This window comes from Mercenaria mercenaria, chromosome 2, assembly GCF_021730395.1.
Source record: "Mercenaria mercenaria strain notata chromosome 2, MADL_Memer_1, whole genome shotgun sequence".
NCBI classification, from domain to species: Eukaryota; Metazoa; Mollusca; class Bivalvia; order Venerida; family Veneridae; genus Mercenaria; species Mercenaria mercenaria.
Window position 1 is genome coordinate 73,823,691 of NC_069362.1, and position 72,089 is coordinate 73,895,779.

Below are 72,089 nucleotides of genomic sequence, written 5' to 3' on the forward strand. Positions count from 1 at the left end.
TTCTTGTATTTATTAGAATGGAGAAAATGATTTGCGCATTAAGACAAAGAGCAAAGTGAAAATGGGAACTCACAGTGTTTCATTGAGGATTTTTTCTTCAAACTACCCAGTTTATGAATTATGACTGAAGTCTGACGTAACTGTTTTTAATCTCTTTGAACACTCAAAAAGTGTTCGTTGGTGCTGAGAGAAAAGCACCTGCATTGATGAAATGCAGTGTGCCTCAGCTCCTAGTACTGGATCCCAAGAACTAAACAATGCACATTACTTCATCACGTTTAAGCCAACGCCAATTGATAGATAGGTACCTTATATTTCGCCTTAAGATGGGAAATGCGTAAGTTTCGTAATAATTACATGAACTATGGTTTTGATAATCCACGATAATAGTGAAATCAGTTAAAAATTTCTTTTTAAATCGAAATTTTACACAATTCAATTATTTTATAGCAAAAAAACATTTCCTTCTATCTTTGATTCCCGCTATATTATCCTTATTGTTCAACAACAATATTGTCTGGATATATATGTAGCACGTTAAAGCCAGTGAACAAATGTAAATGCGACCGTGAATAAAAATACAAAATAAAATTATATTCATAACGAAGGGACAATAGAAACTTTTGTAATTTGAGCCCAATTAGTAACCAGTGACATGCAGTACAGTAAAAATGTCTGACCAACATAATAATTCCCCGGTATATATTAGGGCTATAACTGAAGAACCCAGGTTTCTTAGAAGAGACTGTCATTAGTGTAATATTGTCTATGGTAATCGGTGCTTTTCATTCACAAGCCCCAAGTTTTGCATATCTGTTGCCTGCAGTATTAGGGGGTTGCTTCAAAAACAACAATATTTTATAATTATGTTTGTCTATTTTTGGATATATATATTTGTATTGTTGTTAAATAGCAGGTTGCTTTCATCCAAAGGCGTTTGTATTCATAGAGTGTATTCTGTCGGGCCCTTCTTAACGTGTATTATACATGACAGTAATGCTATGATGAATATAATAAAAATGATATACGGAAGCAAACATTACAATTGTTATTTCCTTACCATGGTGTGATCAAAAAGGCAATATTCTTAATTTTTTTTATCTGCCAAGTCTCAACTTATTTCCTAGAATAGAATGTTCCTGTTGCAAATTTATACGCAATTTAAGTTATCTCGTCCTTTTGTAGAACTACGCTGCGACCCTGGTTACTCGCACACTTTCTATCTGGCAAACTTTAATAATCTGGTGAACTTTAAACAAACTGTATGTTTCTGGCTTTGTGGATAATTGTTTTCAAAAAATACAAACGCTACTAGACACAAAATATACACTCTTTGTGACATAACTTACGAAACGTATAAATAACTGCAATGAATATCAAATTGACAAAGAATGTCTAAATATTTGTAGCTCATTCAACTATGAAGCTAAATTAGGATCAAACTCCATGCTTTGTAGTATTGCATTGACACACTCGACAGAAACATTGTACAGTTATTGACAACCCAAAATGAGGTTTTAAATGATATGAAACATCATCAGTTATATTTTCAATTATTTAAATAACCATTTCATAAAATGGTGGACAAATAAAAAGTTACTGAACTCATCTATTTCCTAATATTTGTATCCTTTTACTTGTCTTAAGGACAATTCCCTTTTTGGAGATGAGTAATATTAATTGTCTTTCAATATATTTGAATTACAATCCATTGCAGATTCAATAATTGTGGCGGAAGTTGTTCGAAGAACAAACACATTAAAAGCAGATGTTTTGAATTATTGAGAAAGAGAAGTGGTAATGGTTTTCATTCATTTTAACTATGATACCTTATCAGTTTCGTTTCAGACAGTAAACTCTATATTTTAATCAAATAGCTGGACTGATGTATTTGAATTGTAGAAGTGTATGAATGCTTACATAATTGATACACGTCCATTGAGCCGCATTATGCTAGACATATTATCTTCCAAAATGTCTGTCAGATGAGCGTTTATAAAACAGTTTTTAACTTCACTTTTACAAGGATGAAATATCTATTGTCAGAAAACCATATCTTCGATCCATTCTATCCTGACATCCTAATACTTCGAGGTTGAGGCAAGTCATACCAAGAAGTTACTATCTTTACCAGGCGAAAAAAAATCGCCACAAGCTTAATATCCGTTCTTTGAAAACTGTAATAAAATTATTAAATAGTTAGTGATTAACTGTACTATTTTAGTTATGACCACTTTACAAGACAGGTAAAGAGCGCCCCATGTTTAGGGATGCCATAAACGTGTTCAATATCGTTGATTATGTCGGTTATACTTGTCCAAACGCAACACCAAACCTTTAATTCATTTAGAATATGAAGTTATGATATCGCTAAAACTTTATGATTTAGATCATATATCTCTTAACTCTTTCTCACACAATGAGCGGAAACAGATTTTGTGGAGTATGATAGATGAATTAAAATATTGTGATAGATTTTATGATTATTATTTGACGAACAAATATTTTGTCGTATCTAAAGTACATGTCGGATGTCATAAATATTCTTTCATTAAAGGGTAGATAAACATTTGATTATGCATATTGAAATCAAATAGGCACTAGGCCAGTTGTACAAAAATGTCAAAAATGGATAAAAATCAACATTAGATATAAAAAGTTAAATCTTATATATAAAAATACAGAAACATATCCAAATAAACAGAAACATAAATATAAATCATTATATGAATGAATTTTCAAAGCTAAGTTTCTAATGTTTGACATAAATTTCTTTGGCGGGACTAAGCAAATTACGAACAGAACTCATCTTATCACTTTATAATTAAGAAATGAAATGATTTTTTTTAAATTCATGCGAAATGAACGACTGAATAGGATCGGCAAATCCATGCGGTCGGTTATCACTAAGCAGCGATGACGTAACTTTCGCGCCTTTTCTTTTGCTGTTCATACGAAATGAACGTCATAATTTTCAGTGGAAAAGAATAGGGTGAATATGAAGGGATAACGCATGTTTTTCGTGTTATAACATCTGCAGAATCCCGAGGGAGTGGTTGGTGCCCGAGCCCGTTAGAGCGAGGGTACCAACGTATCCCGAGCAGTTGTTTTTTTTTTACGTTGACGCATTTCGTTTTGAATTATCCGTTTTGGGGTCGAATGGCGTTTACGCTTTGCCACGGAACGCGCATATATAAAAAGGTGTTATAGCAGCACGCGAGCGCGAGAATCTCCTTGTTAACACACGTTTTCTCTCCTGTTAAAACACCCCCGAAAAGTGACAATAACAGCAGTTTTATGCTAGAATAAATATTAAAGTTGTTTGTTACTTCTTATTTTCATTATTGAATAACAGAAAGCATGATTCTTTGAAAGTAACGTTAATACTTCTACTCAACGAATTAAAGAAGGATTAAATTTGCTAATTATTTAATTTTACAGAAATACGGTATTTGATTGATATTTCTCATTATTAGGCAATTAGATATATGACAGCATGAGTATTGCTAGTAGTGATATTAACAATTAATTTCTCTTTTTAGGAGAGATAGAAATATTCTTTAATTATCTCATCCTTTCAAAAAGTCTCTATTTATTACTGAGACACACACGGTTACAGTAAAAAACTCTTCCGTATAAAATATATCTGAATAGCGATACGTCTGCATGTCAGTAAAATATATACCGAAGATCAGGAATCTATATGATGACAAACAAGTTTTGAACAAAAAATGTGAAGTTAAAAGTTCAGATTCCCTATCAATATTTTTACTCTGACAATTCTTTTGGAATTTAAACGCATGGGTGTTTTTTGTAACTGTTTTCGTGAATGATGTTTGACATTTTCAATTACTGCAATGGAAAATCATTTCAAACTCTTGTTGTTACTGGTTGGAGGAAAACATTTTAGCATTCTGAATTAATGGGCAAAAGTATTTTAATGGATAAAGATCTTTTTAACAAATAAAAGAAAATACCCAAAAAGTATAATTAAATTGAATATCATTAAAAATGGGTACGTTGATGTCTTGCATGCAACTTATCTAGTTGTGAAACTTGAAATCCATTTCGTGCGACCATGTGCATAATTTCGAAGAGTGAATATTTCCAGTGTGTAGAGACAGTACCAAAGTAAGTTTGTTTGCGGTCGCTAAACATTTTCTTTTTCTTTCCCCATACCACTAAGTATATAAATGTCATCAATAAAAGTTTTTCAAACATTGTTTAAACGTCAATGAAACAACCCTAATATTTTATTGCAATGTTTTATTTACATTTGTTTGATAAACAAGATGCTACTCGATTTATTACTATTAATATTTCTATTTTTTTGGTAAATATCATAAAGCTTTTAACGTGTTGCCCCATATGAATTCACTGTAGAAGAAACGAAGAATGTTTCTGCTTATTTTAATAAGCTGTGATGCCAACATAGCTGTCAACATGTCGACGTTCTCCTCCCACCTTATTTTCTGTAGTCTGATAAAGTGATATAAATCTGCTGTAATTCAACATTGACAAACAATGTAATTCCGGTCTGTTAGATTTATTGGATCATTTTCCTATCAGCTAAAAAACAAACACTACTTGACGCCATTATCACACTCTCTCCGCTTTTACAAGTAATTGCCCAGTCTAGCCGAGAAGTAAAAGCGTATCGAAAAAGGATACAAGTGGCCATTCAACACAAGTGTTTGATTACTTTGACGGCTATACTTATCCACCAAAGTTTCCATTTAAAAATGTCTCGGTATGTGGTGTGTGGTAGAGAAGTTGTCAAGAGGACAATATTACTTATTTTTGGTCTTCAATTCTAACACGACCTGATTTGAGGTTTCCTTTTAAACAAACAAAATGGACACGTGTGTGTTATTATGCAAAAATTCAGTTTGTACGTCACAATTATTAAGTCAAGGCGTCAAACGTCATAGCGTCGCACTGGAAAAGTAACCCACATCAATACAGGCAAATATTTGGTAGTTGTCGTCAAGCATGTACATAAAAATCCTTGTTAGAATCGAAATATATCTGAAACAATGACTTATCTCGAATAAATGCGTTGTTATTTAGATGCATAACTATGCTATATAATTTCTTTGCATCTGAACTCCAGACTTTGATTTTATTCAACGACAGATTCGCTATTTACGGGTATATTATGTCTTAAATTAGTCAGTACGACATCTAAAATCATTTCCGAACTTCTTTTCAAACAGCTTGTGGTTTTGTATAAACAAATGGAAACTATTTGTTCATTTCGATGCCTGAAATCACAAATTGTATTTGTCTTATGCTGCTTTGCCTCTGTATCCTGACAAACGTTTATAACCTAAAGAACTCGGGAAAAATGTACTTTTACGGCCTATTAGATTATTTTCCTGTCTGCTAAACTACATACACTACTTCACGACATTTTCACTCTGTCTCTGACATAACATAAGACCCGTGTAAAAACTGCTAAGTCTATGCGGAATAAATATCTTTTTTTACAAAGGATTTTCCAGTCTCAATGATCAGTAGACTATTCAAGTGAAATTTACACCATTTTCGTAATGCGAGCGTAGAAAATTGGAATACTGAAACTAAATTCCTTGATTAAAACATTTAGTACTGCATTTATATATTCGACGGAAACATTGTTTTGTTTCAACGCTGCATCAAGCGGACAAAATGTCAGTTGTATTTCATTATTCGACGATTACTACCTTAAATACAGAGTGAACACAGGGCAAACATTTTGTGGATATATATAACTGAATGATTCTTATATTCTATGAAAGCGTTTAAAATTATTTTTTTCTTTACATTTTCGTAAGAAGCGAGCATGAATATCTCTTATATAATTATCGTGTTTTGTTACAATTACTTATATTTGGGATTCAGCTGGCAGTGATTACTTAAATACTCTGTAACTCAAGAAGTAGGTAGGTACTAAGAATGCACAAATAGAAGGCTTCAACTATACAGTAGTTGTACTGTCACTGCCCGTTCCTAGAATCCCACTATGTGATTTTTTTTTTCTTGTGTCCTTGTATAGTTGATTAATCTTGTATGTGTATTGGTTTGTTCAACGTTGTGCTGCATGTACAGATCAAAATGTAGAATCTCATGAAGCAACAACTTTTAATAACAATCAGCAGATGATAAGAAAATCCGGCATATGAAAAAATAAGGTCGTGTACTTGATTGTTTTTTGCTGGACTGATATGAAAAAATATTAAACTCAATCAAATCTTTAAAATCAGAGTGTATGGGAAACTCACAAGTTTAATGACATTTCGCGTTAAAAAAATAGTTATAAAATGTTGATTTCAACGAACCATTCCGCGACTGGTTTAAATAATACTTTACACAACAAATAACATTTGATTACAATATATGTTACCAAAGCAATGGATCGAATAGTACGCTTTTTTAGAAACTATTTCGCGATTGTTTGATATCTACATAGATTGGTCCTCTCATGGCTTTTAAGATATATCCCCATGGCCAAAGGGATGTGCTAATCTTAACCTGATTTAATGAACTTATTTGGAATTTATATATATATATATTGTGTGTGTGTGTGTTTAGCTTTTAGAAAGAATGATTCACTAGTGATGCTAATATAATATAGATTAAAACTTAAGCCATTGGTGATCGGGAAGTCGCGAAAGCCACGATGTTTCAGTAGGGTAAATGTTGATTCTCTGCCGGTAACTTACCGCTTCAACAAGAAAAGCTGGACAAACAGTTGATTGTTCGAGGAATGGTTAAGTAGTGTTGATAAGCAGATAAAACGTCAAAAAAGGAATAGTCTGTTGATCGTAGACAATGCGCCTTCTCATCCGAACATTCAGTTGAGCAATGTGAAAGTTGTGTTCCTCCCTTCGAACACGACATCAGTAGCACAGCCTATGTATGGATCAGGGGATCATTCAAACCATAAAACTTAAATTCTATCAGCAACAGAGTCAGCATATAATTAATGAGATGGAGAAATCTACTCAGAGTGGTAGTGAACTGCTGAAACAGATATCTGTGTTGGACACTATCTTCTGGATTAATCGAGCTTGGAAAGCTATTGATGCAACCACAATAATGAAGTGTTTTGACAAGTGTGGGTTCGAAAAAGTAAGACAGACACCGATTGAAACTGAGAGTCATAGTGACTGTGATTCGGATGATGATATTCCGCTCATAAAGCTTGCACGTAGTCAGAGTATATATGGTACAGGTATCCGTGAAATTATCAATGATGATATTCCGACCTGTGACAATAGTGAAATTGATTGGAATCTACCTGCAACAGAACTGTTAAATGTCAACGTAGACAGTGATAGTGATTCAGAACATGAGGGAAATGAACCTGAAAATGACTCAAAACAGAAAGTTTGTTCAATCCTTGAAGCTAGGGAATGCATTGAAAAATTAAGGAACTTTGCATGTGACAAGGGAAATGCAAAACTCCTCGGTTGTGTGATGGAAGTGTCATCAATTGTGTCAGACATGAACTTTAAGACAATGACTGTGCAAGCTAAAATTAGTGACTTTTTAACGTCATGAACACTGTTTTACAATAGCATACCAGTGATGTGTGTAAAATGTAATGTTCAGTAAAATTAAGGAACATTAATATTCTTAGATTACATGTATTCAACTAGTCAAAGACATGAACTTTATTTATGATAAAGATTTATTGAAGAGTATGACATTTTACATGTAAAAAAATAAAAAATAAGTCATGGACACTGTTATACAGAAGTATACCATTGATTAGTTATGATGTGTTATGATGTGTGTAAATGTAATGTTCCGTAAAATGTATACATTAATATTCTTAGATTACATGTCTTCAACTAGTAAAAAAACAAAGACAAATATCAAACAGGGAATGCCACGCACCAAAAACTCAGCCTCCCCAAAACGAAACCTACAACACGCAGACGTGCACACCACCCGCACACACACACATACACGCGCGCACACAAAGCCAACACATTAGGACAAAACGAACAAACAAAGGAACACAGTGGGGCACCACCTTGGAACGGTCAGTGGCAAAAACACCACTGGGGAGCTTAAACAGGTTTATGGTGCGAACCCAACCTCATTCTTACCCCCACCATGTTCCAAAGACACGGGACAGTGTAAATAAAAGTAATCTCCTCCGGGTGAATCTCTAACACACGTAATGGAAACAAAAGGCATGGCATGTAAAACACAAAAATGCTCGTGTATAAATATATAAAAAGCAAACCTTTAGAACCAAAAACGTATGTACTCAATGCCTTTTCAGAAGACAGAGCAACAAGAGAAACACCCTTAAGGGCCCGACGAAACAGGCCAGAAGACAGATATCAAAACAGTTCAGTCCAAACATGAACTATATATACGATAAAGATTTATTGAAGAGTGTGACATTTTACATGTAAAAAAATAAAAAATAAGTCATGAACACTGTTATACAGAAGCATACCATTGATTAGTTATGATGTGTTATGATGTGTGTAAATGTAATGTTCCGTAAAATGTATACATTAATATTCTTGGATTACATGTATTCAACTAGTCAAAATCATGAATTTTATTTACGATAAAGATTTATTGAAGAGTATGACATTTTACATGTAAAAAAATGAAAAAAAAACAAACAGAATAGAATGAGTAAAGTATTTTCAGTCCAGTAATTATAGCTTACTTAATAAAAGCTTGTAAATGTTTACCTATTGTTTATTTCCATTTGTAAAACATATATTAAAATAGATACCAAAACGGCTTGAACTGACTTATCACCTCTGACCAACAACCTCCGAACAACAACACCTCTCTAGAGCAACCAAATTTTATGTCTCCGTCAGGTGTTGCTCTGCAGAGGTTATACTGTACCACCAAAGCATATTCGAAGTGAAATGGCATAGAAAAATTTCGAAAAGAAAAAATATCAAGAAGTAAATGATATTGTTTAGATAGATATGTATCTTGTATTGTATATCATATGAAAAACAGCTAACATGAAATTTCTTTGAGAGAGCGTTATTCTGTTTTTTTCCAACAAGTGAATTTCGTAAGCGAAAATCAGGTTTAGCTAACTGTATCACTCTTTCAAAAAGGTTTCGTATACGTACAAGGTAACTTCAGTTAAACGAACACAAAGCATTAACAAAGGATTGATTTCTGTTAATCTAATTTGCTTTGTTTCACTTTCTAGATGATATAAAACAATTGTTTTGTAATTACTTGTTTCTCCCCACACACCGTCCATCTTGGAATATTTATGTATAAAGACTCTATAGTTTTCACTCTGTTTAACTCCATTAACGTTTCGGCCTTATTGCTTTTTTTCAAAATGACAAATTTCGAGTAATTCTCTATGTCATGGCATTCTTTCAACAAAACAACTATTGAAACATAAACAGGTCCGGCTTTGCATTTCATCTAGAGAATTACTCGAAATTTGTCATTTTGATAAAGGCAATAAGGCTGAAACGTTAATGGAATAAAACAGAGTGAATACTATAGTCTTTAAACGTTCGATACCCCTTAGGGTAAAACAGTATTAATGTATAGTTTTGCAAGATTAAATTACAAGCAGAAATGTCTTATTATGTATAAATATCAGGATACAAATATTAAAGGTGAAGTGTTAGCAAGAATTATCATAATACACTGTAGATATCCTTTAATGCGGATCCTTTTCAAACTCTGAAATGACAAAACTCTCATAGACATAATTAGCATTGTATGTTGTTTTCTCGTTCCGTTCTATATTAAACAAAACAGGATAACAATTTTTTATTTGGATAAAAAATACGTAGAGACACATACCTTGAAAACGAGTTCATCAATGCTAGTTCAACCTTTGAAAAACCAAAACACTTATTTTTAATTATTTATATGTTATATGTCCGACAAAAGACATGTAAACGTTAAGCAGGGTAGCAGTAGTTTATAAAGTCATTTGGTAAATTTTTCATAGGATTTAACGTGTTTTCCGTTTCAGTTTGAAAACTCTGGTGCCGCCATTGCTGTCAACTTGTAGTCATTGTTGTTCTAGCATATTTTCTGTATGTGACAACATGTTATAAATCTGGTGTCGAACTACACTGACAAACTATTAACTTCCGGTCTATTAGATTTATTGGATCATTTTCCTATTAGCTAAAATACAAGCACTACTTGGCGCCATTTTCACACTCTCGTTTTCAAATAATTCCTAGGTCTAGTCGAGAATAAAAAGCGTACTGAATAAAACCGTTATAGCATTGCCTTTCAAGTAATCATTTACATTTTTTCTGCTTTAACTTTCCTGCTTTAAGTTTCATCAAAGTGCGATTTCAGTTGCGTTTGCTAGGTTCAATGATCACTTCAGCTATAACTGATTTCACTTCTGAGAGATATGTACTACAATTTGATCAATAAAATAACAAATACTATCACATAATAAAACAAAAATACACTGAATGTAAACGAAAATGTATGTTGAAGTACGTTTTTTGTGCTAACATTTAGAATATTTACACAAATATTGCAATTATAAACTCCCTTCAGTTGCATTTTATCTTACTGTGTACCACTGCAGTGCACGTGTTTGATATTTGAGTAATTCTTTGTAGTTTCTAAAACAAATTACAACCGTTCGTATCTGATATATACTGGAGGCAAACCAGTTTTCTGTTGTCTTTTTTCAGAACCTTATATAACCAATGAAATGAAATGGGGAAAGATCACAAAATGGTTCAACATAAACATTAGACTACGTTCTTTGTCTGCATTCAAAGTATCAACAGAACATTTCTCAGACAGAAATATTCAACTGCAGTTAATCAAAGGTTACTTTTGCAAGCGCTTAAATAAGACAAACTCCCTAAGATATTCTATCTTTCTAGATGTCATACAAACATGTGTTATCTGCATACAAATTGAGGCAATTCATTGCATCGTAAAACTGATTTTTATTTTTGTGAAACTAGAATTATATCTAGTCTCATTACTTGCATTTTTAGGGAAAAGTATGAGAATAATTAACGCTTTAACACACATACCATACTGGCACAAGCAGCTAACAAAGAGTGTTTTATTGCTAAAGTACGATCAACTGAGAATTTAAATCCACGAGGAAATGTAGTATTTTACTAGCAATGGCCGCTACCCGACTCAGGTATTGAGTGGTTATATTTGATCAAAACGGCTTAAATACCCTAGTTTAAAGACTGCCATCGTTAGGGAATTTTTTAATATCGCTGTTAATCACAGTTTGTTTCAAAAGGAAAATCATACTGAAGAAAATATTTTTTTTCCAAAACGAAGAAAACTATAGTGCTATATGTGTCAACTCTTTACCTTTGTTTATTGAAGATTTGTTATTTGAAACAAATTAACAACTAATAACATCCACATTCACTTCTTAACTTATTCCAAAATATGTATAAACAAATTGAAAGTATTTGTTCGTTAAGATACGCTCACTTGCAAATTATAAATATCTTACGTTGCTTTACTTCTGCAGCCTGACATACATTTACAATCTGGGAACTGTGACAAACTATATATTTCCGGCCTATTGGATTATTTTCCTATCCGCGAAACTACAAACACTACTTTCAATCCATTTTCACACCCTCTTTGACAATACATACGAAGCGTATAAAAAATTACAAAGTCTAGCGAGAATAGATATCGTTTTGACAAAGAATGTGCCCGTATCGATGATCAGTAGACCATTTGACTGAATATTGTGATTCGGGCGTTGTAAATTGTCTATATAGTACTGCATTTATATAATTGACAGAAACATTGTTCATTTCCTTAAATATAACCGCACACTCAATCAAGTGGATAATACACATATTTCAATTTATCATTCGAAGATTTCTTGATTAAAGAGCGACCTTCTGAGTGATTCATATATACCGCGAGAGCGTTTCTATAAATATTTTGTAAGAAGCAAGGGTAAATACTTTTGTATGTCATCCTCAATAACACACATAGATATTAGTACGAGCATAATTCCCCCCCTCCCCCACCCCCCAAAAAAAACGAAATCATTTGCCCCTCACTGATTTGGGTTCGAGACCTCGTTTCGAGTATGAAGAAGTCATCCGTCTTGTTTGTGGAAGGTCAGTTGCTCTGGTGCCCGCCTTGTCTGCAACAATGCTTGGAGGGTACCTAATGTCTTCCTTCTAAACACGAGGTCTTTAAAATGGTTTGTAGCATTTTAAATATTATTACTAAACTTATAACGTTCGAGTTTACTTCACAATTAATTTATTTAGGAAAACGAAACATTTGACTTTCTTTATAAAGGCCGATTATCATCTATTGATTGTGGGGAAAGTTATGTTGGAGACAAATGACAAAAAGTTACAAAAGAGAACTGTTGAATTATCGGAGTGTGGAGAGATGCTAATGATTTTCTTTCTGGTAAAATATGTTTCAATATCAGCGTCGTATCAATCAAAAAACTTCACAAATTTAATTAATCGCTGGACACTAATGACACTAAAGTTGTTTGAGCAGTAATTCCTTGGAGTGTTGTCGCCGTGATTTTTCGTCATTTGCGCCTTATCGTGTATAAATGCTTGCATGACAGATAAACATCCATTTAACATCATTCAGCTTAAAATATATTCCATGAAGTGTTACCAAGAATTGGCCAGAAATGCTTGTTTTAGGTAAACCGTTTCATTTCAGTCTTACCAATATAGAATATCTAAATACAGACACTAATCTTCAAAATATTATTTTCGTCGATAGAAGATCTAGAACACGTTTATTTTCGGTATTTAGACCAGTTAATAACGCAATACCCATTGAACGGAGAATGGTGATATTTCTAAAATCTTTTTTTTCTTTTATCTAATTGTCTGATACTAGAGAAGTTTGAAATTGGTCTGAATTTTTAAACGGTTAAAATTTTCTACCTAATTGTGCCATTCATTGTCTCTTTTAGATTTTGCAAGAATAAGACTGAAACATATGTGATTTCTAGATACTGATGGATAGTTATTGTACTTTTTTTCTCCCTCATGAACTTCGTGCAAATTATTCTGATAATACTGGTATACAGCAATTCTACAAGATGACAGGTGGAAAATTTAGGCCCTGCCTGAATTAATGTGATTTCACAACTTCACCTGCAAACTTATTCAGTCATTCTTTTTAAGCATAGTTTTAAAATGTAGAATAATAACTAACTTACACTATAGAAACAAAGTTGTCTAAACTCACCTTAATATTAACACCAAGTATTGTGCATATTGCTACATTAATTAATAACATATTCAGACATTAAACTCATTGTCTTGGCCTTATATATGTCACTGTCAGTTTGTAACTAGATACTTGTATTCTCAATTTATTTTCATGCAAACTATGTATAATTACCATCATGGAAATATACGGTGCCCCTAAAGTGACATGTTACACACTTTTTTCCAATTAGGTAATGTGAGACTTTTTTTTATTTCGTTTAAACGAAATAAGTTATTTCGTTTAAACGAAATAAGTTATTTCGTTTAAACGAAATGATTTCGTTTAAACGAATGATTTCGTTTAAACGAAATAAAAAAAGTCTCACATTACCTAATTGGAAAAAATGTGTGTAACATGTCACTTTAGGGGCACCGTAGAAATACAAAAGAATACAGTTATTTTGTGGTGCGTATTTAAGATGAGCCCTGATTTCTAGTTTTCTTCACATTTCATTATAACATTGAAATATAGCCGCTGAGTGTTTATAAGTCAAACACAGATAACTTAGTGAATTGTACATGAATTGAATCGATATTTTAGAGGCATGTTGTGTAAACATCTGTTATTAAAAACATGAAACTCACATGCTGTTGTGAACAACGGTTTCTTTAGAAGGCCCATTAACATCACCACCGGAGTCAAATTTGAAAAATATAAAGACCTTATTTCATCACTTTATCATGATGTTCATTCAATTTGTTACTTAAGTTTTCCGTAAGCATATCCTTTAAATGGTATATCAATACGTCTACGCACATGCAAGGCAACTTAAGTGGAATGAAAGTAAAACGTAAAATAATAAACGAATGTCTGAAAATTTTATAATACAAAACGTCTTGTTGGGCTGATATAAAACAGTCGAAACTATACCGATAGGAACTTTATGCTCTAAGTAATAATATTAAGTGTAAAGAACAATTAACGATCATAGCACATTTAGCCTGCTATCGGCAAGTGATTCAGCCTTTGCGACCAGTGCAGACCGAAATCAGCCTGCATATCCATGCATGTAGTTTGAGCATGGTCTGCACTGTTCGCCATTCAGTCAGTTTCTTTTTGGTAGGCATCCCTTTTAGCAGTTAATGGTACTGTCCAAATTGAAAGATGGACAAGTCCATTATAGAAATTTAGCAGGGTAAGGGTTAAGAAGATTTGATGTTTTGTTATATGCCGCACCCTCCCCTATATTGTCCATTTTAGGAAATATACATTAATAAAAGCCATAAGAAGCCCAGAACGCAACCAAAAACATTTAATTAGACCTGATTTGAGTATGTTCATATGGGAAAATAACTATAGGATTACAAAAATTAAATTTAAAGGACATTGGTGTTATATAAAGTTCAATTACTAGGAAATAAAGGCAGTAGACATCCGAATTGTTTTTGTTTTTTCTAAAAGTTGAAATTTGGACTGCAAGCGGCGCTCTCAGTGTAACAAATATCTTCAGGCAGTTCATTTTGAAACAATATAATGGCGTAATGTCATACCAATAACATACGGGAAACGTCGTAAATAGCTGTTGAGGCAAACTCCACATGGACGTTTTTAACAATTCTCAATAAAATCTCTATGCACATGCAGAAAACTTCTGAAGTAGGCCAAAAAATACCGTACAATTAGGGAGATAATAACAGTTAATAAAACTCATTTTGCATGTATTTTATTGTTATAACGCCATTGTGTCATTTCAAAATGCCTGAAGCTTTGTGTAACATTAAAAGCGCTTGCCGTGAAAAAATAAAATTAAAGAAAAATATCAGATATCTACTGTTATTATTTCCTGGCAACTGATCTTTTATTTATTTTATACATACATGTATATACATTTTGTATATAGTTAAAAATATTTATGGCGAAAGTTTGCATGTAGGTTAAGAATATCAAGACGATATATGATTTGCATGCTTAAACGAAATGAACATACTAAAATGTGGATGACAATCTTGTGGAAATTTTAATACAAGAATGATAATTGCATTTTTATGAATGATGTTTGTCATTTATATCCGCTAAAATAGATAGCCTTTTCAAAATCTGCATTTGTTCAACACTGAAGTTCTGCTTTATCAAAAGGTCACCGAAAAAATTAACTAAACTTGGTCAAATAAGACTATATTTTCAGCTTAAGGCTTGATGTTAAATTACCAGGCTCTGCACTTCTGACTCATTAGTTTACAAGGTACGACAATGGAATATTACGTCAAAGGTGCAACTATTTGAATATTCGAGTACTTGTTTAGTAGAATATCCTGTTAGTTGAGGGATATTCAAGAAAAATTGCATTTCAAGGGTACTAATATCTTAATAAGGCCAAAGCTTGAGATACGCATAATGTATTACACTGGCAAATTCTCATATTAGACCGTAGATGTCCTTTAAGAAGGAATCAAAATGACGCAAACTCCCTGAGATGTAATGTTCTATAATTACAAACAAAACTGCACCTCTTGCATATAAATTGACGTAATTCAAGTTTCCGGACAATATTAAAGTCATTTATAAACAACAATTAAGAAGTAACATCGATTTTTGTGAAATTTGAATACCATCATGTCTCGCCATGTGCATATCTTCGAATAGAGAGAATATTTTCAGTGCTTTATCGGACTTAGCAATATTGAATAAATTCGTATCATACATTGGTAATAATAGCCAAACTAGAAATGTTCAATTTTAAGATGGGCATCCATTCCTTGACTTAAACAAGTGAATTAAGTAAATGCTAAACGGCGAGGAAATGTGCATTTTTTTAATCAAAACGTCCCCAAAACTCATTTCATCACACCACTCAGATATTATGTTTTTTTTTGGAAGATCGTGTGAATAAAACAATTTTTAAACGTTCTTTAAACGTCATTAAACATTTTATAACAAGAGAAGCATCATGTCCCTGTATCGCATGGGAACCTGTTGCTTATAGTCCAATTGGTGGTATTGATATGATTTTGTATTACTGGGCAGAGCAGTATGCGCCATATGACCATATTTGCATTACCAAAGTAGTGTACAAATATCATTCTAGTAATACAATTTAGCTGAAGATGTGGTACAAAGCTTTTATCAATTTACTGGCTAGAAATTGTGTCTCTACAAGGCATTAAACTATTTAAGATTTGCAAGTAGTGTCTGGTGTTTTTACCGGTTTGTTTCTGTTTGTCTAAAGACAGAAAATAAAGCCGGGTACATATGTTAAACCCAATGTGAAAAGAGTTACAAGACAAAACAATATATCAAATAACAGTTTAGTGAACATCAGAAAAAAATACGGGGCGGGCAAGAATGCACCCATGACTAAAATAAGCAATTGTTACCATTTCAAAAATAATAACTCTGGCGGCCATGAACCAATACGAAAATGATACGAGCTATGTGCACTTCTGGTTATATAATCAAATATAAGAATAACGTGCTATCATGAACACAAAATAATTGTAGCTGGATACAAACTGACGGACGACGGACAACAGGTGAACTAAATTTCAACTACAAATAAAACGTTATGACCCTGACATTAAAGGGTTGCCCTCGAATCGTGCCATTGACCTTTGATGTTGGTTCCTAGCTGAATATTCGCCGTACTTTGTCCTGGCAGGTGGAACATCCAACTACAAATAACTAATTTATGGCCCTGACAAGAAATGTTTAACCTGGACTCGTGACCTTGACTTTTGATACGGGTTGCCAGCTGAATGTACGTCACACTTTGTAATGGCATTCAATACATCTTAAAATCAATCCATAAAAAACAACTTGTCTGTACAAACAACAGATATTCAAACATCAAACTTTGATGTTGGTGTGATGGCTCGCCAGTGGAATGTTTGTATTAAGTTTAACATCATCAAAGGCTAATATTTCAAGGGCACTTAACCTCGGTGTCAATTATTTAATTAATCAAGGAACAAAACCACAGTGTTTACAACCTTAAATAAAGCTACTTTTGCAAAGTATAGTTAAACAAGTTTACAAATTCAGAGACTGTAGCGTCCGCCTTTAATACAATTTTTGAATATCAAATACCTCGAAAAAGCCTCACACATATATGCTAATCATTGTATTATTGTAAGTTGTATGCAAATGTTTTGATATTCATTCAGTACTATTAAGTAAATGTAATCAAATATGCTTGTTTCTTTTGTGATAACTGAAGTGACATTATCACTGGTGCACGTGACACGATCGTGTTGTAATTCATGTCACCACAAAAAAGATGTTGAATTCGATTGCAAATTCCTAAACATTCCTTTCTTCAAATTAGCAACATTTCTTATAGAATCACACGTCTGGTTATAAAAAACATTATACTTAGTATTATATTATATTATTTGACAAAAGTATGCATTTCTTAATATCTTTTAATGAACAAAGATAACGCAACAAGTATAAATACCATACATTTATTTCTTTTTTGAAGAGTCACCAATATTTTCTGGACGGGGTCGATCAACACTACCTAACAGTGTCATTTACGTCAGCCGTTTGCATCGTAAAATCATTTGAAATGCTGGCCAAATTATGTTTTTGAACGATGCGATATATATTTATCTTTTAACAATGCGAAATTCTATACCGTTGACAGAATCTGCATATCCGAAGAAAAGAAATCTGAATACGAGCTTCAGTACAGATTGTCAAAATTCATAGAAAATTTACCACACTCATATCCTTTATTTACAAACATTGTAATTATTTCCAAAAGAAACATTATGGATCAATGTTTTAAATGAGGCATTAAAATACAAATTCTAATGCTCACTAAGGGCTATAACAGAAATCTCTACTTTTTACCGTTTACTCGTGCAATGCTTATAATACAACATTATATTGCAAACATGATTTCCTCACCTTGTCCAAGGGTCCGAGAACAACTGAGCCAAATTGTAAATGTTTGGCACAGAAAGTTTGAAGTGCTCAAAAAAAATCTAGACGAATGTTGGCTGAAATTCATTCGTTTAAACACATTGTATTGCAATACCAATTTGCATCATAAAAAGATGTCATTCAACCAAGAGTGCATAATTTAAATCCTCTTTTACTAGAGTATGTGGAGAAAATAATGTTACGAAATATTATTAGTATGTGTTGAAACAGTAATTTTGATATGACTTTATCAACACTCCGTTCTTACTTGTGGAAGACAGACGTTTAGAGAAATAGTTATTGTTTTACTTCACACAGTAGTTACAGAGTTGTCAGTATTTTTGTGGAAAAGTTCAGTCAATATTTTTCTGAAATCGTCTTAAACGGTACAGCATAAATGGGACCTATCAATCATCAAACAAACGTGTTGACGGTTTTTATTGTATATAGATGCGGTACAACATCCGCATGGTATTAATCAACAAACTCCTTTTATTTCAATAAATATCAAGCCGCTAGACTCAAAAGGCGAGAGTTAATTCCTTTGAGGGCAATCGTGAACTATTTGGTGTAAGACATTTGGAAGCGTATATAAATCGTCATGGCTGCTGTTACAACAGAATGACATATGGTTTGGTTCATTAAATACAAGTTTATTATTCCGTTTATCGTCTACAAAGCGTTAAAACGAATTTTAGTGTTTCATTTTAACTTCAGTTTCCTAGTTCTTTGAAAGCGTTATAAAAAAAAGATATTTGTATTCCCTGTCAAATTTCATCTATTTCTTTTGAAAGTATTTTTAAACGTATAAATGCCAGGACTTTTTCTTTGTTTAATTGTTCTTCAAGCGTTTCTCTAAAATTTTACTAGTTGTAGACTTTCTTTTGTTGGTCAGATACAGAATTTTAAAGCCCGCTCTACATTTTCGAACAGGGCTTACAATCATCAGTATCATTCCATTGTTTATTTATGTTTTCCATGAGATTTTTAGACTGGACGGCAATACCTGATAGAATAGCAGAAAACCGACCAATAGATCATAAAAGTGTGATCTTCTAAATGCATCAAGCTTAAATTTGTTTCCAATAATAAATTTAAAATACGCAGGGCGATCAGAATGTTGATGCAAGCTATTTGAGATAATAATAGGATTATAGAAACTGCAATAAAGTTCATCTGATACTTTACATTCAAAATCTCAATGAAAATGCTTTGGTGACAAATAAGAGTATGTGACATGTTGTTCAGTATTGCCTTACACTTTCCGTTAAGATCAGGATAACGAATGGCATTTGTACATTATGCAATGCACTTGCATGGATGGTTAAAGCATGATGTTATGCAAAGTAGATTATGAGTGAGTGTTTTCCTTTCAGCTTCAACGAGTATATCACCCGTACGTAATATTTTGAATAGTGTTTTCTCAATTACAAAACAAAAGATGTCTGGCATTTAAAGTTCTCGACAGTAGATTAAATATGAATGAATCATTTAAATGCCATGTTGGATGTAAATGACACGTTGGAAGAATTGTTACATTCCCTTACGTCTGATTCTGTTTTGGCCATTTTATGCCATTGTATGAGCCACGCCATGGGAAAACCAACATAGTGGCTTTGCGACCAGCATGGATCCAGACCAGCCTGCGCATCCGCGCAGTCTGGTCAGGCTCCATGCTGTTCGCTTTTAAAGCCTATTGGAATTGGAGAAACTGTTAGCGAACAGCATGGATCCTGACCAGACTGCGCGGATGCGCAGGCTGGTCTGGATCCATGCTGGTCGCAAAGCCACTATGTTGGTTTTCCCATGGCGTGGCTCATTTTTTATTTTCAAGTTCCATATCAAATGATTGACATTCGTCCTTTGCAGCCTGACGCGCCACGGAGTCAATCAAGGAAACATGTCAAGAGAGCGAATGGCTGGTTGACACATGTAACTGATACTGTATTGATATGTTTATACCGCTAGCTGTATTGCAAAAGTGCAGTAAGGGGATTTATTGGATTACTACTTTATCACCAGATGAATCTTTTTACTATCCTGGAAAACAACTGCAAAACTGCAGTATATAAGCAGTCTGTTTGAAGCAAGAATGAAGTATATGCTGAAGTTCTGTAAGGTAAATACCTTTACGTTTTCAGCCCCAATTGCTACTAATGTCATTAGGCCCATTTCACCACCGTCCGGACAATGATTTTTCTGAAGAAAGAGTAAAGCCATATTTACGTCAAAACGTATTAAATCAGAATGAATTGGAAATGTATCAAATAACTACAAACAAGTACTATGATGTGTTGCAATCCAAGCAGCAGTGCTGGTTGTCTGAACAATATTTATTTAAAAAAGAAAGCTTTATTGTGTAATATTCTTTTATGTTGTAGCATTTATTTACTGATCAATCCTCTTCAGAGTGATTCTCTCGAAGTATTTCAACACCTAAAGTTTTGATCAAGAATCTATTGAACTTTTTCGAAAATGAAAATTTTCAGTTTTCGTTTTAGAAAAAATCTGATGTAGAAACGTGAGAAGTTGATTATTACACATTATTTATAATTATCCCTTCAGTTCGGTTGCAATTTCAGAAATGTTCTCGTTTGTCTTAATTATGTGACAGTTTTAATTTGATAGAACATTTAAATACAGCATTAAATGTGTTAATGAATGTGCAATCGAAAGTGATGTTTCATCAGAGGATGTCGAAAATTAAATTGAAATGGAAAACGAAGATTTTTGTGCTCGTTTAATATTGTTAACTTGGTAGGATTTCCGTCGAATAAGTTAAGTTAAAACTCGTAATTCAATTGAGAAAGTTCTCGTTGAATTCATTTCACATGAAACAAATATAAAACACTGCTTATGTTTTCTCTTACAAAGTAGTCAGATTGCTATATATCCAAGCTTTCTTACAACGATGCTGTCTGAGTAATAGTGTGCCTTCCTTACAATACGTTTGTAACAAATATATCTGTTAATATCGTGATGAAATAACATTATTTCTTTTTTTAAATGACATTACCATTTATGATATTTAATACCCTTAATACTGTCAATAGAATTTCACAAAACTGGGTATGACCGAAAACATGAAACTGCCTATATTTACAACCACCATTGATTACAATTGCTCAAATGGGACTTATTTCTACAGACACTATTACTTCGTTGTACAAAATGAAATTGTGTCACCCGCATGCAAAGTGGAATTAATTTCTAGGAATTACATGAAATAATTAGGCTAAATGAAGATGCAACATTACTATTACTATTGGCGTAATTACCATCAAATTTTTCTGCCAAGAAAATATTGATTGGCAACAATTATTCCGCATGAGCAATTTCCTAAGGTATATAGCGCTACTAGTTTGCGCCTTTGTTTATTTTGTTAATATTGGAAATATGTAATAAAATTAAAAAGAACAATACTTAATGAATAAAAGTGAAGATTAATAGACACAGTTCAAGGTGAACAAATATCATGTGTGGCAATTTTTAATTTATGTTATGAGGAAAACAAGATCGAACGTGTTAGATGTCTAGAAATTTTTATTAATACATGTTTGATATATTCTCGCTAACTAATGTTCTATCGTTTGAGACACAAGTAATAAGTGTAAAACTAGTGTAAGAACAAGCATTTAATATGGAACTTCTAGTCAAATGAACACTGTTGAACAAACGCCATGTAGGCAAATTTGTACGATTAACAACACACTATCAAGCGTAACCGAGTCTCTCTCTCTCTCTCTCTCTCTCTCTCTCTCTCTCTCTCTCTCTCTCTGCGAATATATTCATTGTCTTGTGTTTTTGAACATCGTATACAACTTTGAACACCATTTCCAACAAATTCAAATTTAACAAAAAGACGACTTTTAAAGAACGCCAATTTGAACGATAGAAACTATTCGAACGGCGCATGAAAAATGGATTTAAATTTGTGTTAAGATAATACTTATTGCCTATAAAAAAACGAACGCACTCTTTATAAACAACATTAAAACGATATGTCAATTCAAGTTCAGACAAGCAATGTCAAACAGACAATTGCAGTAAAATGTCAGTTTTGGCCTATTTCACTGGTTCTACATCTTGTTTAAAAAACGATATGTTTTATAAAACGTGTTGTTAACTTATTGCCATAATACTACAATGTGTATCAATTAACTATTCGGATATCATAAAGCTTATCAAGCCATTGAAAATGAAACAAAAACACGATATTACGTCTTATTCCAATAAACTGACGAAATGTGGACTTTTTGCGAATTTTAATGAGGATGAAAGTTGCAAATCCATAATTAGACTTTTTGAATTGATTTGAAACTTCTCAGGAATGATCTGATCCATATAAATGAAGAGTAAGCAGGATGATTTTAAATCTATTTGATGCATATCTGATAACAATGTCATGGAAACTTTTTGGGTCTAGTTAGAACTTTTGTTCCATATATAACCAGTTCAACTTCAGTCATTATTTCAAATAACTGAAAATATTTATTCTACCTTTTATTATTGTATTTCAAAGCTTTAGATATATTTAACTTACAACTACAATGTTTATTTGGCAGTTGCACAGTGTAGCTTGCTTATATTGCGATTTGAAAATCCTTGCATCTATAATTTAAACCAGACATACATATATGTCTTATTTTACTTCTTATTTCGACTCAATAATGTGCTGTACCCGCATCTACACTCATTCCGACATTATACGTATCAAATATATTAGATAAGATACACCACGTTTCTTTATCGAGAATGTAACAGTGGCTTAAGCACAGGTGTCATTTAGAAACACACTTTTGTACTGTAGAAAATGTGTCAATATTAAAAGTTAATGATAGATTTTCTGCAAGTATATAGCACATCAAACACTGCCTAATCCACACATCGCCAAATAGGCCCGCCACAAACACTGCCAAAGCCACACATCGCTAAAAATGCCCGCCACAAACACTGCCTTAGCCACACATCGCCAAACAGGCCCGCCACAAACACTGCCTAAGCGACACATCGCCAAAAATGCCCGCCACAAACACAGCCTAAGCCATACATCGCCAACCAGGCCCGCCACAAACAGAAATTGTAGTAGAAAGATTCCCTTTTCTTTTTAATTATATGAAATATTATATAATTGGAGAAGGGGTAAAGGAAAGGGAAAGGGACTGGGTTGATGATGGTGATGGTAAAGGGTATATAAATACAATACAATTAAAACAAATACACTACATTTAAGAGAAAGAAATGTATTCCAAAGAACTTTGAAAAAGTTTTTTAACTAGAGGTGCTTTTGAGAAAAGCGCATGTCTCATACAACTGCCTAATCATCTGAATAGTAAGTCTGTCTTTGTATACTGTTTGTGGCCTATTGGTATTCACATGTTGGAATAACCGGTCTACAATGCTGTGTCGGTAGTGGCAACTGGTCTACAATGCTGCACCGGTCTATAATGCTGTATCGGTGGTAGTGGAGTGGAGTAACCGGTAGTTGTTGGTTATTATGTTCAAGGGCCATAATTCTGAAGTGTCTTGGCCGATTTGGCTAGTTATCAAACTTTGCCGAGGTCTTATGGTCAAACACATTTTCTTCAAGTTTGGTGAAGATCGGATGAGAAATGTTCGACTTAGAGTGCGGGCAAGCTTTGTGACAGACAGACACTCGGACACACAGACAGGAGTAAATCAATATGTTTCCCATACCACTGTGTGGTGGGAGACATAATTATTTCAGGATTATAGCTAATGCAGGTTATTCCCAAAACAGTATGAAAATTAACATTATCAGCAACAACAGTCTTAAGTTGTAGCTAATCTTGTGAAAAGAAGTATGCTTGAAATATAACATCGCTGCATAAAATATTATTCATATTGATTAAAGAACATAATTGATCAGTCATAAAACGGAGAAAAGTCAACAAAACCTTACGTTAGGTTGTGTAAATAATCAATTGTTTTCTATTTTGTAGATACATTAAATTAGAAGAAATGTGCATTGATTTGTTAAATACAGATTTTACATGTACATTAAGTTAATAAGTATGCAATTTTGCATGTTTTTGCTTGTATTTGGGTCATAGGTTGCTCGCCTCTATTTTGTCATGTCAAATATACATGTTGGTATACAATTTTCTACAATTTCTGGATGTTATATGGTGTAATACTTTAGTATTCTGTTGATAAATAAATTATACACTCACTTTATTCGGACGTGGTTATTGCTAATAAATTAATAAATGAAATCCATCTTTCAAATGTTTGCAATATATGACATAAAGGTTAGATCCCCACCTTTGATGATACATATTTAAAACTGTTAATATTTGTCTTCTCTTGATAAAACTAGTCACATATCACCTATTATGTATGATATTGTAACAGAACCATTTATTGTTTATCTTGTTTTCAAATTCGTCATTTAGATTTTAAATGACAGATTTTAATCAAAACTATTGTGTTGGTTCTTTGATTTACCACACTATCAAACAGAGCTGTAAGATAAACCTTGGGTATATGGAGCTGCATAAAAGTTAGGGAACAATAACGCTTATCTTCTTAGTGATTTTAAACATACTCGCCATTTTTTGCTGTTGAGTATATAATGTAGAGTGTAGAAATATGTGTAATAAAAATAATCTTTGCGTTTCAATGACTATGGCTTTTGAAAGAATGCTTAGAATAACTGCTACCATTTCTCACTAAAATAATCAATTATTCTTTGGAGAAAGCATATGTATCGAAATACTTCAAAAGTTCGTTGATCAGATCACTCATCAAAAAGTCAGATCTAGGTGCAAATGTTCAGAACTACAGACCTGTATCTAATTTACCGTACGTGTCTTAAATACTTGAAAAGGTAGTCGATGCTCGTTTGGAAAGACACTTGTCTTTGAACAGTCTCTACGAAGAACACCAGTCTGCATACAGAAAATTTCACTCCACTGAGACTGCATCACTGAAGGTTCAAAATGACATTCTCAACTCCCTTGACCAAAATGATGTAACAATGTTAGTAATGCTTGACCTTTCGGCTGCTTTCGATACCATCGACCACAAGACACTATTGCACCGCCTCCACGACCACTTTGGTATCGCAGGGAAACCACTTGAATGGATATCCTCATATCTGAGCGACCGCTACCAAACAGTGACCATAGATAGTGAATTGTCAAAACCGGTGCAAATGACATACAGTGTCCCATAGGGGTCCGTTCTCGGACCAAAATTTTTCACAATGTACACTAAATCAGTTGGTACAATATGCAAGAAAGATGGACTAAATCATCATTTTTACGCCGACGATGGGCAGCTTTATTTATCTTTCAAACAAACAAATCCGGTCTCTCAAAAGAATGCTTTACGCTGTGTTGAAAACTGTCTCGTAGAAATCGTATCTTGGATGAACAGCAACATGTAGAAAATCAATGCCGATAAAACTGAAGTCATTGTAATTACCTCTCAAAGAAACGAAAAACATATTGAATCGGTTACTGTGAAAATTGGAGAAGAGAACATTAAACCATCTAAATGTGTAAGGAATCTTGGTGCTTTTCTAGACTCCAAAATGAGCATGGAAAAACATATTAACTCAGTTTGTAGATCAGGGTACGGACAGCTACGACAAATAGGCCACATCAGGAAATATCTTAATACAGATGCTACAAAATCTCTAGTAAATTCACTCGTCACTCCTTGATTATTGCAATGCACTCTTGTATGGTGTTCCGGAGGTCTTGCTGAATAGACTTCAAAGTCTTCAGAACACTGCAACTCAAATTATAACGAGAATATCGCGTTATGATCACATTACGCCGGTATCAAAAGAACTGCATTGGATACCAGTTACTCATAGAGTGGACTTTAAGATTCTAGTTCACACATACAAAGCATTGCATGACCATTCACCGATCTATGTTAAAGACTTGCTTGAACTCTATCAGCCAGCAAGAAATTTGAGATCCAAGAACAACTCAAAACAACTAGTTGTTCCAAAAAGCAAAACTATGAGGTACGGTGATCGTAGTTTTTCATCAGCTGCATCGAAGTTATGGAATGCTCTTCCGGCTACCATTAGGGACGCTAAAAGCTTAGATGCTTTCAAACGGTCATTGAAAACACACTTTTTCTTCAAGGTCTATTGAAACTCACTTTGCACCGGAAAACAAGCTTTGCAATAGAAATTATTTCCTATTGTTAATTGTTCTTTAAAATATCTAGTACAATTAAAACCTGATTCAGGCTAAATACGTTTTATTGTTGATATATTTTTTGTGTGGTATTGTATGTCCATATCATTCTGTGATATGTAGTTTGTACAGCGCTTTTGAACGTTGTTTTTATATATGAAAAGAGCGCTATGAAAATCTGGTAAATAATAATAATAACAATAATAATATTATCCGAATGAATTTGGATTGGCACCAGACAGAAAGTAGGGCTACAGTGAGAACGTTGTCAGATTTATCACCATTTGTGAAGTTTTGCTTTTGAGCCGTATAGTCGCCTCATTCCACGCAGAGTAATAAAGAAATATATCGTTAAATAAATACAGACAATGCATTCCAAGGGAAAAGCTCTATGCTAGGCCACGATTGCATATTAGCATATTATCAAATTATTTTCGATCGTTTGACGCTAATTTCCCAAATGCGATGGTCTCCTGACAGCCAGATAGAGAATGAGAGGTTATGTGCCTTTGAATAAATGTGCTTCAATAACAATTTCTGATTTGATTATAAGGATAGGCATCTAGAATGGCCGTTTAATAGCTATCGATAGTTTAAGATAAAGGTCAATCATTGCTAATGGTCTGGATCAGTAACATAATTATATATGCATATTGTAGATTGTAATAATTATTTATCCATTTTGGCATAAAATATATATATTCGGAACAGCAATTGGGAAAGGGATCAAAGGAATTTCGTTTATCTAGATAAGTGTTGTGACCGGAATAGACTAGAGAAAACAGGCTGAGGTCAAACAGTTATTAATAAGTGGAATGTGTGTTATATAGTGTTCAAGGTCGTTTTTTTTTTGTTTTTTTTTTTTGAACAGAAGAAATGGAAAATCTGTATATTGCCAAGACAGAAGTTTCTAAGCGAAAATTATGAGTTATTTATCTTGAATTGTGAAGGACAAACGTATCCCTTTAGCTATGCTGCCATTGCTATGTTCATTTTATAATAGATTCGTTCTCCCGGTTAGGTAGTCAGATAATAGTCAAACTGTCACAGTATATTTTAAGCTAATCCCTCAAAGATGATGTAAAAGGAGGTAAAATATTAAAGTATGTTATGCAAATAATACGAGTACAATACTCAAAACATGTACTTCTGACGGCTTTAGAGAAGAAAAGACACAAAAGGATTTTGTGCTCAAAGCGCATGATTACAATATGTTCGAAAAGTTTAATCTGCAGTTTTAAATCATTTTTGAAAGATATGTATCGAACGTGAAATTTGCTTTAACAGTTTGTCTAATATAATGTTTATGTATCCTTGTTTTTATCAATATTTCTACGTGTTCATTTAAATGTTATAGCAGACAGATGTAGTTCTAGTCTTTTTTGTAACAGGTATCTACATGCACATAACCAGATATAAATAAACATACAAAAACATTTATAATCAATAAATGGACACAGTAAATAAGTATCTTTAAGCTGTACATTATACAGGTGACCAGAGAATTCGTTAATAGAGATTTAATTATATGTCCTGCTTAATTCATTGATGTTTCAGCGAGACATGTCCAAACACTTGCACATGTCCAGTTTCAACAAGACGTGACGCCTTATTTCTAGGATCGTGAAAAATAACCACTGGTATCTGCTGCTAAATTCATGGATGACTTTAACAAAACATGTCCAAACACTGTCGCTCAACTCGTCAATGGTTTCAACACTACATTTCTACACACTAGCGCCTGCCGCTTAACTGGTCGACGGTTTCCACAAGGCATGTTCAAACACTGGCTCCTATCTTGTTTTAGCGAAACATGTCCAAATACCAGGGGCTGCAGCTTAACATGGAAGTGTTTTCAAAAAGACATGCCCAAATACTGGCGCATGTTCTGCTTTAACACTTTCGTCTTTTGCTTAACTTGTCGATAGTTTTAAAAAGACATGTCCAAACACTAGCGCCTGCTGCTTAACACGTCGAAGATGTCATCAAATCATGTTCTTTCATTGGCACTAGTCAGACACTGGTGTCACCTGCTTAACTCATCGGTTGTTTAAACAAGCCATGTCCAAACAGTTGCGCGTCGATTGTTTCAACAGGACATGTCCAAATACTGAAATTAACACTGTTTACAGAATCATCATAGAACTGGTACGAAAACCAGCACGAGTATATTACTCTAAACGTCGTCAAAATAATATGAAGACGAATCAAGTGCGAAATTAATTCTATATAAGGCAGCAAATGGTAAGACTTCTGAATTATTTCGAGCTTTAGGTCGGGTCGTAATGTTTGATGGACACATATATAAAACCACAAGGATTATAAGTATAAATATGTATACTGTTCTTGTGTATTGTAAAAAACAATGGCTATGCCCTTCGTTAAATATTTTGTTTTATTATACCACTCAAAAGTTAGTATCCATTACATATCATCATGATACGCGCAATATATTTCTTGGAGGTGTCGTTCCATTCAATGATACTTATTTTCCATATGATGTTTCTAATATAAAGCATAAGATACAATAATGTACCTTTCAGTAGTAAATTTTGATGCATCACAAAGCACATCCAAACCATCAAACATTCGACAGTTAGGAATAGAGGTACATATCTGATGTGCGAGAATGTGATATACAAAGGCTATTCGTTTACCAGTCCAGTTGATGAAATATAATCTTTCAAAAGAGCTACCTTTATCACAAACACTGCCGAGACAATTCGTATTTAACAATATAACTAAATATAATACATAATCAATTAAGCTAGAACTTGGGTGGATGTCATAGCGGCCCGCTGGAAAAGTAAACCCTCGCAAACCAAGTAAATATTCTGTAGATGTCGTCAAGGATGTTGATATTAATCCTTCATATTGTGTAAGAATCGAAACAGTATATCTCAAAGAACAGTTATTGTCTCTTTAATAAAACCATTTTTTTGTCAATCAGATGTGTAACATTATATAATACAGGATGCACCCTCATGAAAATTCCTTGGCATCTGAACTCCAAACAATGGTTTGATTTTACGACAAACATTGTTAGAAGGACTTAGTACATATTTGTTTTTCATTTCTGTTTTACTTTATACTACTAGTGCCAATGCACAGCCAGAAGCTTTCCTTGTAGATATGCTTTTTGTAATAATAATCTTCGACTTAAGCGGAATTTCGAGGTAAGCGAGTTTGAGATACCGAGTTTCGACTGTATTTCCAGAGCAAATAGGCCTACATAAAACTGAAATACCAACGCCTATAGCTACTGCATCACCACAACAACCCTAAAACAGTTGTTATCTAAGCATGCATTAGAGCAATGAACACTGCCAGGAACTTACTTAAGCAGTACAATTGTCCCGGGAACATTTGTTTACACGAGGAGGTATTTTCTGAATTCTGAAACTTCAGGCGTTCGCGGAAAAAGAGGTGTTAGCCTTCATAGCTATAATGTCATGACGATACTTAGATGTAAGATCGAAAAAAAATTTAAATCCACTTTATTGTGTTACTGTTATTGGTATGTATATAAGCAAGCTTTATACTACTATTTCTGTATAAGCATTTGTTAAGGATTGTTGTGTTTCATGTTGTTAATATGTCGTTGTTTCTATGTATTAAGTTTGTAACTCATTCTGCAACTCCTTAAATGTACAAGGATCTGTCATGTAAAATGTAGGCATGGCTATGTCCATTCTTTCCGTAATCAGCACCACTCGTTACATAGTATGTACGTCTGTAACAAACATCCATAAACAGTGTCTTATATTAAAGTTTTATGCTTTGATTATTTTATTTTTGTAAGTTAAGTATTTATGTGTTTAATGTTTGATATGTATAGTTATAGTCAAACATTTTACAAATGTCACCTAAGAATCATATAAGGCAAAAGCTGGCCTTTGAACCAAGGTGACTTGTATTTTAAAGTATCCTTGCTCTATTATCTCAATGTAGGTTTTTTACAGGTGTCTTTTAGCAATATCAGAACAGTGGTCTTTCTTAAGAGGTGGCTGATTGCACAACATCGACTGTTTGTCCTTCCAAAATACCAGTTGATCAGTATATGACTTATATAGTGGTGAATGTGTTTATAGTAGTGAACTGTTTAGTCAATATTCATTGCTGCGTATTCATAAGTTGTTCTCCTACGGAGGAGGTGAAAGAAACAACAACAACAACAACAACAACAATACCATCTAAGTAAATACAGCAATGTAATCGTCAACATGTAACACTTGGCTTATAATTTTCTTGTTCAAATTATTATTCAACTTGGCATTTTGATTTCGAAAAACTTTATTGTTAACTGTTATTTCTGGTGAGGCTGTGTTCTGTTAAGATGAAACCTACTGCCCTAGGCGGTTGTGCTACGTACGAAAATGTGTCAATGATCGTGAGAAACTGAAGATTGTCAAGCTTGATTTCATTGCTGCAGGATTTATGACTTGGGATAGTGTCAACAAATAAAGAAAAACAAATTTGAGGTCTACAAAGGAAAGGTTGTAAACATATATTAGATAGTATGTGAACAAAAGGTACTTAGAGTCTGTTTTAATATATATCAATATAATATCTGGTGTTCCATTAATATTGGTCATGTAGCTGTACATATAAACGCACATTGAATCATGTGACATTGGACTACGTTCAGTCTAAGTAAATTGCTTGACACTCGATAAATGCATTACAAAGGTTCTATACACAATCCCAATAGCCTAATATGTTAAATAGTGAATCCTGAAAAGACAGCAAAAACGTTCTATAAATCTTGATTTAGAATTGATCTAAAGGGACAAAGGGAAGAAACTGAAGCAATCAACTATTGACACATCTTTGTCATCTTCATGCGTTCGTGATATATGTGAGGAATGATATTTTTATATATGGGTAAAAGGTCCAGTAAGTAACTGATTTTGTGGTGTTTGTGCATTTTCGGAAATTTCTGAAATAATGACAAACCCTGTCGAAATGTTAGATATTCGTTGCGTTTGTTCTGTGCAGTGACTTTATATCGGTTTGGCCGTTTGTTTTTTGAAGTCTATTCTTTTGTGAAAAGTTCAGTGTTGTTTCTTTTTCCCCCAGTGAGAAAATAAGTTCTTCATACTCTTTCGGCGCATATTTACACATAATACGCAAGAGTTCCAAAGAATTATATGGAAATTGCGTCTGTAACGTTATAAGTAGATGGCTTAAATAATGGTAAAATTGCGTGATTAGAATAGCACAAAATGCATTATTTCTGCTGCCAATTTTCTCAGCTGAATTCCTTATGCAGCTTTGTGCAGCAATACGAAATATAAAAAAAACCTAACATCATTGACTAGGAAGAGTGAATTATGTTCACAGCACTAAGTTGTATGATAGTTTTAAGCAAACATATTGTGATATAGCAGACTTAAATAGTTTGTTTAACATAGGCATAATATAACGAAGAATTGCTCATTCGTTACAGAGTATATGTAAGTTTTACAATGCTGTCATATTTGGAAACAGCTATCAAAGTATAAACTATAAAGTTTATATTCAGTTCAAAAAGAAAGTGTGCACTTTGTAAGTTTAAATATTTCAAAAAATTCCCCGACGTTTTTGTTTCATTTTTTCATACACTAACTCTCAGGTATAACTCAAAATCTAAAATGCATACCAATTTGTTTACGAACTGATTTAAATTTTCATGAAAATAACCGAGAAAAAATAACAGAAAACTAAGTGCACACTTTCTTTTGGAACTGAGTGTACTTTCAGCAGACCGAGAACGTTTTGTAAAGAAAAAATTGCACAGCATTGCAAATCTAAGCAGCCATAAAATAAATGTGCACCGCTTCGTTTGGCCTGAAATGTCAGCGAAGACCAACCAGCATATAGGCAAATACCTTTTATGGACACCAATGTCATGGCCGAAAAAAAAACAACATCACTTTGAATATAGTTCTCAAGACCTCTAAAACACAATTACAGGAAAACTTGTATCGTATTTGGGTTAATAAGTAGAATCGTATTTTGTATTAGAAAAAAATCTCTTTTATTATAATAGAAGGATGAAGAAATGTGCAACACTGAAGCAAATGCTTTAAACAAAAACGCTGAACGTAATTAAGGGCTAAATCACTGTTTAGCTTGAAATATGTGGAGGTCGAATGTCTCGATTAATCGCATGTCAATGATTTTAATTGGTTTTGATTAATAATCGCTGTTAACGAGTTAACATTTCAACAAATGCATAAATGCATTTAACATTTATTCCCTGGATGGTTCTACCATATTTTGAAAACAAATGTAAATAACAATTGAGATATGAACGTTTTTTTCAAATCAACGCTTTTTTTCACTAACTTTTGTAAATAGATACATCACTCACCTACAGTTAAATGTGTGGTAAATCATTGCCTTGTCTTTGATGCCAGAAATGATAGGTTATGAGTCCTGAATTGTAATTGTAAAATTTGTTATGATGTTATTCTAAACGCTGTAACATCAGCTTCGTTCTTTATCAAATATACGAATATTCGACATTGTTTGTCTAGGCCACAGGCCATAATATTTATCGATAAATGATTTAAAAGTAGATACTAAGAGGCACACTTAAGTTCTATCACTTACAAACAATTCATAAATACTTCACATGTTTCGATCTCTGTAGTGAATTGCCACTTCTCTTATACAGACAATCATAAATAATTATACAATTACATTTAACCAAATGAAAGATACGTAATTAGCGTTTGATGATATTTCATTTCACAACACAAATTGCACCATAAAGTCTGCAAAAATATGTTAAAAAGATAAAACAGGAATTTCAAACATTTTTGTTCATTGTGCACACAGATGAACTGCATATAAAAGTCCCAACATTTTCTGTCGTTTGCATGCATATCTGTGTAAGCTACAGCAGTTTTACATATGGACAGACACAAGAATGTTTTTGTTGAAACGTCAAGAGAATCAGAGAAGCATATCTACAAACGTAGGGATATGCTCCCTATTATTATTGTTAAAATTATGGTTTATATTATACACAGCTATGAAGTAAATGTGTTTACAATACATATTTTGCTAAAATATCTTTCTTGACCGAGATAGATTTATTACGTACTGTTCCCAGTCAGGGGATTGATAAACTTATATTCTATTAGAGATTAGTAGACAGGACTACCTAGTATATCTACATGTACAATATGCTGTAAAATAAGTCTCTCATTTCCGTACATGGCCATGCACGTGTTCGATGGTTCCTAACATATACTCCGAGTTAGCTAATTATGCATCTATTCGTGGGACCAAGAACTAGGCCGGAGATACTTTGTGCAAACTCTTAGTCATTGTCGACCGTAAGTAACTTTAACTATACTACAAGAATCATTACTGTGATTTTAAAAATGTTAGAAACCATTCAGTGATCTTCGTAATATTTCAACGGCGACAAATTATAGACAAAAACGAATATGAATATTATTTAAAAGAAAGTATATTTATATAAGATATAAACTGCAAAACAGAAAATGAAGACTAATTTAACAGGTACAAAAAAAGTAACTTTTTATTCTTTAATGAATGTTCTCGAACAATTATAAAGGTACTTGTAAAATGTACTTATTGTATAACAAACCTTTACTATTCTTAGTTGATGTTAGTAAATCCACGAAAAGTCTGAGTATTTCACATTTTTTTTCAGATACACATTGTTTTCTCATTTATTTAGCTTAACCGAAACACGTATAATTGAAGTAAAAACGTTTGAATAACAAGAAAAGTACTGTAATAAGTCAAGACATTACTTGAAACGGACCCAGCTTATTCTCTCGCAATGGAACAATAATCCGCGCGGATAACCAGTTACTAGACTGCCTCAATAATCGATTCTTGCCTAAATTGGTGATGTTCAACGGGCTGTCACATATAACTGTTGCATCAACTCCAGTAATCACAGTGTCATCTTTACTCACATTTATATCGATGTTACTGTCTTTAGAGGGCTTGTTGACAGGAGTTGTATCATAATAGCTTCTTGTTCAGAACAATAGGGACATCAGTATTTCTCGGAGAATAGACCGTAAAGTGAATAAATGAGGAAGGAACACATTTATGTGGAACTGTTTTCAAGTGCAGGACATTTGCATAAAGTGCAAAGGTATATGACCAATGCTCTTTAACAAAGGTATCTGACGTGTCATTTAGCCATGGCGTCTGTACGTATGTATTGTGCATGCAAGAATGGTTCCATCGCGTAATTACAAATCTAATTTCGTACTAATAATGCATTCAACATACTGTTATGTATAGCTTACAATCTTACTTGTAAACTATCAACACTTTAATTAACTTATATCAAATATGAATATAACACTTACGCTCAAACATTTACAGGAGAAAGGTCGAAACGTGATATCTTTGGTCAGAATAGTATGCATCTGCATATGATGAATGCTTACTGCATTACCACGCGGTCTATAAGTATTCACGTTTTAATGAATTATTATTAGAGGTTTAGCATACAAAAAAAACTCGAACAAAATATTTAACTAAACGTCTTTTTCTTTGTTCTTCTTTTAAACAAAAAAAAATGGAACACTTTCACAATCATTTCATTATCTTTACATACAGATAAAATATTATGAGATTATTTCAATTTGGCCGATCACATTTAAGCAACATTTTCAGTTTTAATATATAGTGTAAGAAACAAAATGACCTGTAACATGGAGTAAGATCTCTATTAGAAATGTATGTATTATATTTATAGCTTTGCATTGAGTTATACTGCATTACCAACTTCGGTAAAATTTACATGTTTAATCACAAATTTTTGGCAAGTGTTATAAAGTAGTTCTTATATTTATATTATTACTCAGGCAATCTGTTTTATTAGATTTTATACTTACACCTAAGTAAGGCAACCAGGATAGGACAAATACCTCCAGTGAAAATCTACTTTGTATTAAGCACTCACTGAACACGGCGATGTGTTGGTGACCAGTTGTTAATATTCCAAACACATCTGTTAGCTTACCAAAATCTGTTTTACCACCTTAAACAGTACTGGTTACAATTCTGAGTTATGCTTGGTAAACTAATCAAAATTTAGGCGAGGTCAATTACGTTTCCAAATATTGATTATTTCTACTGTTGCAAATCCAATGAAATTAAGTTTTATACTACTGTTAAAATACATCTTTATTTCACACCATGAAAAATTGAAATAACGGAGAAACAAACACGTGCATGTTAATGTTAGATGCATTTGTTACAAGGCTGGATGCATGAACACATGAAAATGATTCTTTTAATTCTAAATATCTGTTTCAGGCAAGATTGTTTAACTTGAAATGATTTTACTCCAATCACCCAAAATTTCGCAATAAAGTGACATCATTATTTCTAATCGGAACCATGATCATAGGATAGTAGATGTTCGAACTAAAACTTTGGGTGCTCGCACTTTTGTATCATTGGAAAATTAAAAAGTCTTTCGAACTGTTATATTTTCGTCACACAAAATGAATGCTTGATCTATTTTTCTGTAACAAGGTTTTCCTCCATTTCTCTTTAATTTTAAGACCATTCACATCATTTTAAGAACTCTGATGGTAGTGTTAGGAATTGTTTTATATTTTCTCATTGTCTTGATTAGTTTTTAAGCAACCAAAAGTGAAAGACCATTATGAGTGGAGTAGTTTCCATTGTAAATGTTTTTTTTTGTAATTTAAAAAAACATTCAAATGTTTAATTGGCAAGAAGTTTACATACGAAAAAAGTACATCGTTAATTTCAAAGATATCTAAAACATAACAAGAGTTGTTTAATGACAGCGCGCTCGAATGTTTGAAAACACTTTTACCTAGTATTTGCTTATACACAAAAGCTTTAGCAAAATTGTCTAAGTTAAGAGGCATCATTTTGCTAAAACGAAAGCCGATGTTATAAAACTTGCCTTGTAAGGTACTTCCATGATGCCAAAGACGTATGGAGAATCTGCATGAATGAGAAAAATGCTTACATACAAAAATGTCACAAAAGTTCTATGTTACAGAGGGGCAAAATCTTGACCAAATAAAAGCTAGTGTTATATAACTAGTCATATGAGGCTATCTCGTGATGCCGAAGTCACGCTTGAAGTTTGAAAGCATCTGGCCAAGTAGATTTTGAAAAACCTGCTTACATGCAAACCTTTTACCGAAAAGTATAAGTTGAAAAGGACATAATGTTGACAAAATAAAGATAGAGATATGTAGCTAGCCCCGTTAAGTAGGTACCAGATATAACTGCAATACATTTAGTAGGCATGACCTTGAACGAAAGTTTATCGCCTGGCTACTGTTTTCGGGTGTAAAATAATGAGAAATATTACTGAAATTAAAAGCGTACTTAATTTGTTCAAAGCATGAGATCATTTAACTCCAGTATTACGTATTACCATTTGTTTGGTGCGTATAGCTGTATTTTGGCATTGATCACATTATCGATCATTGCAAAAACATTTGAAATGTAAAATAACCCACATAAGTAAGATTTGTCGGCCAAAATTTCATTAAAATGCGTACAGTATATGCTTGGTATCGTTATAAACATGGGACAAGGGAAATCACTCAAAGACGCATGTAGACAAAAATGCCGTAAAGTCTGTGTAGAGATACTGTATTTGAAAACGTACAATGCAAACAAGCAAAAATACAATTGCGACTGTTGGAAATGCAACAGCCCTCTACACTCCCGAGAAGACAAGTTGTGTGTTGCATGCAAGTTATCGCCGTTGAGTGTTAATTCAACAGAGGAAAATAAAAAATATTTGAAACTTATTTGTTGAGATTCAGATTGATTAAACAATAAAACTGGTGAAGGACATTAGCTTGAAACAACTGACAAAGACTTTAAGATATTTCTATAGTATCTGTATAATTAAATAGCGGTCATTTTGAGCATGGCGGTGACAACCTTATTTAATTATATACGACTTGTATAGTATGGTATAATCACAGAGGTTTTTTAAATTAAATGAACTGAAATATTATGGCCCAAAATATTGGGAAAAGACAATTTATTAGTTTTGATGTTTGCACTACTACTTCGATACATTTTGTAAAATGTAAAAGATGTCTTCTTCAGTTTTTGTAATTTTTGTTTTGGATTTTATGTACCGTGTATATCTCTGGCAGCTGGTTTCATTGCCTGTTTGTTTTATTTTGTTGCATGTAGAAGCTGTGGCATCTTATTCAGCGAGGCGTTACACAATGTCCGTTTCCGATACTAAAGCAACGGAATTTTGTGTTGGATCAAAATTCACAATGACACAGTTCGGATCATACGGGGATTTCACCAGGTTTTGATGGTGGAGGAAGACCCAGGTGTCTCTCAAAGAATTGTATCTGGCATATTAAAGAACCTGAGTAGAATCAACCAAGATGGTTTCCTCGCATTAAGAATTCTACACCCCAAGTGAGATTTCGTACTGACATCGTTGAGGGACAAGTGGTTCGAAGTCAGCGACGATAACCAATCAGGCACAGAGGTACAATGGAATAACGCCCGTACGGTGTGCGATGCATTTACATGAATTGTTGGACTTTACCTCAATTTGGGGCCAACCATTTGAACTTCTAGGGGGATGGGGAGATGGGGGTGCTTTAATCTTACTTGCAGCCAAGAAATTGTTTTACCTTCTATGAAAGTCAGATTTTACTTTCAGAACTAAAGTCAAAGGATTTATTTCAGAGTAAACCAAAGATAATTTCTTTTTTTTCTCAAAATAATTCTTCTTTTTCTTATGTTATTCAACACTAACCAGCGCGATAAAGACAAACTTTCTATATTGAGTAATTTGCCTAAGTAAACATTTATATTGTAGAACAGCACTGGTGTATTGTGATGTATATTTGGAGATGTATTCTCCCCACATTTGGATTTTTTATATGACAAATTATACCTGAGCGTATCTTGAGCATGCCCTAGCCTCTGGACCTGTGTAGCTTATCTGATGTAAATGCAATAAAATTCATCCAATTTTTTATATTGATTGCTTTTAGGTAAAACAAATGTGATAAGTGTCTAGACTTCATACAATGTGCAAGCAGTCTAATAAGAAGCAAAATATCATGTATATCTAAAAGACAGTGGATCTGTTTTCTGCTCTCTTAATATAATACTACTGATACCAGATGTGCGAGCGCAATCAGCAGAAAATTTCTTTTGATATTCTCTTTCTCTGAGAGCTGCCTTCTAGGCTTTAAAAATGTATGCTTGCAGTATTTTTTTAACAATTGTGCGTTTGGTGCACTCCTGAATATGATGGTGTATACACAATAATTTTATTATATATGTGTGTATTTACACCAGGGTGTAGGGGAATGGGGGAGACTACTCGGGGGTGGACCGCATCCTGCAATATTGTGGTTTTAAGATAAAGTCATTAGTTTCACAAGTGTTTTACTTTTGTAACTAAAGAAATGTTTGTATTCTAATATATGAATTTCTTATTATAAAGCGTTAAAATAATAAATAGTTATTCACATTTATTTATGTAAAAATATTGCAGACAAAATTGCACTAAACAATTTTAATACTTTCAAGTAAATCTCGCATTCTTCTTCAGCACTGTTCAAAATTTAAACGTTGATGGAAATGCTGCTCTTCGTAAATAATGAAGAAAAAGTGTTATATTTATTGTCAGAGTAATGGAAACAAAATTGTAATGTGACTTGGATTCAGATTTTTTTCAGTCATTTGGGAGACAGAAATTTCTTTCAATACGTTGAAACCAGAATATTATTTTCAAGCAAAACGAAAGTCAGAGTTTTTTATCCTAGCAGCGCCCCTCCCCCACGCCAAGATTCAAGATTATCAAATGGTTGACCCCCTTAAGAGTGTTTTTATTAGCTCACCTGTCACATAGTGACAAGGTGAGCTTTTGTGATCACCCTTCGTCCGTCGTCCGTCCGTGCGTGCGTCCGTGCATCCGTCAACAATTTCTTGTCTGCACGATAGTGGTTTCATTTATGATTTTATTTTAACCAAACTTGCACACAACTTGTATCACTATAAGATCTCGGTTTCTTTCTTGAACTAGCCAGATCCCATTATGGGTTCCAGAGTTATGGCCCCTGAAAGGGCCAAAATCAGCTATTTTGACCTTGTCTGCACAATAGCAGCTTTATTTATGATTTGATTTTTACCAAACTGGCACACAACTTGTATCACCATAAGATCTCGGTTCCATTCTTGAACTGGCCAGATCCCATTATGGGTTCCAGAGTTATGGCCCCTGAAAGGGCCAGAATAAGCTATTTTGACCTTGTCTGCACAATAGCAGCTTCATTTATGATTTTATTTTTAAAATTAACTAAACATGCACACAACTTGTATCACTATAAGATCTTGGTTCCTTTCTTGAACTGGCTAGATTCCATTATGGGTTCCAGAGTTATGGCCCCTGAAAGGGCCAGAAAAAGCTATTTTGACCTTGTCTGCACAAAAGCAGCTTCATTTATGATTTGAATTTAATCAAACTTGCACAAAACTTGTGTTGCCATAAGATCTCAGTTCCTTTGTTGAACCGGCCAGATCCCATGATGGGTTCCAGAGTTATGGCCCCTGAAAGGGCCAAAATTAGCTATTTTGACATTGTCTGCATAATAGCAACTTTATTTATGATTGGATTTTAACCAAATTTGCACACAATTTGTATCACCAGAAGATCTTGGTTCGATTCTTGAACTGGCTAGATTCCATCATGTGTTCCAGAGTTATGGCCCCTTAAATGTCCAAAATTGGCTATTTTGGCATTTGCAGCCATATAGAGACTTCATTTATGGTTTTATTTGATACAAACTTCCAAAATATCTTCAACAACAATAAATCTTGGATTCCATGACAAATCAGATCCAATCGTAGGTTCCAGAGTTATTTTATATCTGATTACCTCCCCTGATTGTAGTCAAAATGGATTTATATCAGTAAGTACTTATAGTACTTATTTGAAATTTCATTATTGTTATTAGTTGGACTGAGCCAATCAGGGTAGATAACTATGGACTGATTTTATGTCAAATTACCTCCCTTTATTTCAAATTAAAATGGGTATATCTCCGTAACTAATGAAGATACTGATCTGAAATTTCTTTATGTCAACAGATTTATTTGGCAGATCCTTCTTTTGTTCACTTTCAATAATTTTCTTTTTAATTACTTTCCTTTTACATTATTATAAATAGCTTATTTTTATTATTGGCCGTAGGGAAAAACCGAGACCACTTTTCTGTTGTACAACATGGATGGTACCTCCGATTTTTAGGTGTATTTTGACATATCTGTACCTTGTAAGAATTTTTTTTTCTTCTAGGTTAAATTTCTTTCCTTTGTTGTCCCTGTCCTTTGGACTTAGATATTTTTTCTGAGGACCTTTTTGTCCTCAAGTGCAATGATAACAGGTGAGCGATATAGGGCCATCATTGCCCTCTTGTTTGATGATTGTTTTCAAAATCAATAAGTAAATCTACTTTACGTACTTTCTTGAAAGATTTCGGTTTTCCAGCTTTTCTCTTTTTTAGTTTATTTTCTATCGCGAAATGTTTGTCGTTTTAAGTGTCGTCAGTAGATTGTATCAAAGTGAATCTCTGTAAAAGTATTTCGGTTTATGGTCGTTGGATTTTATATTTGTTATGCATATTCTAGTGATTTAGATTTGTCACTCCCAGCCTCCATTCACCCCCAAGTCTCACATAGGAACGCAAGAGCAGATATTTTGTTGATACAGGGATGCTGTTATGATCCACTCAGGCAAGTACTTAATATCAAGTTCATATCATATGTTGTATTGCAAAAATGCAATAAGACGATTTAAATGATCGCTACTTTATCAATGGAATTGGCCCTCAGCCACTGTCTCCTAGAAAACATTCTACTGGAATACATATTAATTTGAAGTTAAAAATGATTTGGTCGTCTGAACGTAATGTGAAGTAAATTGTGATACATTAAATTATGTTAAATGTCTATTCACTTAAAAATGTTTAGCAATATAAATATGATAAGACTTAGATGTTGTTAAACAAGGAAAAATAGAAGACGTAAGCGTGAAACTGATATTTCTGAAGGTTTGGAATGATCAGCCGTTTGATAAGATCAGGTCAGTACGACCGCCGAAAACGTCTTCACTGGAGTACATCTTTAGAAACTTCATTGAATTTCTTAACTTTATATTGTGGTGAACGGGTCCCTTTTACGACAATTATATTTCGTCTTTCAGTCGTTTCGGTGTCAACATTCGGAAAATTACAATCGCCGAACACTCAAAGCATGCTTGCAAAACCTGAATTTCTTAAATATTTAGATTTACGTGTAACAAACAGCTAGATTAAATTGATCTGACAAATTCTAGCTGATGCTATTCACTTTGTTTAGGGATTTAGTACAACACGCGTACAAGTACAAAATGTCGACCTCCCTACTGTCTTCGATTTCCAGTTGCATGCGGAATGTATATGTTTCGTCGATTAAATTAAGGCGGTAGGCTACCTTGTTACCAGGGTAAATTCAAATTAATTGAACCGCAACATTTTATTTTTGTATTTCGTGTAATTTAATGTTTTAACTGCCGCAGTCTCAGTTTCGTTTATCTCTGTTCCTTCAAGTACAATTTTCATTGTATTGTGGTTTCATTTTTATCCGTAGAAGTCTTCATAATTGATAATTTTACTAGTATGTGCGTTAGCTTTCTAAATCAAGCTTAAAATGTATATGTCGCGGGGCTCGTGTTTCCATGGTAACGTATTTTCTCTCATTTTTAAACAACTATGTATGAAAACGGGGTTTTCGACGGCTTCAGTGTCATTCTGTTAATGACCAACATGGAATATCTGGAAAATATTATTAGGAAAATACTAAGCACATGGTACCCTATTTTTCTTAAGGTTTAAAGTAACCATGGCAACAGAGATGTTTGAAATCGCTTATATCTTGCTTTTTAACACAATTTCTTATAAAATATATGAAATAAAATTATCTTTCTTGTTAATGTAGCTTTAAAACATATTATTTGTAACATAAGTAATATTTTCGTGTTATTTACATTTATTGAAACAAAGTTTACAGCTTACAATACTCACAGCAGTACCCCTCGTCTGACATTTTTTATGGAAAAATCGTTATGCATGCTATTATTCTCATGGATATTGTTGAAATGCAATTCTAATATGCTTGACTATGTTAAAACACACTTACGCTAGAATGACGTCACGTTAACGTGCGATGACGTCATGTTTTTGTTGCGATCAAGAAAGAGCGCTACTATATTTTATCTACTGTTCTAGATTAAGGACATGTTAGAATCGAAATAATTTATTGCAAAATCGTGTTTTAACACTATTTATACACTCGGGCGGTAATGCGTTGTACAAATAATTTCACTCGGGCTGCGCCGTCGTAAAATTGTTACGCCCGACGTATAGCCGCCCATCGTGCATAAATAGTGTTAAAACACTCTTTTGCTATAGATTATTTCTTAAATAGAAAGCAGAAGTTTTGTTCCTTAAATAGACCAGTGTCAACGCTTTTGAATTTTACATTTAGATATACAGGTCACGGGCTTCGTTTCCATGGTAACATCATTTTAATTCAAGAAATCACAATTTTCTACTGAAATTTGAACAATTTTAGAGCTTCGTTTTAGTATATAAGTAATAAATTATCAACGGAAACTGAAAAAAAGGTATAACAAATCAAACTGCCCCATTTTTATTTGAAAATGGTCGTATTAAGTAACCTTTCATCCAGTTATATTCTCAATAACATCAGTAACCATCATCCATTTTCTTACATTCCGCATAACATTTCAATATAATTACATAAAAGAAGCAAAATATTGAACATTATTCAGAGCGAAAGACTCATAAAAATATTTCAGCAAATAATGGCTGCTTAAAAATAGTTCAAATAAAGAAAATGCACAGAATTACGCACTTTCAAAATAAAAGCTATTATTTTTGCGCGGTAGTCGACACATTACGTCATGACGTCAATGACGTCATTTTATGGCAACAATGTTTTGAAGCGTTTCTGCGGCAATTTATTCATTATTTCTGTATTATTAAACCCTGAAGCATCAGATCGAAGACAGGTTCATGATCTATTTCAGAAGAATGGATATACAAACACATTTAGTTTGTCGTAAACTGGGTCGTAAATCGTCACGTTAGCTTCCGGTTGGGCATGCGCACACACAAATATTAAGGTAACCTACCTCCTTAAAGTAAATAATGAGAGAGATTTCAATGCGAGTATTACGCGCTTACATGTCCTTATGTATAATTAAGCACTCATTTCTGAATCAGTACTTTAAACGTGAACGGCTATTTGTGGGTGGCATTTCAAATTTAAATTTTTTATACGCCAGGCGCTTATTGAAATACAAAATTAAAGAAAATACAAAATAATTTGCGAGAACCTATTCACTTGAAAAGAAAAAAAAAGTGTCATCATACCTGTAACAGCGAATATCATACGTTGCAAAATTGAAAGCCGGTGTCACGGTGACGTAATTACCTATTTACCGCGTTCATGTGGCTTTATGCTTATTTTCTGGCCAATGCCAACTGGAAATCTTTCTTGCATTATTTTTGAGTGATGGATAATATTCAGCAATCAAATGAAGTTCTGTAATTACTGTGAACAAAGCATTTCCTGTGAGCACCTGACCGCTAGGGTGCGCTTTTCGTAAAACAAAAGCAAAATTGAAATTATTTCCATAACATAACTTTTTAAAAATAAAGACACCAAAATGAATACAGAGATTGTAACTCAAAATATGAAATAAAAAAAAAATCCCGACTTTGACGGAAGTAGAAAAAAATGGCGGTCCCCTGACGTCGACGAAGGTTTTTCAGCTACATCACTTTGCCTCATTCGGCACACTTTTGTTATATTCGCCTACACATTGCCGTAAGACGAGCTACGCGCTCGCAATTGCGCTTTGCGATTGCTCGCGAGATACGCTCGCTATGAAATTTCAACCAACAAGTATAATTGCAGTTCTGAAATTCATTGTTAATAGGACGCCATTTGCGAGACATATAGGGTAAATCCTTTTCAATGAAAATCAATAGAGAGTAACTTTTCTTGGCATTTACCGAATCGTTATGATTCTAAATTAGAGTGATTCAGATTTCCTTTCTGCGTGTACGGGTACGTATATCAACACGCGTCTAAAGTTATCTCCCTTGTATTACATATTTTGACCTTTAGAACTGGACTCTGTTGTGAAACCCATCCATCGCACATTTCATTTTTGTTTCGTACTCACAACTTAAATGTAAATAGACATAAATGAAACTTAGGGAATTCAACATTTTTAGTTTAAACATATTTATTCCCAGTAATTCATGTACAAGTTTAATACATACATCATAATTTAAACAAGATAAGTAGGAAAGGATAAGAATTAAATACTCGTAGTCTGATAGAATTCTTCTCCTTTGCGGACAAAATAATTTGTACAAATACTTGAGCTCTTAGTTGTACCGGGATAAAGAATGTAGTCTTAAGAAAAATCTAATTGAATATAAGTTAATTTATGTTCTCTTAAGAAATAAATTATTTTAATGTTGGTGGGTACCATCTTGCCTAACATAACGTCTCACTGCTAATCCGCAACTGTATTTGTATTTATAGTCGTATCATTTCAAATACTAGTCTGACAAGTTTTGATTCCACGGGTTTATTCATGGGCAAATTTAGTGCAGTGACAAGTGCATTCTTGTAGAGGACAGATCGTTTACAAAAATTCAAAGGAGAAGAATACGGCGGAAAACTGCAGTGCTACTGTTTTTGAGAATTCACAATTCAGATGAGTTTACATTTTATATTTTCTTTAGATGTCTGCGCTTATTATTTTGATTGATGAACTTTCTGTTTATACGGGTTTGCATATATCCTCTGGAAAGGAATGGAGACACGTGTTTTGTCGTACAGTCAGCAAGATATTAGTTATTTTGGTATTATTCAATCACTGACCGGATCAGTCTGAAGTGAATTTTAGTTTAAAAAATAAACAGGTATAGTGAGCTGACAAACACTCACAGGTAAAACATGGGCGTGGTCGAGCGTTTTTGGTTGCATGTACATGCGCTTGAAAAATGCAGTACGTTAGTTACTATACATTATTCTCAGTCATAATTATTTATGGACTTAAATCATATGTACAATATGCAAGTACTGGTTCCGCCCGAGGTGTTTGAGGTTTATGCATTTCTAACGTACATTGTCTAGAATACCCGTGTTGCGGAAATATTTTGTAACATGATTTTGTAACGTTTGGGTGAATCAAAGAATTTTTCTTTGTAGCCTAATATATTTAAAAAAAATTACAAACTATTACGTCATTAAATAAAAGAAATATACAAATGGTTGTTTCTTTACTAATTGTCAAAATTAAATTTAAATACCTTGCTTCAAATGATAAAGAAACATGCAGCATATTCTAGTTACAGCCAAACAGATCCGATCAGAAAGGGTTAATTGGTTCTATGCCGTTTTCAACAGTATTTCAGTTATGCAATGGCGGTCATATGGTTGAAGTTATTGTAGAGACTTGGTATGTAATAAGACGCAGTTCTAGCCTGTACGCTTTGATGCGGATAATCCATTACGTCAGCAACTGTAACACCAGCATTAGCACAACAACAGCGGTCAATCTCTGGTATATGGGGCTGCAGAAAACTAATGTCGTCAACCGGCTATTCTCCTTATGACTTTAAACAGTTTAGCTATATAAGAGCGGCGTGACATGGTTGGGATCTGCAGCTATTGCGGCACCTTGTGTTGAAAGGTAACTGCTGTACCTGGTTAATTTTATTAGATCCGATTTATCTAGGTCCATTGCATGCATTACTTAACTGCCTGCATGTAAAAGAATAAGTTATAAAAATGCATTGATATGGAAAAAGAAATAATCAAGAAATATCGAAAATAGGTGTAAAACATAATTGAATCAATTATGAGAATAATGATAATAATAATAATTATAATAACAATAATGATATGAATAATAATTTCGATAATATGAATGCAAAGAAGACGTCACAGGAAACTGTTCAAGCATATTATGTTTATGATGTAACAAGTCAGTGGCAGTAAGACTCTTCTAGTTGAAAGTCTTAAGGCTATTGGTTTCCTATCAGTCCGTCCGTCCGTCCGTCCGTTCGTTCAAAATAAATAGATAATACATTTTGACTGAAACCTCCGCAAAAGGTTTCATGATGACCCTGGCTTATAGTAATCAAACTATTGGATAATGTGTACATATGTACATGTACCTGAATGACATTGTAACGTTAAAAGATATACAATATGTAAAATATGCAGCGAGTTTCATATATTTTGACACATCTTCAAAATTAAGGTACATAGCAAAATATATTTTCTAGCTCTAGACTTTAACATGGTCTTGTTTGTCAATGAGCTGCTGTACCTGTTAAGTAAACGTGTATTCACTGCATATCTCGTTTTGGCGAAATTTATTTTCATAAAATGTTGAGTGGCCCTCAATACACGTAATGTGCATTTCGGTATGGCATATTGTAAATCTTATTAGTATTAAAATCTAAAATGCATTACATTAGTTGAAATCTATAGTTATCATCTTATGTCATAGAGATCTCTGAGAGCATCTTTGCCTTGTTTCTCATTAGTGGGATTTACTAGAACCTACAATTTCCTATTAGGTCTGGTATGTTCTGCGCTTATTTTCATAGTTTTTTGCACCTTCGCGCTGCTATGTTGCTTCCAGGCATTTTAGCTGGAGCTTTGTCTTTCATATTTTCTCATCATTTTCATATATACCATGCTATATATTTACAATATGCCATAATTTTCATTAAAAAAAATTATAATAAAGTCACGGCCTTATCCCACATAATCTTGTTTTGTTTTTGCTATATTACCTAGTACATTCACCCTTGTCTTAAGAACCGATGAACTCCCTTATGCAGTCAGACCCGTACTGTAGACAACCTCCAAATACATATAACCTGCTTACTATGGTCACTCGTCACCTGTCTTGAAAAAAATATATGTTTTTATTTTACAAATACCAGCATTTTCAGTCCCCAAGGAAGGTTCTGCAGCCGGGTTTGACTGTATATATATATAATTACCCTAGCACCCACCAATAAATTAATTGTAAACACGAGTATGATGAAAACTTTACAATTTATGTGATTTGACAGCAAAACAAAAAAAGTAGAAGGGAGAGAAAGAAGGACTAGGAAAATGTCTCGCTGTCTTATAAAACTAAAGGAATATCTTGCTATCGGATATGCAGGTTAGTACATGTGAAAATATAGTAGTGTTTTCCTGATCAGAAAGGTTAGGGTTACCAAATAAAATCGTGTCCAAGTCAATGTCAAATCCCTGAAGACTATTCAATAGATCGTTACGACAGGCAGAAAGAAGTGGACACTCAAATAAGTAGTGAAAATTAGATTCGAGACGTCCACATCGGCATAATGGTGTAGGAGAAATGTTTTTCAATATCTCAGCGACCGCAGTTAATTTTCTTATTTTTCACATAAAAGTTTTTTTTTTGAGTATTTATCATTTTCTCTATCGCATAGCGACAGAAAAAAAAATCCGCAGATGAGAAGTCTAGCATCATATCAAAGATGATATAAGATAAATGCCTATACTTGTACATAAACATTTAAATAAGAAGTAATAAATGAAAACATCTTATATCATGAAATATATACAACTCCAAATCATAAAAGTAAAAAACGAAACAATGGTAAATTATGATTACACAGAAAGAAACATGGATATGAAAAAAAAAGATATGTATTAAACATTTCCATGAGGATTCGGACTGGTACACAACGATTAAATGCATTGCTTTTGGTATCCGCCTGCATATTAAGGCAGCTAAAATTGAAAGACATACAGTAACTGCTATTAACATGTCAAATAATGTACATGCAATATGAATTGTTGTCTTATTAACCTTTAGCCTGCTGGCGGCAAATGATTTTGCCTTTGCGAACAGTGCAGACCAAGATCAGCCTGCAAATCCATGCAGACTGATCACGGTCTGCTCTGTTCGCTATTCAGTCAGTAAATTTTCAGTGAATACCTCTTTGAATAATAAATGGTGCTGCCAAAATTGAATGATGGACCAGTCCATTTTATAAATTTACCAGGGTATGGGTTAATTATTATGAAATAGACGTGTCCACGCGTTTGGCGGGAATCATTCTATCATTGAGGATTAATACTGATATTGAATGATGCTTGAATGCCTTTAACAAAAATGATAAAACTGGGATCAAATAGAATTAGACATGTTTACTGACATGTATTTTTCTTGAAAGGTTGCACGTTCTATTTTCTATTGTTTTTATAATAAGCTCATGCTTGAGTAAAAATCTTTCATGATGTTACTGGTAAATGATGTTTAACTTAATTATTGACATTTCTGAATATTTTATAGCAAGAACATATTTGATCGCGTGTCTTTTAAAAATTTTCAATTTTCGCTTCAATTAAGGTTCTTCTAAACATGCCCCGGTTGATCTCCCCAAAAATAATGAATACACATATATGCAAGCCTTTACGTTAAAATGAACATTATTGCAACTTGGACGCTTTGTTGAGAAGCAGCTTTGTATTTTTATACAAATAGCGATGATTTATTGTTTCTGTTGGTTAATAATCAACAAAATCAACTTTAGAATATTACTAAAAGACATATTTTAAGAATTGCAAAAATACTAAGTTGTTCTTTTTCACAAAACTGCTCACAAATACATGTTATATATGTCCCGACTTCAGTTAAGCGCTCTATCAATTCATTTTACGGTCGAAATGTGTTACACGTAACAAACGTCTGGTCTTGCTTAACAGAACATAGTAAGTCCTTCATTAAACTCACAGCATACATCGAAAGTCTGCATTGCGTGCGCGCATATTTCAAAATATACGTGCACGTATAAAATAAGCGTGAATTCGTAAATATAAACGTCTACCTTTATATTTTATACGTACATGCTTAACTATGTAGATGCATGCTTATATGTACGTGCGCGTGTATATATATGTGCACTTGTAATTACGCGTGTACGTATAAATTTACACGTGTACGTCCATATATGCATGCACGCGTATATAAAAGAGCACCAAGAATTACGCGTGCACGCATACAATTATACGTCCACGTATATATTTACGTGTACACTGGTAAATATAAAGTTGCACGCGTATATATACGAGCGTCAAGAACTACGCGTGTATGCGTAAAGTTATACGTCCACGTATATATTTACGCGCAAACTTATATAAATATATAGGTGCACGCGTGAATTTAAGTGAGACTACAATGTGCATGTACAAGACCATGTGTATATTTTCATACGCGCAGGTGTAAATATGTAGGTGTACGCATAAATTTATGCGGGCACGCGTAATAACAAATGCACGGATATATACACGCGCGCATCTATATAAGCGTGCACTTACATAAGCGTGCGCATATAAAAATATATACGTGGACGTATATAATTAAGCGTGCAAGTATATTTTTATACGTGGACGTATATTTTGAAATATGCGCGCACGTAAAGCAGACTTTCGACCCAAATGGTACATCATATTCTACTTTTTTGAGAAACTATAAACGAACGTGTATTGAACAATGATCTTAGAAGAATGCTAAAATCTGATTGGTCAGTTTGACACGCCCCGTCTGGAATATAAACAGTTTCAATTTCATTGCGTGAGTGATCATGTGATTAATATGTATTAATCCCATGATTTTATTTCTTAATGGCAATAATACATACTATTAAACAATGTGGAAAATACCTGTATATTTCGAAAATCAATCAGCGTCATGTCCATACATTAACATAGAATTGCCCAACCACAAATTGACTGTATAGTAGTCGCAACTTGACCGCGATGGTTGACCTTAGGCTGATTATTCATATCGATTATTTCATTGTAGAAATCAGGGGTGCTTAGGGTAGCCGTGTATATTTATATGGAACGAGTTTGTATACAATGCAGTATCAAAGTATATATACTTACATTTGATTAGTTAAAACTTTCCAATACACTAATTTATATTTACACAAATTTATATTTCCCTTTTCTCGTGCAGCTCGTGTTTTACGTACACTCCTTTTCAATAATAGGTTGTGCCTTATTATGTATTATAATGCAAATGTCAACCATCGGGGTCAAGTTGTGTCCACTATACCAAGTATGACCTGCATATTCAGCATGCCAATTTATAAAGGGGTAACTGATTATGCATGGGTTTTCATATTATGTCTTTCCGTGTTTTCCTTGATCTAAGCAAAATATAAACGAATTGGTTTGTCTAAACAAAATAGACATTTTTTTTTTCACTACCTCGCTTAGACGAACAAAATTTGTGATCTATCCAATACAAAGAAGAGATAACTTGATTTTACCTGAATAGCATTTGCCACGTCGAAACCTAAAGCTATAAAATACAAGTAAAAAATTTGCTGCAAATGCACCAAAAGAGATTGCACGGCAATCAAGAGAATTGTAATTTGTAGCGATTTAAGCTCTAAGCCTTATGGTTTGTAGAAAAAGTCCAATTTTGACCCTGGGCCCATAATTTGAAAGAGTAAGGTCAAGGTCCTTTTAGAAATTGTTGATGGAGACACGACTTAATGTGGACATCAAACGGTCACAATAGCTCATCTTATCACTATGTGACAGGTATTAAAAATGTAAGCAAAAGTAAAAGGATTTTCAAAAAAAATATCCATCACTTTAAATTTTATGTCTTGATTTTACCTGTCACTTGAGATTTCCGTGCATGTAGAATCGGCAAAAACAAAACCCGTATACGTTTTTCTCTTCAAAACCACCCTAAATATAAATATTTTTTCTTGAAAAGTGACATGCACACGTAGATATATAGTTTTAATAAAATCTTAAAAGGATTTTAAAAGATATTGATTAGTTTAAATTTTATGTCTAGTTTTCGTTAATTTGATTAGATTTCGCGAAACCAATTCAATTCAATTTATTTCGATCATGGCATATTACATGCATGTGATCATGACAACACAAGTAACAAAATATAACAGTCAAGAAACAGTTACATAAACATATGAATAGTATGCTCTTACATAATAAGATAATGTAGTTAATTGTTACAAGTATCATATTTGAAAATATTTTGCCTAACATTACAGTTACTAAATTATCTAAATCAAGCGAAATTTTACATGGAGGATGAATCTATCGAAAAGCAGCCAAAATAATTTTGCAAAATAAAGCTAGTTTAGTAAGTTTTGGTCTATTATTATTGTTCATGAGTTCCTCAAATTTGTAAACATTAGGGTGAATTCTGTAATAAGCTGCAATGTATTTCTTTCTGTCATCATTAAAAAAAATACATTCAAATAAGTAATGAAACTCATCCCCTAGAGAACTGGAATTACACAAATGACAGAGTCTCTGATTTTGTTCAATATCCATATATCGCCCTTTTTCAATTGGCAATTTGTGATTAGTAGTTCGAAATTTGCACAAAATAAAAGCTAAACTACTAGGAAGTAAATCAAGGTATTCTTCAAAACAATGGTTTGTCTTAAATAATCTGTATGTCAAACATTTAGAAGAGTTAAAAACATTGCTATTCCAATTCTGCAAAAACTGATCATACAACCTCGACTTCACTAAAGATTTGAAGTGAATAGTGTCATTTACAGATTGATTTATAAAATACTCAGATAATCCTAATTCATCTAGACATTTTTCAATAGAAAATATCCATGGTGACTTGATAATATTATTAGAATGTAAACTATAAACAGTGTTATATAAAACCTTACATATCTTCTCCTCCCTTGCATTAATAACTTTACTCCAATAACATAATTATCTGGATTTAACCAGTAAGCTAATGGGTTTTATACCCAATTCACCAAAAACCATACAATTTGGTGTGGAAGGTTTAAGTTTAAGTATAAACTTACAGTATTTTAATTGGAACTGTTCAATGATTCGAATATTCTCAAAGTCCCATACTTCCGACCCATACAACAAAATAGGAGTAATCATAGAATCGAATAAATGAATCTGAATAGAAATTGGAAGGTTAAGTTTGCGAGATTTTGTAATTAAAGCGAACATAGCTTTTCTAGCCTGGTCAACCAGTCTTTTCTTTGTTTTTGAGAAGTTACCATTATAATTAAACTGTACCCCAAGATAAGAGAAGTCTTCTACAAGATCAAGTTTTATATTATCATAGAAAAATTCAAAATTTCTACTACCAACTTTAGATTTTGTAAACACAACAACTTTTGTTTTAGCAGCATTAACTTGTAAATTCCATAAGGCACAGTAATCTTGCATAGCATATAATGCATTTTGTAACTCAGTTTGACTTTCAGCCAAGATCACAGTGTCATCAGCATATAATAATAGAAATAATCGTAAGTATACTTCAACATCCTCATCGCTTAAGCAGTCAAATGTAGTTTTAGACAATGTGGATAACCCTTCAAACCTTGTAGACATATATGTTGTAAGATCATTTAAAAATAGTGAAAATAAAACAGGCGAAAGATTTTCTCCCTGGCGTACACCAGTATCACTAGAAAAGAAATTAGATAGTGTATTACCAACTTTAACACATGACTTAGCTAGTGAATACATGTTGTATATTATTCTTAAACATTTACCATCTATGTTGTTCTTCAACAGTTTCCGCCATAGTGCTAATCTGTTAACAGAATCAAATGCCTTTTTATAATCAATAAAGGCACAAAAAAGTTTTTTTCTTTTTACTTAAATAAAAATCTATAATAAGTTTCAAAGAGAATATATGATCTATTGTACTGTAACCTTTACGGAAGCCTGCTTGTTCTTCACATATTACATTATTACTTTCTAAAAAACAATTAAATCTATTATTCAGAACTGCCGTAAATAATTTACCGAAACAGCTTAGAATTGTTATACCACGATAATTATCTGGATTATTCATACTACCTTTATTCTTAAAAATAGGTTAAATAATACCTTTACTCCAAATTTCGGGAAAAATGCCCGAATCCAAAATTATATTGAACAATTTACAAATAACTACGACAAACTCATCATTGTTACAATATTTCAAGTACTCATTCAATATATTATCAAACATTGATGGACTTTTACTATTTTTTAAACTAGTTATACATTTTCTAACTTCTAAAACATTGAATGGTTCATTTAACATAGTATTATTACTAGATAGCATGTCAAAATCTATATCATCAAAGGATTTCTCATCAGTACCAACAGACTGATTCAACTTTACAAAATCCTCATAGAAAACTTCACTTGAAATATTAGACAAAGTTTCTTTTTTCTCACTTGAATATTTATTTACTAGATTTCGCTATTGACCATATCGACATTATAGGATAAATCCCGTCTTCCGGTATTTCCGTAAATAGGGTCAGAGGGGCTGGCGAGATTAGCAGATATAAAGACCGTGTACAATATTTGCAATTATTTTTGCCAGAAGATAAGGATTTGGGAAAGTTCTTACCTTCATACAATGAAAATTCTATTTTACGAACTCGGCAACAAAATCTTTTCAAAAATAATTTGTTAACCTTGAAAAATAAGAATTTTTTCACACCATCTGTATCGAGCCGCGGAAGCGGCCTTGTAGAATAAAAGATAAAATTTAAAAAATGAAGTAAACTTTGAGGATATTTTTGCTACATTTTTATTACAACAATATTTTATGATAATCTGCAATACTTTTTTATTCATTTTCTTTGTTAAAACCTTGAAAAAAGGATAATCTTAAACACTACCGCTATATAGCGTAATGGCCGATACCCTCCTCACCGTAAAACAGGGAACGGGCGTTTATTGGTGGATAATACCGGAAAACGTGATTTATCCTATAATGTCGATATCGAGAATTCAGTCATACTGTTGATCTATATATTCATATTTTCTAAAATATGCAAAAAGGAGGAAATTTAAAATGAAAACATACAACTATTTCTGAGGGGTCGAAATGTCTTGGGGTCGAAATGTCTTTGGGCTCGAATTGTCCAAGAAAATTAAATTTTGGGGTTGAAATGTCTTGGGGTCGAAATGTCTTGGGGTCGAAACGTCTAAGGTTCACAATACTGACATGTAAGGCAAAACGCAAAAAGCAAGTAGCAAAACGCAAAAAGGAAGTAGCAAAACGCAAAACGCAAATATTGTAGCAAAAAGCAAATAGCAAACAGCATGTCGCATCGGGATTCCGTGATTGCACGGGAAACACTAAAATACTTACGAATTACCATTGTGTGTTCGGCAATGAAGTCCGGTATCATTGCACAATAAATACATTTAGGCCACCGATGCTTCAAGAAGACTATTTACGTAAAAGTTCACTGTTAAATACTTTTGTTGTGACTACACGTTAATAGTAACTAATTTATAACCAAAAATTATAGGTTAAAAAGGGAAGTAACTATTCCGTGAATAATGCAGTATTTTGAAAGTTCGAACTATTATTAGACAATATCGTGTTGTTCCGAAGGATTTCTTTTGATCTTGGTTCCGACAAAGAAAATTTTACTTTAGCGAAAATAACTGCTCATTTTCAGTACTATACTATGATACTAGAATGCAAATTCAATAAGAAGTCATGTAATAGAAAAGGTATTTCCAAAGAGAAAAGTTTTCACAACAACTTCAGTTAAAGTGGTAGGTAGATAAATCGAAAGGATCAATTTCTACACCATTGTCAAACAAAATCCCCAACATAATAGGCCCGGCGCTGATGTGCCGTGCAATAAGCGTAAACTTTTCTCATTTACATTTTATCGTGCGGGAAAGTATATTAGTTATGTTTGAACGGGGGCGTTAATTTGCGATCCATGCATACAAAGGAATGTTACAGTAATAACTGTAACGCCATTTTCATATAACTCGAATTATTTGGTAAAAAAATAATGCACCATAATGATTACTGTCTGCATGTACGGGGAATGGGGTTTCTGCTTTGGATGCTGAATAAGTATGCAAAGAACTTGTCGTTTTATCGGCATAGTATATTTTGTTTTAGAGATTTCCATCTACATCAGAATCTAATCGATGTTTTTTTCTTTTCGCTCTTGTAGACTGCAGAAATGTCAAAACAATCTACTTAGACTGTCTAAAGAGAGTTTTAGCTGAATTGGACTGTTTTTGAAATATATTCCCCTCGGAGTGTAGCCTTACAAATCACTTGATATAGCTTGTCAGATGCAGAGGCTTGAATTAAACCCACACCATAATATCTAATTTTATTTTTCGTGAGAAACATTTTACTGACATACATTGAGAAACACTGATATGCCTTGTAAATCTTGATTGTTGATATAGGTTATATCATTTTAACCTTTTGAAAACATAAAAGTGGGGGTCCCAGTTAGGTGACTGCGCAAAATGTTTTTTGATTTTATTTATACTTTGTGGTAATATACCTACATGTATTAAGTTTCATTAACAAGTGTTACTGTTACCAGTTTTGACTTACTTTTATAGATATTCACATTTTAAGTGGGTGGGAACACAAGGAACACAATTTCTGTTATTTTTTAAAAAATGGTTCTAACTTTTACTGAAACTTTCATGATTAAATACCTATGCAATGGTCATTCACACAACATGTTGCATTTTAAATTGTACTGAATACTTTTTTCAGCACACAGCCACAAAGTGGTCTAATCAAATGCACTGATTTTCAATGGACGAACTTCACCAAAAAGCTAAAACGTTTTTTATTAGTTGAGATATTAAGGTGTTATTTTCAGCAGATATTGTAATTAAAACTAAATAAACATAAAAATGACAATATATCAGTTTACTCTAATTAATATTGGAAGAGTGGTACACTCTCAAACTGGGTAAAAGTGGGTGGGGTAAATAAATACTCGAAGCAACACTACAAAAAATGTGCAGTTGTTACGAAATGGCCTCAGATTGTCTATTACTATCTTAATTGTGCCCCCATGAGTGGTGGAGGCATATAGATTTGCTCTCGTCCGTCCGTCCGTCCGTGCGTCCTTCCGAAGTTCGTGACGCGCCTAGCTCAAAAAGTATTTGATATAAATTGATGAAACTTTGCAAGAGTCTTTATCACGATATGAACTTGCGCACCTTCTATTTTTCGTCTGGCTCCGCCCCCTAAGTTTAGAGTTACTGCCCCTGAAATAGTAAAAAATGCACATTTTCACCTTGTGACACACCTAGCTCAAAAAGTATTTGATATAAATTGATGAAATCTTGCATGAGTCTTTATAATGATATGAACTTGCACACCTCCTAATTTTCGTCTGGCTCCGCGCCCTATTTCTAGAGTTATGGCCCCTGAAATAGTAAAAAGATGCATATTTTCACCTTGTGACACGCCTAGCTCAAAAAGTACTTGATATAGATTCATGAAACCTTGCATTAGTCTTAATCATGATATGAACTTGCGGATCTCCTATTTTTAATCTGGGTCCGCGCCCTATTTCTAGAGTTATGGCCCCTGAAATATTCAAAAATGCACATTTTCACCTTGTGACACGCCTAGCTCAAAAAGAATTAGATATAAATTGATGAGTGTTTATCATGATATGAACTTGCTCACCTACTATTTTTTATCTGGGTCTGCACCCTATTTCCAGAGTTATGGCCCCTAAACTAGTAAAAAAATGCACATTTTTACCTAATTATGTGCCTTACTCAGAAGTATTCTCGGTGCCTTACTCTGAAGTATTTGAATGTAAATTCATGAAACCTTGCTTGAGTCTTTACCATAATGTGACCTTTGCACACATGGCATTCTTCTTGAGAATTTTAGCATTCATTACAGAGTTATAGCCCTTGAAATAGCCAAAATAGTGGTGGATTTTTTGTTTGTAATGCTCATAGCTCAAAAAGTATATGGTATAGAATAAAAATCCTTTTCACATTTTTTTGAGGCTATACCCCCTTAAGACTGCAAACATTTGAATTATTTTCCCTTATTTGTGACAAATGTACCAGTCGGGGGACCTGGGGGGGGGGGGATGAGGGGCGGAGCACACCCTGTGTCCTACAGACACATTCTAGTTTTATTAAATACAGACTTGGTTGATAAATTTTAACAAACAAATTTTCTCTTTAATAAGACTTTATACATGTGTGCCACGGAAAAACCAATGCAGAAAATTTAATGTTAATTTGAACAATAGCTTTCCTCAAAATATACTGCCTCAGGCAAAACCTTTTGTTAAATACTTTGAGCTTTCACGGTTAATTTGGTTTGTCTACATGTCATGTTCAAGGTCCTTGCTTTTTTCCATGACACACATGTATAAAGTGGGAAATTTTTTGTTAAAATTTATCAATCAATGCTGTATTTAATAAAATTAAGATAGTTATAGACAATCTGAGGCCATTTCTTAACAACTGCACAATTTTTGTAGTGTTGCTTCGAATATTTATTTACCCCACCCACTTTTTCCCAGTTGGAGAGTGTACTTCTCTTCCAATATTAATCAGAGCTCGAGTGTACACCTTAATATTTCAACTAATGAAAAATGTTTTAGCTTTTTGGTATAGTTCGTCCATTGAAAATCAGTAAATTTGATTACACCTTTTGTGGCTCTGTGATGAAAAAAGTATTCAGTACAGTTTAAAATGCAACATGTTGTGTGAATGTCTATTGCTCAGTTATTTTAGCATGAAAGTTTCACGTAAAAAGTTTGAACCATTTTAAAAAATAATAACAGAAATTGTATTCTTGACTGGTCACATGTCAGATTACCCCACCCACTTTGAATGTGAATATCTATAAAAGCAAGTCAAAACTTGTAACAGTAACACTTGTTAATGAAACTTAATACATGTAGGTATATTACCACAAAGTATAAATAAAATCAAAAAACAATTTGCGCAGACACCTAACTGGGACCCCCCCCCCCCCCCCCCCTTTATTCTTACCTTAAATTAAGCGAATCATGATGTGGTGTGTGTCATCTTTGTATCTCCAAGTGTTATCGATTCAACGGCTTTTACGGCTCACTCACAGAACAATTGTGGTTTCACGTCTCATTCACATCGACAAAGATGAAATATACAATCAAATCTTTATACCTGCAGGAATCACAGAGATACAGCAAATTAAATTAAAGAAACAGACACTATTAGTCACCTTTTACGACAGTGCAAGGGTAAGGCAATGGTTCCATTTCTTTTCATACACATGTCTCAGAACTACATGGGATTCTAGTATTGGTTAGGTCATACAATATAACAGTTCTGTACAGGCTCAGAAGATACATAAACCATAAGCAGTTGGTTGAAACGAACGTTAGGATTTTATTTCACCATCTATATGTGACAACACCGGACTGACTTATAGCCAAACATGTTATCCCCTTTGAAATTACATTACTATTTTATACTGTGGCATATGTGACGAAGGAAAAGACAATAAGTTTATTGCTATCAAAACGTAGAAAACATAACCCTGTGTAATTTCATATTTGGCCGGTTCTTTGGCAGAAATCAATTCAAAAAATGCTTAAGTAAATTCATTGTTTCATTTCTATCAATAATCTACAGAGAAACTAATTTATGACATGTTTTGTATAGCATAAGCAATACATATTCTGTATAGATCATATTTTATTTATGCCATACAAAAAAGTAACTATTTAATTTCACTTATCAATGGGAAATTTTTGCACTGTTGAAATCTGCTTGTATCTGTTCTCTTGATAGTGATGTGATAATTTCTAGCTCATTTTAATTTCTTTGTAGCTTGTAATGTATTTTGTGCTTTGTTTCGTTTGATGGCGTGGACTAAACACTAGGTGTCGTGACAAATGAAAGTCTCACCAATGATCATGCATGGATTATTTCACGGGGACGGATAATAAATTTTGTTTTCATGGAACTCCTTCCGAGCCATACCGCTGAGATCAGTATTTGCTTCGTTTATTGTCATATTGCGTGAACCTATTCCTTCTCACAAAACAGTCTGGTTAGAACGTCTTTAACTATTTCATTGCCTCCAAATACCATTTTACCGGAATTAAAAAGGCTGCGAGAATCATTTATGTTATCTTCAATCTACATTATATTATATTCTTGCATAAAAACTACTTTATTCACAAGAACCGCCAATGTATTAACGGGAGAAAAACATGTGGAAACAAGGCAATTCACGTGCTGTTAATACGTGATTTTTATGTTGTATTTCTGCGCAGATTGACATCTGGTATCTGCGTCGTGTTTCTTCCATAATAGCATAAAAGATGCAATCTAATCCATAGTATCAGTATGTTTTGCTGTATCAGTCATCTGCCCCCGTACTCGCTTCTCCCGTTGTATATTCCCCTTTTCGAAGTCAGCGCCGATTCAATTTTTGTCAATAACCGTGAACGTGTAACTTTTGCGATTGTTTGTTTTTAGGAATCATATTAAAATGATTTTGGTAAGTATCAGTATCAGTCTGTATGTTTTATCTAATTTCTCGAAGAATTTATATAAAAAAGTTTAAATGCTTGTCACTACATTCGTACTCATTCGTACCGGAAATGTGTTCGTACTAAAATAACTCGAATATAAAGTTATTATTCTTGAGATTGTGTTCCTGATTACCAAATTTTAAATAACATGAGAGATTAAGGGTAAAGTCATGTTTGTAATAACAAGAGATAAAAAAATCGCTTAAAACATTTCAGTACATGCTTTATGGTTATTTAAAACATGTTTACCGTTCCCAAAAACAACAGAATGGTAATTAAAAACTTTACTGGAATCGTAAAGTCATCACATATGAAAACATCTCATTCATGCCAATAAATACTGAAGTTTAACAAACAGAGGTATATTGTTTGTTGTGACGGAAGATATATTTCTCCATGATTTTGCTAATATAAGAATGACCAGATGCACGTTTGAGTTTTTATATACCGTAAACGCGTGCTGTGGCTCACGGTATAACAACATAATCTCTTCAGCAACAACATCCAAACAAAAGCATGGCGTAAGTGTGGTTTGCAAAAGAATTGTAAACATCTATTTTACATTAAGATAAAGAAATCGGTTATCATTTTGTTCTTGTAGATCGCAATAATGCCGAAACAATACATTCAGATAAACGAAACTAAATATAGCTCAGCAGTTGCATACATGCTTGGCCTAAACCGAATTTACCCGTTGTGGGACAAGAACTAATCGGAAAGAGATAAAATCTGCAACAAGGTAATAATGTACTTTTTTGTATTATCATGATGGACTGGCTATTGTGTTCATACTAAAATTCATTGATTTGTTATATTTTTAGAAATATTTGTTACTTTTTAAACGGCAGATACAAACGAGTCTTTTCGCATCTTTTTACATTGTGTTACGTGCGTTCAAACACTTTTTTTCATATATGCAATTATTCAGTTCTGATTCATTTTGTTGTTAACAGAATATAATCAAAGGCATTGGTTGGACGTTTTCCAACTTCAATGCAACAACATTCAATATAAGTAATTGTAACAATTTTGAACTGTGCACCGTAAAGAAGATCTTCATTATACGATGATTCTTTCTTTTACTTATATGACCACATTTCTTTTGGTCAATGTTATACCATTCCATTTACCAAAGAGAATTAGAGGTTAACACCACTATGTATTAATTGCTCTAAAAAGTGTACAATGGATTGCGGACCATAAGACCCAATGTTATTTGTCACTGTGAGTGTAGTAATCAGGTAATTTTAAGGAACAAGTTATTATTGGCTGTCATAATTCTGTTTTAACTGATCTGTAGGCAACCCAGCCATAACTGAATTTTGATCAAACCAACGTTAACATGATACTGATTAATATATTAATATATGGTTAGTATGGAAAACGTCGTCATAATATAGAAACGTTGTGGAAATAGAGTAACACGGTCTTTACAGTATTTTTTTTAGTTTTCTATATTTTTCTAAATATCATTGGACATTTTGCGACGTTTCAGAATGCTAGTCAAAAAGCATTCACTTTACTGGAAGATTTGCCACGGATGACGTAACTGTGAGTTTCAGATTTGAGAATAAACACACGGAAATATTTATTCAACTATAATTAACCGACATAGATCAAAGCAAAATATACTTTCCCTGATAATCAACAATGCAGTCAATGGGAATTATGCTATGTTGTCCCTAACGTAACGTTAAAAATATTATTATAGCGCGCATGCAGTGTATAATAGTTGACCGTTGCCCATACATGTAACAACAGTGATAATAATAATTTTTTATGGTTACCTCATTACTTCCAATGCTATGTTTGAAATCACTACAGCACAGCAAAGATCTATAATTATTTTGTACTAAACTGTAAAACATTAATTTTGTTGTTTAAATTCGTGCACTTTGTTTAAGCGCTCCCATAAATTCAAATTAAATTAAACTATTAGATAGATTTAATTGCTGAAAACTAATCTGAATATCCCGCGTTGAACGGGTGAAACCGGTTATTTATTTCTTTGTTTTTATTGATTTTTAAATGTTTGTAGACAATATTAAAATGTAAAGACTTGAGCATCTTTCTCCACATACACACACACACACACACACACACACACATATATATATATATATATATATATATATATATATATATATATATATATATATATATATATATATATATATATCCAAAATGTATTGATTGGCAATACGGATATTCAAAAGCGGAAAAATATATATACATTTTGTATATTGTTATTATTTATGATCAGACCTAAGCGCTCTTGATTTAATGATATGGAGGAACGCAGAGATATAATGAGTTTTATATCTGATGGCCGCGCAGTAATTTCAAAGATATTTTCACGTTTAGGAAGTTTATTGCGATACTAAAATTCTCAAGCGGTATATATGAATGTGGCTGCAGAATAAGAACAAACGTAAATGGTAGTGATTTGAATTCTGATAAAGTTAAAATATATTTAAAATTAAATATAGTATTTTTCAGTTAGTCAAACAGAAAAATAACATTACAGCGTTTAAACAAGATTTAACATCAAGTAATCATAATACCGAAATAAGTTCGGAAGGAGAAATGCCCTTTTAACCCCAAACGAACTACAAAAAAGAAATAGAATGGATACTCAACAGGTCCCTCAACATAAAAAAATAAAAATTTCAAGGCACGGTTTGATCGAGCCTGTTCACGGACGGTTGTGATAATGCAAGCTACTGTCTAAACCCTCTAACACTGGGTCGAGTAGAACGCAAAATTTTAAAAGTTAAAATAATGGACCCCACGAGAAAACAGTGGGCAGAACTAAACAAATTAGAACTTGCAGACAGGATTCGAGGTTAAGGAGCCTGCATATCACAAACTTGAAGCTTGAAACTTTTTTATTCGATTAAACGCCTATTTTTACGTAAAACATATTCGATGGCGTTTTACAAACACATAAAAAAATCACATCTTAAAATAAAACCATTTTAAAAGATGTAAGAAATAAATGTGCAGAAATATTATCGTAAATAAACTATTATTTAAGTATTAAACAAAAGATCAGGCATCTTAAAACATAAGAAGATAAGATTAACAAAATACTAAGATATAGTAAGACAGCTGCTTTGTAAGTCTGAAAAAGTTAATTATAGTAACATGTCCATAATTTGTTGCAAACAACTGTTACACAGTAAAAGTTATCCAGTTCATGTTACCACAATATCTTCAAAATCACAGTCACAGGCTCTAAACGAATGCAAATCTCTAAAATAATGTGTTTTCAACTTATTTTTGCATACATTATATGTTTCTTATTTCGAGAGACAATTCGTTCAAGAGTTTAGGTCGAACAGTACCAAAGCTTTTGTCACTGAACTTTTTGCGCTTGTTGAAAGGAACACCGAAGCACCCAGTAACGGAATTTGAAGAACGCAAGTTCCTTTTCTGAGTTTCTTTTATGAGAAGTTCTGAAAGATATTCCGGAGAATTTCCGACTGAACAATTAACACATAACTGAGCATCTGATTCTGGCTTTGATGGGTAGCCAGTGAAGGTCAAAGAGCACTTGTTTGGAACTGTCATATTTTCTTCGATATAGGACAAGCTTTGCACACATGTTTTGAATTCGTTGCATTTTGTTTACCTCGCTTTGAGCAATACCATACAAAATCTAAATGGGATATCACAAATGACAGCACAAGAGTTTCAGCAGCTTTTTTGGTTAGTTATTTCCGAATACATTTTATTCTGAAGTAGTTGAGCATCGCTGTTCTACACTTTCATTTTACATGCTCCTTTAGATTTTCGTTCAGGTGTGCACCTAGATATCGAATTAAGCTCACAGTTTTCACTTCATCACCTACAATGCATACTGTTCAGTTGCACACTTAGATAACTGTTGCCTACTATCAAACATGATGAACTCGGTTTTGGAAGTGTTCATTTTGAGCTTATTTCCATTCATCCAGTTGTTGGTTGTTACAGCACATTGTTCTAGTTCTTGTATTGCCTTGCACTGTCAAGAGTAGGGACCATATCCAAAGGGTGATTGGACAATACCCAAAACTAAGAAAACGCCGCAATGTGCAAGCTAATAACTAAGCAGTATCACTAACAAAACAGTAATGTCGCGCTGGACGATCTGAAAAGATCAAAACTATAACTGCACTGATTCAATGTTCGGGGAGACAGTTTGCGGCCGCCACAAGGCACAAACAACGCTGCTGTAATGATAAAACAGAAAACCAACATTGAAAACTGTTTCAGCTTTTAATTATGTTCTTTTTGTAAATATATCTTTCGCACACAGAAATTGATAATTCTTACTGAATAGAGTGCACACCACTCAAGTGTAAACATCATCAAAGGTTGATAAAACAACAGTTTGGTTTCTATAGAAAGGTAAATAGGTAAATGATATATGATCAACAGTACATGTGTAAGTCGAAAGAATGATGCATTTTTCAAAAGACAAAATAAGGATATGTTTATTTTGTATTTAGTGTCCAATAAAAATTCTAAAACAAATAAAATGAAACAATTGGAATGTTGCAATTGATATTTCATTGATATGCAGAGGTTTGAATGGAATTTAGGTAAATCATTGACAAGGTTTTGATCAGTTCACGAATACATTTTTACTTTCCGATGTCTCCTCTACAATGTAACTTGGAACCGGTTTTCGCATAATCATCTCCGTTAACTTGGACAGCTTAACATAAAAACTTCGTTTTTATCTCTCAAACGATGATGCAATCAGAAAACAAATTTATTGATAATCGTATGTCAAGAGGACAATCAGAAAATTTGAATATATATACGGCTGACTGCTGTAAAGTACTTAAAACTATTTTAAGGTTTTAATTTCAAAACCGATTTTTATAAAAATATAACAGCAAATGTAAGTTTTGGACTCAACTTCTTATGTTTCTGGTCTTTTGGGATCATATTCTGCATTTTACTGATGCTTTTGACTTTGCAAGTATTGTCGTAAAATCGCATCCTTGTAATCGCAAATTTATGAACTTTTGTGAAACAGCTTTTTTATCGTACGAAACGCGTAAAACGTAGATATGATCAAAACCTATTGTACGAAGGCTTATGAAACAGGCCCCTATATAGCAAACGTCTATCTTTTTATTTGCCAAATGTTTTTTTTTTGCCAAGTATTTTCACTTTTCAAAAAGTCGTCAGGGTTCAATCTCTACACTGTAAAACAAATGATCAAAAAAAAAAAAAAGAGAAGAATTACGTTAGATGACCACGGATAAAGTGTAAAGTACTTCTGGAATTGGAATGATTAAAAATAATGAGAAAATAACTGTTACAGTATATCAATATCTACTCATATTGTTATCGTTAAAATTACTACAGTGTACTTCATATCTAATAAACAAAAGTTTTTTTTCCTCTTCTACCGATAGTTTATGGTTCCATACTTCGGATATTAACGACATGTAATTAATCTTGTTCCAAAAGATAAATATGTTCTGTCATGTGCATTTATTGTCATTCAACATTTTAACATTTCCGTGGCATCTGCTTTTTACCACAACCTCCTAGTAATCAATAGAGAATGGTATAACTCGATATTATCAGGAAGAAGTAAACATAAGTTAAAATAAGAAATGAAAGTGAAGGTAGAAAGACCATGTTACACAGACATGGGGGGAACATCGTTTTAAAATACCCAGTAATGTAATTACACAACATTATCTCTTAACCTGACTGGTATGTAATGCCTAATGAATATCATGATGAAAATATTATTTATATCAATATTATTATTTCAGGTGTATAAAACGTACATGGTAATGTTGAAATTGCTCAATGAATTTTCTAATCAGACAGTCTTCTTATTAAAAGGAAACAGTATATGCAGCATGACAGTTAAATACCACATAATCGCCTCGGTGATCTAGTCCAGAGAGATTTAATTCAGTGACAAAAATCCTATCTTAGTCTGTGTTCAGACCCTGTGTTTTGTTCACAAGCGATAACTCATGAGGCTATTCAAATTTTGTATAATTATGTCCCTTTTCTTCTCAAAACACTGTCTGTGTTCAGACCCTGTGTTTTGTTCACAGGAGATAACTCCTGAGGCTATTCAAACTTGTATAATTATGTCCCTTTTCTTCTCAAAACACTAGATAATCAGAGCCAAGAAAGATCGGTCAGAAAATATAAGAGAAACGATTAAAAAATAAAAAGATTATCTAGTCGGTAGCCAGACTAATCCTATCCGTTCAATACTTCATATATCTGTTATGGTTGTTTCTTTTGATGTTCAGTTATCACGATACTAAGCTTAACTGAGGCAATTACATCAAACAAAAACGAGAATAATAAGCTCTTTAAAAAGATCCGCCCGAATCATAGAATGCAGCCAAGAAAATTAGTTCATAACGAATGATGAAAGAAGCAAACACCCCTGTTATGGAGTTGTGAAATAATGTTTCGTTAGTGATACTGTTTAGTTTTTTAGCTTGGACATTTCGGCGTTGGTAGCTCCAATACTCAAACTTTCTTCCTTTTGGATGTTATTTAATTGCCCTTTGGATATGGTTCCTGCTTTTTCCTATTGCCGTTTGACAGTTTGTGTTATATAGGCTCCATTATAGGATTATAAATTTACACAATTTATCCTGTAAAAGGAAAACGCATACAGGTAAACGAGGTGGAAAAAGTAAAGTAATTCCTAAACAAAATGGTGTGAACTTTAAAAATTAGTAAAGAAATATACACGAACACGTATCCTGCATTACTCTGAACTGAAGATCTGTTGTGAACAAAGATGATTGTGTGGGCCAATACCTCAGGAATGAAGTGAAAAAGCTCATCAATGAATTGAATACTACGTCTTCAGAGTTAGATATTTTGCCAACACGTATTCTGAAATCACATATAGACGAACGTCTCTCTAGTATCACTAAATTGGTGAATCTCTCATTGCAACAAGGTGTTTTCCCTGTGAAATACAAACAAACAGTTGTTAGACCTTTGCTGAAAAAAGCAGGTCTTGAACAAGAGCTTTCCAATTATCGTCTTGTGAGTAATTTATCATTTCTATCAAAACTTATTGAGAAAGCTGTTCTTTACAGAATAAACAAACATGTAAATCAAAACAGTCTTTTGAGTAAGAACCATATATCTTCATATAGAAAATACCGCTCCTGTGAATCTGCGCTGCTTTGTTTGGTCAATGATCTTCTAAGTGGTATGGAGAAGCCCTTACTGTGATTGACTTAAGTGCGACATTTGACACTGTCGACCACGACATTCTTCTAGATGTCCTAAAAGCACAATATGGTGTCTGTCGTACAGCTATGGGTAGACTCCTATCTAAGGCCTCGTACTTGTAAGATTAATATCAACAATGTATATTCATCAGACCGCCATCTTGAATGCAGTGTGCCCCAAGGCAGTTGCCTTGGTCCATGGCTGTATCTCACCTATGCTGGAACTCTTTTTGATGTCATTCCAACATACCAGTCTACCGTTTTGCTGATGATCATATAGCAAATAAAAGCTTTCGTCCTGCATCTGTTTCCGTAGAATCACAAGCGACCGATGACCTTGAAAGGTGCGCAGTAATAATCAATGACTGGATGAATAGAAACAAACTGAAAATGAACACTTCCAAAACTGAATTTATGAATTTATTATGTTTTGTAGCAGACCTCAATTGAACAAATGTTTTACAAATTCCATTAACATTGCTGGTGATGATGTCAAACGAGAAAGCACAATTAGATATCTCGGTGTATTTCTTGACGAAACCTTGAACTTTAAAGATCATGTAAATCGCAAATGTCGTACAGCCATGTTGAATTACCTAGGTATTAAGAACATGCGGAAATATTCAACAAAAGTAGCCACTGAAATTCTAGTTTTGTCTCTAGTTATTTCATATCTGGATTATTGCAATGTCATACTGTATGGTGTAGCTAACTGTGAGGTGCGTAAGATGCAACGTATTCAAAACATGTGCGCAAAACTTGTCCTTAACAGGAGGAAATTTGACAGTTCTAAACAAGTATTGTATCACTTACATTGGTTGCCGGCGAAAGCAAGAATTGAGTTCAAGATACTTTCTTTCATGTATAGCTGTCACACTGGCAGAGCACCTACGTATTTAACATAATTGCTTACAGAGTATATTCTTAGTAGACAAGGTTTAAGATCGTCAGAAAAATGTTGTTCCAAACAACAAGTGCAAAACATTCAATGATAGAAGTTTCTGTACTATTGGTCCAAAGCTTTGGAATGAACTTCCGTTAGAACTACGCAAAAGTAAATCACTTGATACATTCAAAAAATCTTAAGACACTGTATTTTAGAGATTTCGTTGCATTGTTTTAAATTTTTTGATAACTGTTTATTATGCGAAAACAGCAGGTGATAGTTTTTAAATATTTGTAAAAGGTTTTACATTTCAACATTTATATTTTCAAGCTTTGTTTAATTAAACGCACTTGCTGGTACAGGCTTTATGGGTAGGGTAGTGTGTAGTATTTCTTTTTTAAATAGTATATGATGGCACCATTAACCGGGGGGTTTAAACCTCTATGTGCAGCCCGTCCGGGCGAACCATGTGACGCTTCAAGCACTGGTATTCGCAATAGAGGTAAAATGACCTCAAGGGGAGGGGTGCGGTCATGATTGTTTGTTAAAATAAGGCTGTTATTATTATTGTCATTAATATTATCATTAATATTATGTACAACGCCATTGAATATGTCATTGTATAAAAATAGGCGTTTAATCAAATTATTCAGTTTCAGTAACGTAACTTAAATACTGTTGAAAAACGGCATTAAATCAAAAACAAAGAAACAAAACTTGTTTAGGGCTAGTCCATTATTTTAACAGAGGACCACGTACCGTTCGTCATGGAATTACACTTTGGTGTATCATTGAAGGGACCATTTACAGCTATGTACGCACACACCTGTGGAGGTACTTCTTACTTGCAGTTGAATCTTGTTCAACCGTTGAAACTTTTCTGTTTAGTTTAAGAAAAAAAGAGATATTTTTGTAATTTTATTTTAATGCTATTAGAATTCAAATAAATTTCATTTACGTTAACTTCCAAGTTTCAGCCACATCCATACAAAGTCATAACGTTAACTCAATAAAGTTTCCAAATGTGACCACATCTTTGAAATGTTCATTATATCCTGCGTGTCATTTACATCAAACAATCAGGAGTACTGTAGCTGGCTATAGTATATGTAACAAATAAATTACATAAGCTTAAGGACGATAAGTCGAATGAGTGAGTGAGTTGGGTTTTACGGCGAATCGACACAAAATGGTCATATATCGCCGAGAAGAAGTCATATTGCAAACGCCAACTGTAAAGCATAAACATTGATGTAAAAATGTAAAGCATACCCAAAACATCCATATAAAAATGTAAAGAACACTATGAGTAATGTAAAACATATCTAAAAGCATCCATGTAAAAATGTAAAGCATATCTAAAAACAGTTATGTAAAAGTGTATATACGTGTGTGTTAAAATATCAGCTGCAAACATAATAATATTGCAAGATGTAAACAAAAATAGGAAATGTTGGATTTTTTTTATATATTCCTATCTGCGTTAAAAACGATAAAATATTTCCGACTGAAACGTTTTCAAATAACTCTTTCAAAGATTGAACGTCATAATATGTACCGCGCTGTGTAGCAAAGTCCACACAGTCGATTAGAATATGTTTAATAGTTAGCGGTGTTTGACATGGTACACATTCGGGTTGATCTTCTTTATTCAAAAGATAAGAATGACTCAAACGGGTATGACCTATTCGACAACGAGAAAGAACAACATCCTCCCTGCGAAAAGATCTGTTCCCTTGGTGCCATTCCCCTAGAGTAGGTTTTATATCATGAAGTTTATTGAATGAAGCACTGTTCCATGACGACTGCCATTTAGATAAAATGTATTTGCTGAAAATAGTTTTGCATTATTTGGCAAACGTAATTTTGATTGATGATGGAGGCTGACAGCAGCACAGCCAACCTTTTGAACCGTCTGTGTAAATTGCAAAATAGTCCTTGTAAGTTGATTTGATTTCATGATATTTGGACTTGAATATTTCAGGGTTTGTTTCAGACTTTCTAAAGGCAGTTTTCAAATCGAAAAGAACTGTAGGGATATGAAGGGTCCATGGTGGTGTATCTGGAATTGAATTTTCTTTAATACTATCGAATTCAAAGTCAGTTTCATTCATAGAAGATTTTATTCGAAATCCAAACGGTTTGATTTGTTTTGGTTTTTCCTCATATGAATCAGAGTATTTTGGTTTAAAAATAATTTTATGAGCAGGATTGGATTTGTTGGCAGCCACTCTTAAAGCATATTGCAATGAAAGTTTTTTTCTCGGCGTGTGTAAAGAGATGGTTCGTTTGCTTCAGCATATAAACTTTCAACTGGCGATGTTCGGAATGCACCAAGAGCAATACGAAGACCTTGATTATAGATGGTATCTAACATTTGTAAATAAGATTTTCTTGCGGAACCATAAACAATACAACCGTAATCTAGCTTAGATCTAATTAAAGCCCTATAAAGTCTTAATAAAACCGTGCGATCGGCTCCACAATTAGTATTTGAAATTACCTTTAAAAGATTCAATGACTTCAGACATTTGGCTTTCAAGTATTTTATATGCGGCACAAACGAAAGCTTTTTATCAAAGATAACCCCAAGAAATTTTGCTTCATCAACAACGGGTGTTTTTGTACCATTTAGAAAAAGCTCAGGGTCACAATGATGTTTCCGTAATTGGCAAAAGTGGACACATCGAGTTTTCGATTGGGAAAATTTAAACCCATTTTCCATGGTCCAAGTTTGAACTTTTTTCAAACACTGTCGTAATTGGCGTTCAATCGTACGCATATTTTTTGAACGATAACATATCAATAAATCGTCAACATATAATGAACAGTCTGTCCCTGGTAACAAACATTTCACAATATTATTAATTTTGATGCTAAAAAGTGTGACAGATATTATTGAACCTTGTGGAACTCCCTGTTCTTGCTCAAAAGAGTCAGAAAGGGTATCACCAACATGTACTTTAAAACTACGATCAGATAAAAAATGTGATATAAATGTTGGCAGACGACCTTTTAAACCTATGTCGTTAAGATCATTCATAATATCATATTTCCATGTAGTGTCATAAGCTTTTTCTAAATTGAAAAAGACTGACACTAGATGCTCTTTTTTAATAAATGCATCACGATTAAAACTGTCTGTCTGCCACAAATAGTGTCCAAAGTAATTTTTTACAAACTTCTTTTTGTATACATTGCCAAGTATTAAAGGTTAAATGTTCCGTTACTAATACTTAGAAATTAAAAGTCTATCTCATGACTGAAAATTTGAATTTATAGTTGTGCTTAACCGAGGTTCCCGAATTATAATTCCCAATATCATATCCAAGAGAATTCGAACAAGTGATTTACAGTTTGATACAAAATAAGTATAGATCATTCATCCCCAGCTTTTATTATATTTGACTGGCTTATTATAGTAGGTTGTCCCCCTTGAAAATTATCCGATACGCAATATTGGTTTCCCTATTGACATTACTTTGAGCAATAGATTATATAGGAAATTTATTTGTAATGATTAATTTCTAATATGTCTTTTGGTTTGTGAATATTTTACCAGATATGACAGAAAACTTCAATTTCTTCTCTTCAATTTAATGTGAAAATATTTATTCTAACTGAACATCTTCTTGCTTCCACTTTTGTTTTAAAAGTATCACCGTCGCTTATATTGAACATATAGTGAAAAACAGTAAACTTTTCAATTTCTTCTACTTCAGAGGCAAATAAATCATATTTTCCAAAGCATGACAATTTATTATCACATATGTAGGTATTTTTTACTTTATAAACAATACAATAATATAGTTTTAAGTGTAATAGGGTAAAGGCTTCTTGCTTCCATTTTACTTCAAAGTGTACCAAGAAATAAAAAAACTTCTGGATTTCTTAAAGTTCTGATGTAACTTAAACCGTGTTAATTTACGGAACTGCATATACCAACAACTGATGTACGATTCAATATAGTCTTTAAAATAATAACGTTCATAATTGTCTAATTAATAAAAAAAAATAGAAAAGAATGAAAAGAACAGAATAGAACAGGCAGAGCTTTGATTTTTCACCAAACTTTTTATGGAAACAATACGAATGAACATAAATTACATAATTTCCGACTGAAATCTAAATATCTTTGGAATATTGAAACATTCGACGACAGGAGAAAAACTACTTCAAAGAATACTTTTCTAAT

General features: G+C 33.3%; 1 protein-coding gene across 1 annotated transcript; it reads left to right on the forward strand.

Annotated features, from left to right (window-relative positions):
- The first annotated feature begins 6,972 nt into the window (after positions 1–6,972).
- On the forward strand, positions 6,973–7,545 carry LOC128549569 (uncharacterized). The gene has a single exon (XM_053526542.1). It carries the CDS (start codon positions 6,973–6,975, stop codon positions 7,543–7,545), a length of 573 nt encoding a protein of 190 aa, XP_053382517.1.
- The last annotated feature ends 64,544 nt before the right edge of the window (positions 7,546–72,089 follow it).

Coding starts and splice junctions, on each gene's coding strand:
- LOC128549569 (XM_053526542.1), top strand. CDS start 6,973: ATGGAGAAATCTACTCAGAGTGGTAGTGAACTGCTGAAACAGATATCT.